The 70,732-nt window shown below is 50.1% G+C and overlaps 1 protein-coding gene, 2 non-coding genes and 1 pseudogene across 3 annotated transcripts; 1 reads left to right on the top strand and 3 right to left on the bottom strand.

The window, feature by feature from the left end:
• Nucleotides 1-38,937: 38,937 nt before the first annotated feature.
• On the bottom strand, nt 38,938-43,741 carry TMEM92 (transmembrane protein 92). Its single transcript, XM_028093713.1, has 5 exons — nt 43,641-43,741; nt 40,986-41,011; nt 40,098-40,172; nt 39,755-39,950; nt 38,938-39,526 (listed from the first exon to the last, which is right to left on the bottom strand). The coding sequence occupies exons 1-5, from the start codon at nt 43,707-43,709 to the stop codon at nt 39,410-39,412; spliced, it is 483 nt and encodes a 160-aa protein (XP_027949514.1). The 5' UTR covers nt 43,710-43,741; the 3' UTR covers nt 38,938-39,409.
• A 19,937-nt stretch (nt 43,742-63,678) lies between these two features.
• LOC114201188 (small nucleolar RNA U2-30) lies at nt 63,679-63,746 on the bottom strand. Its single transcript, XR_003607599.1, has one exon. It is a non-coding gene; the product is annotated as a small nucleolar RNA U2-30 (small nucleolar RNA).
• A 150-nt stretch (nt 63,747-63,896) lies between these two features.
• On the bottom strand, nt 63,897-63,976 carry LOC114201184 (small nucleolar RNA U2-19). The gene has a single exon (XR_003607597.1). It is a non-coding gene; the product is annotated as a small nucleolar RNA U2-19 (small nucleolar RNA).
• Nucleotides 63,977-69,950: 5,974 nt separating this feature from the next.
• On the top strand, nt 69,951-70,181 carry LOC114201142 (small nuclear ribonucleoprotein G pseudogene; annotated as a pseudogene).
• Nucleotides 70,182-70,732: the final 551 nt, after the last annotated feature.

Raw genomic sequence — 70,732 nt, 5'->3', positions numbered from 1 at the left:
ACAGTGCAGGCTTGTTCCTCCCTTAGCAGGGGGCCCAGCACCAACCGGCCTGGGTTTTGTGGTGACTTGCCTCGCGTTCTTTGTCTGGTGGCCAGGAGAGGGGTTGCATGCTGTGCTGCAGAGGAGAGGCCCCTGCACCATCTTCAAGCAAGAAGGGGGAGCTTTAGCCGTAAACCGGGAGGACAGAGCACTTCTGCAGGTCCAGAGAGTTCATTGGAACTTGGAGACTCAAGATTTTTGAGAGCACTGACGCAGATGTTTCCATACCAAGTCTCTGAGTCCCAATCCTCCTCTACTGGGGCATGACCTTGGCAGAGCAGACTTGTCTAGGTTGAGAATTTGACTTTCTCTGGAGCTCCAGTCTTCTTCTTTTTTTTGTTTTCTTTTTCTCCCCTGGGGTTGGTTTTCCCATTGTTATTGGGGGCCACAGAGGGGTCCTCCTCCCTGTCAACAGAGGAGCTCACAGTTTCGCTAGCCTCTCCAAACTTGGGCCGTGGGGTCTGGGGGTGGCTGGGCACTTTGGGCATGTTCCCATCACTTCAGAGGGGCACTGGGGAGGCGCTGGGTAGCCGTAGGGTTGATCATGATGGCGTACTTGGTATAGGGGCTGAGTGGGGGCAGAATTGTAGCGGGGGTCCCAGAGGTGGAGGACACAGTCAGCTCTGGCTCCTTGGCCCAGGCATCCCTGAGGAGGGTGTCGATTCCAGAAGGGGCAGGTGGGAAGGGTCGCCATTGTGGCCATCTTGCTGGCGGCTGCTCCTTTCTTCTTCCAGTGAATTCTGAGACCTGATTCTTAGCTTTTTCTGCCCTCCAGCTGCAGAAGATAAGAGTCTCTCTTTACTTGCTGCCAAGGAGATTTTCACACTTTGTCTTAAATTGATGATCGAGTCCTCAAACTTTCATTGCCTTTCTTTAAGCATTGATAGCCTCCAGTCATGTGATTCCACGGTTCTTATGGTCCCACTTCCCTCCCACCTCTGAAATGCCTGGGAAATGCCTCCGCCAGTGCCTTCCCGTCCATCCATTCCCCATCCCAGTGCAGCCTCAGTGCATCCTCAGTGCATCCCCAGTGAAAGTCTTTTAAAAAATTTTTTTTTATGTAATGTTCCATGACTCATTGTTTGCATATAACACCCAGTGCTCCATTCAATACCCATCACCAGGCTAACCCATCCCCCCACCCCCCTCCCCTCTAGAACCCTCCGTTTGTTTCTCAGAGTCCACAGTCTCTCATGGTTCATCTCTCCCTCCAATTCCCCCCTGCTTCATTTTTCTCTTCCTACTATCTTCTTCTTCTTCTTTTTTTTTTTAACATATAATGTATTATTTGTTTCAGAGGTACAGGTCTGTGATTCATCAGTCTTACACAATTCACAGCGCTCACCGTAGCACATGCCCTCCCCAGTGTCTATCACCCAGCCACCCCATCCCTCCCACACCCCACCACTCCAGCAACCCTCAATTTATTTCCTGAGATTAAGAATTCCTCATATCAGTGAGATCATATGATACGTGTCTTTCTCTGATTGACTTATCTCACTTAGCATAATACCCTTTAGTTCCATCCACGTCATTGCAAATGGCAAGATTTCGTTTTTTTTGATGGCTGCATAATATTCCATTATATATATATATCCCACATCTTCTTTATCCATTCATCTGTTGATGGACATCTTGGCTCTTTCCATAGTTTGGCTATTGTGCACATTGCTGCTATAAACATTGGGGTGCACGTACCCCTTCGGATCACTACATTTGTATTTTTGGGGTAAATACCCAGTAGTGCAATTGCTTGGTCATACAGTAGCTCTATTTTCAACTTTTTGAGGAACCTGCATACTGTTTTCCAGAGTGGCTGCACCAGCTTGCATTCCCACCAACAGTGTAGGAGGGTTCCCCTTTCTCCGCATCCCCGCCAACATCTGTCGTTTCCTGACTTGTTAATTTTAGCCATTCTGACGGGTGTGAGGTGGTATCTCACTGAGGTTTTGATTTAGATTTCCCTGATGCTGAGCGATGTTGAGCACCTTTTCATGTGTCTGTTGGCCATTTGGATGTCTTCTTTGGAAAAATGTCTGTTCATGTCTTCTGCCCATTTCTTTTATTTTTTTAAAATTTTTATTGTTATGTTAATCACCATACATTACATCATTAGTTTTTGATATAGTGTTCCATGATTCATTGTTGTGCATAACACCCAGTGCTCCACGCAGAACGTGCGAGGCTAACCCATCCCCCCGCCCCCCTCCCCTCTAGAACCCTCAGTTTGTTTTTCAGAGTCCATCGGTCTCTCATGGTTCGTCTCCCCCTCTGACTTACTCCCCTTCATTCTTCCCCTCCTGCCATCTTCTTCTTCTTCTTTTTTTTTCTTAACATACATTCCATTATTTGTTTCAGAAGTACAGATCTGTGATTCAACAGTCTTGCACAATTCACAGTGCTCACCATAGCACATACCCTCCCCAATGTCTATCACCCAGCCACCCCATCCCTCCCACCCCCCACCACTCCAGCAACCCTCCGTTTGTTTCCTGAGATTAAGAATTCCTCATATCAGTGAGGTCATATGATACATGTCTTTCTCTGATTGACTTATTTCACTCAGCATAACACCCTCTAGTTCCATCCATGTCGTTGCAAATGGCAAGATCTCATTCCTTTTGATTTCTGCCCATTTCTTGATTGGATTATTTGTTCTTTGGGTGTTGAGTTTGATAAGTTCTTTATAGATTTTGGATACTAGCCCTTTATCTGATACGTCATTTGCAAATATCTTCTCCCATTCTGTTGGTTGTCTTTTGGTTTTGTTGACTGTTTCCTTTGCTGTGCAAAAGCTTTTTATCTTGATGAAGTCCCAATCGTTCATTTTTGCCCTTTCTTCCCTTGCCTTTGGCAATGTTTCTAGGAAGAAGTTGCTGCGGCTGAGGTGGACGAAGTTGCTGCCTGTCTTCTCCTCTAGGATTTTGATGGACTCCTGTCTCACATTTAGGTCTTTCATCCATTTTGAGTCTATTTTTGTGTGTGGTGTAAGGAAGTGGTCCAGTTTCATTCTTCTGCATGCGGCTGTCCAATTTTCCCAACACCATTTGTTGAAGAGACTGTCTTTTTTCCATTGGACATTCTTTCCTGCTTTGTAGAAGATTATTTGACCATAGAGTTGAGGGTCCATTTCTGGGCTCTCGATTCTGTTCCATTGATCTATGTGTCTGTTTTTGTGCTAGTACCATACTGTCTTGATGATGACAGCTTTTAATAGAGCTTGAAGTCCGGAATTGTGATGCCGCCAGCTTTGCTTTTCTTTTTCAACATTCCTCTGGCTATTCGGGGTCTCTTCTGGTTCCATACACATTTTAGGATTATTTGTTCCATTTCTTTGAAAAAAGTAGATGGTATTTTGATAGGGATTGCATTGAATGTGTAGATTGCTCTAGGTAGCATTGACATCTTCACGGTATTTGTTCTTCCAATCCATGAGCATGGAACATTTTTCCATTTCTTTGTGTCTTCCTCAATTTCTTTCATGAGTATTTTATAGTTTTCTGAGTACAGATTCTTTGCCTCTTTGGTTAGATTTATTCCTAGGTATCTTATGGTTTTGGGTACAATTGTAAATGGGATCGACTCCTTAATTTCTCTTTCTTCTGTCTTGTTGTTGGTGTATATAAATGCAACTGATTTCTGTGCATTGATTTTATATCCTGCCACCCAGTGAAAGTTTTAACAATTGCACCACTTCAGCCCGCTATGCTCCACCTTCCAGCTCCAAACTGGTGTTAGCATCTCCTTCCTAAAATCTTCCCTAGCCTCAACTATCACAGGTCTGGGGCCCTGGAAACAGATTCTGTGGTGGAGATTTGCGTGCCAGAAATCGAGTGGGGTGTGGTCTCAGAAACGGCAGTGGTCTTAGGAAACAGTAAGAGGGTAAACCAGGGAGGACTGAGCAGAGGAAGAAGGTGAACTGTGATAGGGTTGTAGCAGAGGCCTCAGCTGGTCCTGCAGCTGTCTCAAATTGAGGCAAGAGGACTTGGCATTGTACCCCCGTCCTGACCATTCATTGGGAGGCTGCATACTCCTGGGCGAGGCAGAGGATAGTATTTGGATGGGAGGTATCTGAGTGCTTACTAGTATGAAACAATGCCTCAACTGTGAGCCATCACCGGTCAAGCCACCGGACAGCTGGGTGACTGAGTGCCCTGGTCCCGCAGTGGGGCGAGAGGTAGGGCTCTCAGTATTACAACCCCCAGGAGGGGAGAGGCAGAAGGATACCAGGTTCTTGGTGACATCCTTCGAGCTGCTGCATGGAACCCTGCCTGAAGTCACGTTTACTTTGTACTTTTCAGTTAAACATGCAAGCAAATTCTCCTTTTAGTTTAAGCCAAGTGACTCGAGCTTTCTGTCACTTGCAACGTAGAGCCGATGCATGCTCTATGGATCCGCGTGCAAACACTAACAGCTTATTGCCTTTTTGGAAACCAGAAGCTAAGATTAAATTTGTGAATTGGAAAATTTATTAGTAAAAAAAAAAAAAGGTTTCGGTATAAATTCATGAGGATTCTTTCTTTCTTTCTTTCTTTTGTTGGACTGCAGTGTTACCTGTATATGCCATGGGAATTACTTATGGAAATATTTACAAACTTATACTGTAGTATAATTGGTGCTTGTTTGAGCACTTCATTAATATTTAATTTTGCACCATTTCTTGAACTAATTTATTGGCACATTTTCAGCATTCCACTGAGAGACTTAACATAAATCACATTAATAATAAATGGCATGAGAGATTTTTATATTTCTTTTCTGAGCTATCATTTTAAACTAATTTTCTATGACAGGGCATTCTAAACGTACTATTGAAGATAAGACTTTCTTAATGTCTGCTTCAGCAGCCAACAGGAAATACAATGTGATTTTAATTACATTCATGTCTCGGATTCTGACACAGTGCTTTTTGGTATTAACTCTGTGAAGTGTACCTCTTCACAAAGGGCTTCAGCCATCCATGAAAAAACAGGCTTGCTCAGACAAGTGCTTGCAGCTAAAATGAAACCATAAAGCAAGGTCATCAGATGAAGCAAGAAGTTTCCTTGTGGGAACTGGGGCAAGACATGTTTGTCAGGGTGGCAAGGACCTAAATTCTTCGGGTGGCTCATAATTCTGTGGTCAGGCTGTCATGCTCCATCTACTTCCTGGAGAACCACCAAGTTAACTCTTTAAGCAAGTCACATTTAGCAGTAAGTCATTCAGAAGTTTTTTGGAAGACATAAGAGAAGATAAACCACCAAAAGCATCACTTTTTTTTTTTTAAGATTTATTTATAGGCGCCTGGGTGGCTCAGTCAATTAGGCGTCTGCTTTCGGCTCAGGTCATGATCCCGGAGTCCTGGGATCGAGCCCGAGTCAGACTCTGCTCAGCAGGGAGCCTATTTCTCCCTCTCCCTCTGCCTGCCGCTCTGCCTGCTTGTGCGCTCTCTCTGTCAAACAAATAGATGAAATCTTCAAAAAACAAAAAAGATTTATTTATTTATTATTGGGGAGGAGGGCAGAAGGAGAGGGAGAGAAAGAATCTCAAGCAGACTCCCTGCTGAGCACGGAGTCTGACACGGGGCTTGATCTCACCACCCTGAGATGATGACCTGAGCTGAAACAGAGAGTCGGACGTTTAATCGACTGAGCCACCCAGGTGCCCCAGAAAGCATATCTTTCAGTGCACGTCAAGTTAAGAATTAACCTGCAGAATTTCAAAGCAAATGAACTTTCACATAGTTTAACATCCTTAAAAAACATTTTTAGCGAAGCAGATGGATATTAAAAATAAAAGCAAAAATGATATTTTTTTTTTCCTGCAATGCTTCTGCAACAGGATAGATTCTTTTGATCGCAAGTGATAATAAATCCAGTGGAGAGGGTGATGGGGGCAAAGTAGGAAGGGGAGTTCTTCCTCCCCTCTCCCATATCTTACTTCCACTTACTTCCACCCCTTGGTCCAACCAAGGGGACCCCATTGGTTTTGTGTGCTCACCAGCTTTCTCCTGCTAATAGCACCCCTTTGTTTTGGAGCAAATGCACCTGATTCCCTGTCGCCCGGGTGCGGGTGCTGTCAATCACTAGGCCCCTCCCACTTCTGCAAAGGTGGGGGGACCTAACTTAGCAGTACATCCTTCTGGACCCAGTGATTGTTCCAAGAGGCGGACATGTGACAGAGAGTGGCCAATCAGAGGCCTTCCTTCTGAAGACCTAAGGGCTCGGTCTAAAGGCTGATCTTCATAAGTGGGGTTTTCCTGAGCAATGTGATGGAAAGGAAAGTAGGCAGGATTATGGTTAGAAGCCCGGACAGGAGCCAGACTATTCCACAAAAGGAAGGAGAGCGCTGGAGGGACGTCCATGGGAAGAGTCAGGGCTGGCAGGAAAAGAGTGAGGTAACTGGGTGGGGTGGGGTGGTGAGGGGGACAGGGGTCCCAGGGAGGCAACAGGAGGGCTGGGTGATGCTCTCTCTCTGTCCCTGGTTTCTCTCCTCTCCTAGTGGGACAGAAGCCTCAGAAAGGGCTAAGGGCAAGGTGGGCTGGGAGGGCTGGGACATCTCTGGCTTCACCCTGCATGGCCAGGCCTTTGACCCCAGGCCCATCCCCCCTGGCACGCCCCTGGTGCCCGGCCCCAGATCGGGCAGCATGAAGACCCAGCTTTCGTGAAGGTTAGAGAAACAAACAAACAAGGAAGGACCAAAGGAGCAGGAAGTGGGGGACTGAGCACCGCCAGGGCCTGCGTGAAGAAGAGAGCCGTGGGGACCCCCTGACCAGGGACCGGGAAGAGATATGGGCAACAAGAAATCTGAAGAGTTTGCTATGGAGGGAGTGAATGCCAGAGCCTTCGGGATTGGCCGGGCGCAACAGCAGGGACTGCTTACCAGGGCAGCTGATACCTCTGCAGTAACCACAAAATATGACCAGAAGCCTCCTTTCTTAACAGTCTCAATGTCATCCATTTGAAAGCCACAGGCAACACTGTATTTCAAGGGAACATTTTTACTGTTATTATTTGCTATGGTTCCGGAGCTCCTGTCCTTTGCCCTGAAGAAGGTGACGCAGTTGGCAGGGTTGGAAGGGGGAGGCTCTGGGGAGGGCCTGCCTTTTGTTTCCCTGCTTGTATCCCCCCCGGAGATACCAGTCCGAAGGGCACTGGTTGCCAAGTCGTCCTGGACATTGTTGGGCAAAATTGTCTTTACCTTGTTCTTCCCCTGGGGGCTTCGAAGACAGTATTTAGGTAGGAATCAATAAAGTCTGAACCTTTACTGATATGAAACATTAGATGGAACAGTCTGGTTCAGTCTAGAAGGGATTGAAAGGGAAGGGCCTGGCACTGAACTCTGCCCCCAAGCGGGCACCAGGAGGACCTTGCGAGCCTCCCCCTCTGAGACTGGCACCGGGGGTAGGAGGGGATGGTATGTTGGCCATCTTGGTGGGGCCCAGCCATGGGGCAAGGGGCTAATGTTCATCTGATACAGTTGACCCTTGCACAATGTGGGGCTAAAGGGCGCCGACTCCCATACAGTCGAAAATCTGTGCATAACTTTTCACTCCTCCAAAAGTTAACTACTAATAGCCTACTCTTGACGGGCAGACTTATCAATAACATAAACAGGTGATTGACATATTTGGTATAGGTATTGCATACTCTGTTCTTAACAATAAAGTAAGCTGGAAAAAAGAAAATGCTATTAGGAAAATCATAAGGAAGATAAAATACATTTCCAACACTGTACTGTAAAAACATCCATGTATGAGTGGAACCATATGAGTGTTGTTCATGGGTCATCTGTGCTAAGCGGCCCTTCAGAGGAGTAGTGTCCCAGCATCTGGCAGGGACTAATGACGTGACACTTGCAAAATTAAGACCCACTCTATCTGCCACCTGTCGCTTGGGCAGGTGAAAAGCCCCAGTGCCACCAAACCCTGCGTTGCAAGAGAACCAGTTCACCCTGGATGAGCTAACAATGGTGGAGCCAATGGAAGTTACTCAATCAAGAGTCTCTGGATGGTGACTGGTCGAGCCAATGAAACCCTTTTTCCTTGGGAAGGTTGAGGGCGAAACGCAGACAAAAAGAGGTGCTGGAGAAGGTCCTGAGAGACGGAAAGGGAAGAGAAGCTGAGCTAGACCCCAGCCTGCCCTCCTTGTCTGACAGATGCCTCCCCTCCCCCTACCACCCACTGCTTGAACATGCAGAGTCACAACTCCCTGCAGCCAGAAAGAGTGGGACCCACACGGCCCCTGGTCCCACCGCCCCTGTCAGAAGAGGAATGCTGCTTAGCTTGGCAGGCTCGTCTGGGGAGCCTCTCTAGCTCCCAGGGCTCGCCCGGCTCATTTCTAAATGTACACCTACCATCTGTTGGATGATTCACGCCTGGCTGGAAGCAAAGTCGGGGCTTGATTTGGGTCTTTTGACTCGAATTCATTCCAAATTCAAAGGTGTCAAGCTTAGTGGCCTTAAAATTCTGGAATCATTTTGGGAAATGGGAACCTTGTACAATCTCTTGACACATCTTCCATTTTCACAGAAATGTGAAGGAGTTTCCCCATCTGCGGTGGGGCCCCTCAGGAGCAGGGGTGGGCACGCTGGGGCAGCCCCTGCTCACACCCACCCGCCTCTTTCCTGGACCAGCTTGCTTCACCTCCTGTCCACCTTCCTCCCTCCTTTGCTTTTATGTCCCCACCCGCCCCCGCCCCATTTCAACTTCCTGCGCAGGAATTTGAGTTTATCATATGCTTAATTCATGTTGTTCCGTTATCTCTAGTCCATGCAAGGCCCCTCTTTTGTTTGTGAAAATGTATTCTCTTTTATCCACGGTCCGTTTGCCATTCTGTACCTCCTCTTCTGCCACAGGCAAATATTCCAGCAAGTGAATCTTTTCTTTATAGGTGTCCTTGTAAAAAGAGTATTGCTGCTTTGGATTTTGTATTTTTTTTTAAAGATTTTTTATTTATTTGTTTGACAGAGACACAGCGAGAGAGGGAACACAAGCAGGGGGAGTGGGAGAGGGAGAAGCAGGCTTCCCGCCGAGCAGGGAGCCCGATGCGGGGCTCGATCCCAGGACCCTGGGATCACGACCCGAGCCGAAGGCAGACGCCTAACGACTGAGCCACCCAGGTGCCCCTGGATTTTGAATTTTTTTGTGCATACATTTTAAATGTTCACAAACAGTGTTAGGTTATATATCTAGTCCTGACTCTTGTCTCACCCAGTACTATGTTTTTGAGATCTGTCCGTGTGGCTCTGTGTGCATCTTACCCACCACTTCTAACCCTGCAATGTTCTAGTGTGTGCTAGGCACTCCCCATTTGCCCCTAGACCCACTTTCCACCTTGCTCAGTGTTCTGGGAGGTGGAAATCTATGTGTTGTAACTACTATGTTCTCTCTTCTTTCAGCTTCCAGTTGGGTTTGGCCTTTGGGAGGCACCATCAGGAGATGAGAGGATAGGCAGAAGGTGAGGTCAGGATGTTTACTTGATCTGATGGGCTGGGGGAGCAGTGGCTGAATTCCTTTGCCCATGGCAACAGGCCACGACCCATGTCCAGAGGCCACTTCCTGCTCTCTCTCCTTCAGGCACCAGGGAGGTAACAGCTCCCGGCGAATGCTCTTCCGAAGGTGCTTTGCTATCCCTTGTCAGTTTCTCCGGATGCTGCGCATCCATCATCGAAGTCCCCCCAGCTGCCCTGTTGGATCAGCGTCCTGCCTGATTCAGCAGGTACTCCCCACATTTATTCCTCTTTGCTCCACCAGCTCTGAACTCCTACATCGCCCCCAACTCCTGGCCACCAGAAACATCTCTAGGATAGACAGCCTCACTCCCCTTATGCCCCCGGCCCCCACCTTTCCAATCTCAGTGCATTCCCTTAGCTTTTGAAGCTGGAGCATCTAGGACGGTGGTTCTTCCTCATCTTTATGATCAGGTTACATGGGGCTTCTTGAGCTGGGGCAGTTCCATCCCCAGGGGATAGCTGGCAATGTCTGGAGACATTTATGATGGTCATGATTGGAAGTGGGGGGTGCTGAGGTGCTAGGGATACTGTAAATAAATTTCCTCCAATGCACAGGACAGCTCCCCCCGCCCTGCCCCCGAATGATCTGATCCAAAATATCAGTAGTGCCAAGGTCCAGAACTCAGAGTTAACATAATACCACTGTGGACGTAAGACTTAATCTTCCGTTGGGTTTTTGGTTGTTCCAGGGAGGTAACGGGAGGGCTCCTCAGATCTCGCTTGGGCTTCCATATGGAAGGAGCTTGTTAGGCTGACCTCCCTGGCCTCTCTCTCCACCCTCTTTTCCTCGTTCCTCCCAAGGGAGGAGCTGTGACTTCTCTGATTGCTGGGGGTGTGTGGGTGTGGTGGGGTGGGCAGGATGCCTTCTCAGCTCCTTCCCTTCTCCTTGGGAACCAGCGTCCAGGGGAGGCGCATGTTCTGCTTAGTTCCTCTGGACCCTATACTACACCCTGTCTGGCTCGGCCCCTGGCTGGGGAGGACCGGTGGGCAGCGCGCGCATGACTGGGGCGCCGTGTGAGAAAACCGGTTGTCATTGCTGACCTACACCACGCTGTCCCTCAACTGCCAGTCACAAAACTGGTGTCTTGGTCACCATCTAATTTCTTTGCCAGTCCCTCATTTGGCTCAGAACTGGGGGAGGGAGGGTCATGGAGTCTAATTTATTGGGACCCTTCAAATCCCAACAGATACTAGAATATTGCTGGAGCCTTGTTCTCTGTCTCAGGCCCCTCCGGGCAGATACCCAGTAGGGCAATGGGATTAAGAGCACTGGCGCATTGTTAGGGCCTCAGGAGTCTTCATTTGCTCTTGATAGGAGAAAACTTGACTCGGTTGAGTTTAGTAGGGGGAGGAGAGTCTGACCAATGTGGGTGGAGCTGAACTCAGGGGCACACGAGCTTGGTGGGGATCAGCACCCCTCTTCGGGTCACTATGCTTCTCTCTCCTCTGTGTTGACCACATTCTCAGGCAGCTCTCCCCTCTGGGTGGCTGCTAGTTGCAACCAGACCCTATATTGCAAGTTCAAGCCCAGCTGAAAACAGCACATCCCAGGCGGTGCTCTAATTCTATAGCGTCAGACACATCTGTCTCCTGGACTGCGGATTGAATTCTGGGGAGTGCACTCTGCTGGTCTCGTGCTCCTCCCCTGCAGAGCAGTAGTGCCCCCCAGGACCATGAGGGCTGACGGGGAGGAGGGATGGCTCCTAAAATGAAAATAGGGGCTAGGGCTGGAAGAAGACGGGAATGGATACCGGGAAGCGTGTCCGCCACCGTCCCGTGAGCCTGCTTCCTATCCTGACATTCTGGTCCCTGGCTGTGTGATCCTGGGTAAATTACTTAACCTCTCTGAGTTTCCTGTTTCCTTTCCTGTAAAATGAGAATAATAATAGTACCCATCTCACAGCATTGCTATGAGGACTGTTTGAAATGATACATATAAAAAGACCAGCATAATGTCTTGCTAAATGGTAGATATTACCATCAAAATGGTGGACATTATGAATCTTTCTCTGGACTCTGCTTCCGGGGGTTCTCTGAGGGTGGGCATCCGGGTGAGGGAGGACTGAGAACAGGTGTTAGCTTTGTTGGGCTGAGAGGCCTTTGAGAACCCCCACAGTAAAAAAGTTGGTATGAGTTTAATGTCATTTAGGCACGAGGTCCCGATGCCATTAAAAGGATATCAGAAGGGATTCTGGTTGAAGCAAATAGATGCTTCAATTCAGAGTTAGGTGTTTGACCAAGATACCAACATGGCGGCATGATTCCTAAGGGTGTATATGAAGGGGTTGGAAGCTGTATGAGAAAGCATTTTAGAGAAAGCTTTGGTGTGCCATGAGTCCCCCTATCCACACCCCCACGAAGGTGGTAGGTAGGGGGTGCCTGCCCCTTACCTTGAGCTTAGAGGCCAACCCCTTCGAATGCTTAGTATGTGTCCATTGGAATTCAGAGACCAGGGCATCTAACTCCTGGATGGAAGACCTAAAGGGTGGGACCAGGAAGAGGTGGCAGCTTGCAGGGTTTACTGGGGGAAAAGAAGGGTGAGTGTTTCCCGTGGATCAGATGAAGCTGCTGTGGAGGGGTTGCTGCAGTCCAGTCCAAGGGGGCAAACACATCTTGGCCAAGAGATGCTAGAGACAGAAGAGGCCCAGGGCTGGGGCTGAGTTGCATCTGCCTTGTTGAGGGAGCTAATCAGAACCCAAACTGTCTCCCCCACACTGAGCCTGGATGCCAAGAAGGGAAAGCATGCCTCATGATCTCCATTAATAGGATATGGCTACCCACAGCCTTCATTCACGTTTCTCTGCTCTCCTGGGACTGTGCTGCCCAAGCAAATAGTTGATTTGTTACAGGAGCTTCCAGAAAAACCTATCAGCTCTCCAGTGGGAAGCATCAACCTCTGTGCCCTAAGATTCCATGGTTCAAAAGCCAAGCCTGGCTGGTCCCCACCAATCCTGGATTGTTGTATCACGATTCTTTCCCAGTCTTTTTTTTTTTTTTTTTTTGGTATATTTATTTATTTGAGAGAGAGAAAGAGCACAGTGGAGAGGAGCAGAGGGAGAGGGAGAGAGAGAAACTCAAGCAGATGGCAAGTTAAACATGGAGCCCGACGAGGGCTTGATCGCACAACCTTGAGATCATGACCTGAGCCAAAATCAAGAGTCAGATGCTTAACCAACTGCGCCACCCAGGTGCCCCCTTACCCAGTCTTAATCAAGCCCCCAACCCCCCTCCCCCCGCCCCACCAAGCCTGCTTTAAACCAAGCTTACAACTCTCAGTACCTCCCAACCTTACCTTTCCTTCTCTGAGACACTACCGGGTTTTGCAAGGTGGTGACCTGGTTGTGATGACCAACCGCAGTGAGCAATCTTAGCTTTGTCTTCTCAACAATACCAGTAATGCTAGTGTTCGGGGGGCCAACCTTTGACACTAGTATGGGAGATTCCCGTAGATGGGGAAGGGGCAGAGCCCCACCCCCAAAAGCCCATGTTAAGTGCCAGCAAGAGGGTTGCCTTGAGATCCAATCCAGGGCCAGAGAGCGCAGCAGGCGGCTCAGCGTGACAGCAGCAGGGAAGGAAGAGCCCTCATGCTCCCTTTCTTTGCTCCTTGAGCCCCGGCCCTGGACAGTCCGGAACCTCTGCGGGCAGAAACGGAGAGGTGGGGAGGGCTTCCCAGGGTGGCTTCTCCGGAAGCAGACGCTGCGCGGGAGTTTGGCCGGCAGGACATTTCTTAGAGACGTTTATAAGGGAAGGATGCCTGAACAAGGCCAAGGGCAGGAGCCAGAGTGGGCAGAGGGGCCAGGTGAGGTGTGATGTCTCCCAGGGGGCCTGCGGGCCTCTGGCCGGTCACTGGATGTAGGGACGAGCTGCGGCGGAGGCAGAACTTTGCAGTGGGGCAGGCCCTGCGGGAAAGGACCACGCTCCCAGCACCTGGGCCGCAAGTCCCTTTGGGAGCAGAAGCTGGTGGTAGGCCTCCGTCCCCTCCCAGCTTTCTCCAGGTCGGGGCCCCAGCTGGGAGAGCAGTGTCCTCCAAAGGAAGATCCATATTTCCACCATTTTGTGGAATTTGATGTTTAATGACTAGCGTGACACTGTTTTGTGACTTGAAGGGGCTGGAGAAAGGGATGACCAGAGTTGCCAGGGGGCCCGAGTGGGTTTTCAGCCAAGGCAGGACAGAGAGGCAGTGGAAACCACTATAAAGCTGCTTTAGAATGGTGGTTCCATGGGCACCCCCACTTACTCGGTTTAAAAGGTAAACCTGTGGCGAGTAAGAGGCCCTTGGATCAAAACCCACCAGGGCCCTTGGAGAACCATGCTGGAGCCAGCCCACCAGTCCCTGCCTGCAAGACAGCTCACCCACCATTCCACAGAGATCCAGTGAGGGGCTGCACCTGTGACTGGAGCAGGTACAAGAGGAAGGAGGGAGGGGAGAACCTGACTTTGTATTTGCACACCTGGGCGCCTGGGTGCCTCAGTCGGTTAAGCGTCTGCCTTCGGCTCGGGTCATGATCTCAGCGTCCTGGGATCGAGCCCCGAGTTGGGCTCCCTGCTCAGCAGGGAGCCTGCTTCTCACTCCGCCCCCCTCTGTCTCTCATGAAAAAAATAAATAAAATCTTAAAAAAAAAAAAAAAAGACAGCCCCCGCCCCACCCCACCCCCCCGCCGCCAACAATGAAAGAGAAAAGGCGTCATCCCCTCAGCAAGATCCAGGGGCCTGTGGGGACAACCCCTAAGTGTTGTCTGCTTGGTACGGGACCAGATCTAAGTACTGTCCTTGTTGTGGGTTTTAAATCCCTTCTGCTGCTTAATTAGGGTGGGGTTTCTTTTGTTTCCAACCGGAAGTGGCATTGGCACGGGGATGAACTGAATGGCATCCATCCAGGAACTCCTGAGCTGGGACCGCGGGGAGCTGCGTCCTGCAACGTCAGGGGGCAATCGTGTGAACGTCCCGTCAATTCCTCAGGGGCCCGCCGCATTGCCACATCAAACTGGGGGGCTGAGTGTTTCCTGGCCACCTCTTCTGAGGATGTCGGGAGGAACCCTTTCCGACTGGCTTTCAGGAACGGAGGGGGGGTGGGCGTGCGGAAGGAGAGCACACAATATAACCTCTACTTTCTAGAAGAAAGTGGGGGGAGGGGTCCCTTAAATCTAAACTCTTCCTTTAAAAAAATCTATTAATAATAGGAGGCACACAGGGGATTTTTAGGGCAGTGAAACTATTCTGTTTGCTCTTATAGTGGTGGACTCATGTCATTATACATTTGCCAAAAGCCAGAGGATGTACAACACGCAGAGTGATCTCTAATGTCAGTATGGACTTTAGTTAATAATAACGCATCAATATTGGCTCAACTGTAACAAATTTACCGCACTAATGCAAGGTATCAATAAAAGGGGAAAGTGGGTGTGGGGGGGGAGCAGGGTATGCAGGAAGTCCATATTTTCCATTACATGTTTCTATAAACCTAAAACTGCTCTAAAAAAATAAAGTCTATTAATTGAAACAAAACAAATCTAACACAAAGTCATATTTCTAATCCCTTCAAATGAAAACTCAGAGCACATGACTCTTTTGTGCAAAAAAAAAAAAAAGAAAGAAAAATCAAAAACTGATATAAGCCCCAGTTTTCTCACACTTCCCATCAGTTATATATATATATATATATATATATATATATACATACACAAGTTTTAAGTGACACAGACCCCGGACTTACACGTGCAGAATCCCTCAAAGTTTGCACAAGTACACATTTTCACAGTTTGAACAGTTCCATTATTTATCTTAGAAAAATCCCAGAGCCTTGGATAAATAAGTCATATCTGGAGCTCTGAGAAACGAAGCCACCTACATGTTCCTGTTTCTGGGCGGTCAGTCTCCTCCCCCAGGATGACATTCTTTGCCAAATAAGTCTTGGTTCCAACTTGGAAGTGGGGAAGTTTATAGACACACAGAACACAGACACACAGACTCATGCTTCCTGGAGTCTTAGGCTTTTGAGGTTGTCCGTGAGGCACCATTTTGACGGGCTTCCTGGGATGGGGAAGGGTGGACCACCAGGGAGGGAGTCTGGGGTCTCTGCCTGAGCTCTTTCCCTCCACTGCTTCCCTCACACCTTACCTCCAGCCCACATTGCAGGGCCCCCTCCAGGCAGGCAGCAGGGGTCTCCCTGCAAGGGCAGGCAGCCCCTCTCTGTTCTTCATCAGACTGCCAGTGCCTCTCCCGGCCTGGATCGGCGCCTTGGCCTGTGTCCTTGGCGTGTCACGCCTGTCATGCAGCCCAAACCCCATCGGCTTTCCTCGTGGGTAACATTTTGTTCTCACAGGCACGGTTTCCAGTGTTTCCCAGCTCTGTCCATACCTGGCCTAGCAGGCTCCCTGCCAACCCTTTGGAGCCCACGGAGCTTATTGCCACTAAAATAGTCCTCTTCTAGCTCTGCCACGGGGCAGGGGAGGGATTTGTCTTATAAGAAATGTCTGAATAGGCATACCCCCACCTCCCCAAGAAGCTCTTGCTGTTTGGAATCAAAGTCTGTCCCCCAGCATCAGGCTCCTACCCCAGCTGCCAGACACCGAGGTCCTGGGCCTGCCTCATGTGTGCCCACCCCCAGGCCATGGGCACCTGAGCTCCACATTGGTTTGGGGGGCCACAGGGCACCCAGGTTCCCCTCATGGGCTCTGGAGCCAGGCGACATGGGTCCTGATCTTCCAGGCGCAGTTGAGTGACCTTGAACGAATTACAGAAACTCTCTGAGCCCTGGTTCTTAACTGTAGGGTGAGGATAAGAGTTACACCTACTACCTACCGTCGTAGTAAGGAGAGCACAGGGCCGGGCTCCTGCCAACAGCTGGGAGTCATAGTATCACCCCTACGTTCTGACTTGTCCTCAGTTGCCCGTTCTAGAGCCTCTCCTCCCCATGTCGCCTAGGGCTGAGGGCTGGGCAGGCCTAAGCTGCACCTTTATTGACATTCCCACCCCACTAGCATACATGCACACCAGAAGGCAGCCCCTTCTCAGAGCCAAGGGTGAGATAGTCAGGAACCAAGGTCGTCCGCCGACAAGGGCTTCGTGGGGACAGCTGCCATGGCACCCTGACGGCGTTGCCCGTAATTGTCCCAGCAGGGGCGTGGAGGAGCACGGGAGGACCGGCCCTGGCCAGCCTGTCCTCGGTGGAAACCCAGGCTAGGCCAAGGCCCTCAAGAACAATTTTGAAATCCTGATCAGGAACACCCTCTGCTTGCCCCATCGGTAGGTTTTGGATGAGACAGCAGGTGATTGCAGTCTCTTCGGGGATCTAATGAAGACCATCTGAACACATCCCAAATTGGGCTCTTCAGAGATACTGTTCTCCGTCTGAAACCTCTCTCAGACACATTTAGGCATGTGAACACACACACACACACACACACACACACACACACACACACTCAGAGCCTGTATCTAATAAACTACCACTTGGTCCTTCAATTCTTTTTTTTTTTTAAGATTTTATTTATTTATCTGACAGAGACACAGCGAGAGAGGGAACACAAGCAGGGGGAGTGGGAGAGGGAGAAGCAGGCTTCCTGCTGAGCAGGGAGACCGATGCAGGGCTCGATGTGGGGCTCGATCCCAGGACCCTGGGATTATGACCTGAGCCGAAGGCAGATGCTTAACGACTGAGCCACCCAGGAGCCCCTGGTCCTTTAATTCTTACCTTAAAAGTCAGTGCCTAGCAGATGGGAGGCTCTGGCCCGTTTTCCCTTGACATGTCCTAGGGTGTTAACACTTTCCCAACCCGTTGGGGAGTTGGTGAGCACCATGGAGACATGTAGGCCAAGAATCTGGTGCCCAGGACATGCTTAGCCCTATCCCTGCTGCCACTGAACCCGGTCTCACCCGCCTTCGGAACTCCCTCCACCAGTTTCCATCCAGGCTGACAACTTCCGGTTCCTTCTAAGCTGAATTCCTCAAACTCGGGCCCTTGCTCAGGCACCTGATCTTCTTACAAAACTCTGGAATGTTCTGTGCACAAAGCAACAGAGAAATCCCAAAAGAAAGACCAACTGATTTGACTACGTCAAATGTAAGACTTCTGACGGTTAAAGAAACAGTAAGTTAAAGGCAAACCACAATCTGGGGAAAACATTTGCCGCCGATAGAAGGGATGAAAGAGAGTGTGTTCAACAAATATTTATGGAGGGCCTAGCACTCGCTGGGCATCGGGAGACAGAACCGAGCGGGAGCACGGTTTGTGAGGTTGTCTTATGTGTGCACACGCACCCATGTAAATGTGTGTGTGCTGAGTGTGTGTGGAAGGAATTCCAGTTAGAGAGAGTCCATGTGGGACAGAACTTGGTGTGTGGGAGGGGCTGGGAGGAAGACGATGTGGCTGGACCATAGATGACAAAGGGGTAAGGCTAGGAGGGGAGAAAGGGCCTTCCGCAGGGGCCAGACCTGCTGGGCCTTGTAGACTTTTATTTTATTAATTTTTTTAAAGATTTCATTTATTTATTTGAGAGAGAGAGGAGAGAGAGAGCATGAGAGGGGGAATGAGCAGAGGGAGAGAATCGTCAAGCAGACTCCTGCTGAGCGCAGAGCCTGACGCGGAGCTCAGTCTCACGACCCACGAGATCAGGACCTGAGCCGAACCCACAAGTCGGACGCTTAACCAACTGAGCCACTCAGGCGCCCCTTCTTTTATTTTTTATACTTTATTCTAAGAGCCATGATAAACCCTGGGTGGATTTTAAGCAGGAGGCAACAAGGTTGGATTTGCCTTTTTCCAAGCTCACTGTGTGTGGCTGGTAACTGGACGGATGGTGGAGAGCAGCGTAGGGGTGGAGGTGGGGACCTTGACAAGGACAAATGGCAGTTTATGAGGTCAGGCAGGTGACAGTGCTGGCTTGGAGCAGGTGATGTAGCCTTCAGGAGGCCGCACCGGCAACAGGCAGGCAACAGGCAGGCGATGTCGCGAGAGACTCTGAGCCAGAATTACCCACGAAGCCACTCCCAGATGTGGACCCTCAGAAACACTGTTAGGTAATAAAGATTTGTTGGTTGAAAGTGCTCGGTTTGGGAGTAATTTTGAAAGCAGCAGTAGAGAAAGAATACATCCCTGACTATTGTTTTAGGCGTTTTTTTTTTTTTTCATTTAGCAAATCTTCGTTGAACAACCACTATTTCAACACAGAAATCATACTTTTTTTTTAAAGATTTTATTTATTTAATTGACAGAGAGAGAGACAGAGACAGAGGGAACACAAGCAGGGGGAGTGGGAGAGGGAGAAGCAGACTCCCCGCGGAGCAGGGAGCCCGATGCGGGGCTCGATCCCAGGACCCTGGGATCATGACCTGAGCCGAAGGCAGTCGCTTAACCAACTGAGCCACCCAGGCGCCCCCAGAAATCATACTTAAGAAGCAAAGCACACAGGATAGCATGGGGAATACAATCTGATTTGCATAAAAGTGGTGTGTGCAGAAGGATATTTATACACCACGATGTGTATCGCTTGCTACTTTAAATTTTCTTATATTGTCTGAGTTTCTTTACAGTGAATGTGTAGACCTTGGGGATTTCCTAGGAAAGTTGGAAGCCTGTGTGTTCAACATCAGCACTTCACACACTCTGAAACACATTCCCGGGTGTCCAGGGGGATCTGTTAAAAAGCTGAGTCTGATTCAGTAAGCTTCCAGTGGGGCCTGAGATCCTGCATTATTCTAGCAAGCTCCCATGGGATGTGGAGGCTGCCGGGCTCAGACTATCCTCTGAGTGGCCAGGCTCTAAAGCAAGCCCGGATTTGGCTCAGGGCTCCGGGTTCGAATGTTGACTCCGTCCCTAAGGTGTAGTTCAACCTTGAGAAAAACACACAACTGCTTTGGTTTCCTCTTTTGTAGAAGGAAAGGAGGGTCTGACTGTCATTGTTGGGACTTCCTCCTTTGACATTGGGCCCTCTCGGGGCCTGAAATGGGCCTAGAAACCAGCTTTTCAAGCCAGGCTCCCTGCCTCTTCATGTGAGGTGCATGGCTGGCCTCTCTGGAGCAGGCCCTGGGTCTCCCAGTCAGTGGGAAGGGGGCTCGGTTTCTGCTGTCCCACCTCCGTGTCTGGCCCCGTGGGTCTCTGTCCCCCCGGGTCTCTGTCCCCCTGTGTCCCTGCAGTCCCTCCTCTCTCCAGACGATGGCAGCAGAGGACAAGGAGCCCCAGAGGGTGGCATCCTGCCAACCGGTGACAAGTGGGCTTTTGAAACGTTTTTCCATGTTCTCTCAAATGTTTACGAGACTAACCGTGCCAGTTCTAATTCACATTTTTATTTGTTTAGGATTTAGGCTCCAGCTTTTACCCCTCCAAGAAGATTTGAAGCATTATGCTAAGTGGGAGAATTCAGGATTAAAAATAGAACAGAAGCCAGGCAGCGAGATCTTACCTTGCCCTTGAGCTGACCCTCGGGTCCTCAAGTTAGTTTTGAGTCTCAGGGAGGGTGAGGCCAAAGGAGAAGCACGGGGCCTTCGGGGCCAGGAATGGAGGAGGTGCCCGCACGGGGCGAGCCAGCCCGAGTCACAGCTAGGCTGGGACCCGGAGGCTCATTTTTCCTTGCTAGCCTCACAGTCCAGGGGATTCTTAGCTCATTTCTCATTTTACAGAGGTGGGAACAGATTCAGGGAGGCCAGCATGGTGACCACGGGCCCCTCAGCTTAAGTGGCAGAGCGGGGACCTCTCCCCTACCTCCGTCTCCCTCTAGGGACACGGTATTCATTTTCTGGTCCAGCGGCCATACCCACCATTGCAGAAAGGTGTTTTGGTTTTTGTTTTTATTCCTTGAGCATACGCTCATCGGAGTGTGTCCAATGACTCAGCCTCACAATGAGTGGTGGTTTGCACAACGGTTGCACAGATGGGCGTGTGGCACATGGCGTCAAGGGCCGAGGATAACAAGCCAACTTGGAATTCCTGGAGATGGAGAGAAACTGGTTCAGTCCTATTGTCTTCCGATGGTTTCCTCCCCTCTGGCCACACTGGCCTCCTGCACGTTCCTCCAACATTCCGGACACGCTCCTACCCCTGGGCTTTCGTACCTGCTGTCCGTCTGCCGGGAACGCGTTTCCTTGATAACATCAATGCTCCTGCCTTCACCTCCTTCAAGTCTTGGCTCTAAGGAGTCTTCAAGGGGCCTGCCCGCACCTTCTGATTAAGAGTCGTACCCCCTTGGCCCCACAACCCCGGTCCCCCTGCCCTTGCCTTATGCTTTCCCAGTGTTCATCAGCTGGTAGCATGCTATACCATTTATTTACGTATGATGCCTACTTATTTATTCATATGCTTACTCTGTTGCTGTTAGGATTCTATTGAATAATAATAATTTGCAATCGAATCTTTATGATTGCCATTTATTGTCTTGCCTTCAAGAAGGTAGGGCTTTTTGGTATTTTGTTCCCTGTTGTATTTACTGAGTCTAAAATAGTGACTGCCATGTTGAGTAGGAACTCAACAATGAATGAATGAATGAATGAGTTACCCTGATAGTTACATGTCAGACACACACTAGATCTATCAGGGAAATACTGCCCAGTGGACAAGTGACTCACATGTGAAATCTGTATGTGCACATGTGGCCAACACGTGCGGGATGTGTCACCCACGCTGGCAGGCGCTGAACCAAAACATGACAGAGGGAGCATGCAGTGAGTGTGTAGACACATGTAAATCAAGTGACAGGACATAAAAGACATGGGAGGGGAAGGGGGTGGCCCCCAGGCCGAGTCTACCGAAGTACACGTGACGGATCAGAGGGGTCAGGGGGCAGACACACGGAGAGAGAGCCTCGTCGCAGTCCGGTAGGAATACTACTGCCCGTACCTCCGAGCCGTCTTCATTACCTCACAGAAACAGATGCCCTTCCCAAACAAACAGCTTTCACTTTCTCTTCAAAAAATAGAATTCCCATCCCCCATGCCTGAAATCTCTTATGCCTGGACCCTCTTCCCAGAGTTTAAAGATTTTATTTTTATTTTTTAATTTTAATTTTATTTTTGCCCTGGGCCTTTTTGGCAATCTGTGGAAGTCTATGGACCCCTTGTCAGTAAAAATACATAAATGCACTTTGAATGTATAACATAAAAGACATTGGAACAAAGAAACAGATTGTATTAAGATACAATAGCCAAAATATTTGGAAAAACTGTAATAAAATAATGCATATGCCTCTTTATAAAAATACTAAATAAAGAGATCTAGCAGTGAGTCTCATAACTAACTTAATCTTAAAGTAGTTCTGAGTATAAATGATATTTCCAGACACTGGCAATGCCTGTAAGGTGAGACACAACCTCTGTGGTTTCTGTGGGACAGACACATCCACAGGTCCTGCTGTGTTAATATCTCCGTGGCTCGTGGCCTACTTTCATGCCAAATTGCAGGTAGAGGTTTGTGAAAATCAAGGTATAATAGCTTTCCCATTTCAGTTCGCAGACTCCCTGAATTCCATCCAGGAAACTATTGGGGGTCCGTGGACCTCATTGTTCAAACCTGCCTTCCAGCCACCCTACGGAACTGTAAAAAGCAGCTTGTGAAAATAGTCTATCCTGGCTATGGGAATTCAGCTTTAAGACTCTTCCCCATCGAGGAGATAAAAGGTTTAAATCTCGGTGAAGAGGAGTGGCATACCGGCAAGGCTTGATTCTGGCTGGGTCTGGAAGGAGGAGGAAACAGAAGGTCTTCATCAACAGTCAGGCATTTTGCCATCTGCTTGCGAGCTGTCGACACTGATCACGGCAGGAGGCCAGAGCCAGTGGGGGGGCAGCCTACCCCTTGTGGCCAGGATTGGGAAGGGCTCCCCCATGGAGATTGAGCTGGAGTCCTCCACGAGCCTTGGGGGTCTAGTACAGAGGGCCTGGTGAAGTGACATCAAAGAGGAACTACAAAGGAGGGGAAGCCCCAGGAGGAAGATGGTCAGCCTGGCAGGTTGTGTCCAGGTGCTCCGGGGAACCTGGCTAGAACAGATCACTGTCACTGAGGAGTTCTGAGGGACTGCCAAGCGCTCTTGACATTGAACCCATCCAGTTCTCACAGCTCATTGTTAGGATTCCAGAGGCTCCCCAAGGCTTTCTCCTGTGTCTGGGACTGAGAAGCTGCCCTGGGGAGTCCTGATGTTTCCCAGGTTAAAGGAGAGTTGTGCAATTGATCCATTCCCATTTCTGGTGTGAGCATGGTGTGATCCATGGAAAAATAAATATGACTGTCCATCCTGGATTTTCTAGGAGAGTTCTGCTGGTATAGATTGCCTGCCATTATCGGAATATACGTCCCACAGGTGAATGGATAAAGAAGATGTGGTATATATATAATGGAATATTACTCAGCCATCAAAAAATGACATCTTGCCATTTGCAATGACATGGATGGAACTAGAAGGTATTATGCTAAGCGAAATAAGTCAATCAGAGAAAGACAATTATCAGATGATTTCACTCATAGGTGGAATTTAAGAAACAAAACAGAGAGCATAGGAGAACAGAGGAAAAAATAAAGCAAGATGAAATCAGAGAGGGAGACAAACCGTAAGAGACTCTTTTTTTAATTAATTTATTTTTTAATGTAGTGTTCCATGATTCATTGTTTGCATATAACACCCAGTGCTCCATTCAATACGTGCCCTCTTTAACACCCATCACCAGGCTAACCCATCCCCCCACCCCCCTCCCCTCTAGAACCCTCAGTTTGTTTCTCAGAGTCCACAGTCTCTCATGGTTCAAAAAGACTCTTAAACATAGGAAACAAACTGAGGGTTGCTAGAGGGAAGGGGGTTGGGGGATGGGGTAACTGGGTGATGGGCAGTAAGGAGGGCAAGTGATGTAATGAGCACTGGGTATTATATAAGACTGGTGAATCACCGACCTCTACCTCTGACACTAATAATACATTATATGTTAATTAATTTAATTTAAATAAATTTTTAAAAAAGAATATATGTCCCACTTCTGGGTATGGGAAGTGCAATAACCACATACATGGATCAGGTTAATGTTTTGGAGATGGAGGACATTTGTTTTGCTATATGGAAACTTTTACTCGGTTTGTGAATTGTATCTGTTGGCCCAGAATCAAGCAGAATCACTTTTACAGAGACTATTACTCCCTGGGTTAGGAAAAGCACCTTGACATTTTTGTTCATGGAAAGCAAGACCTCAGAGTAGTGGAGAGTCTTAGATAAAAAGAATTAAATGCTCTTCAGAGTGGGCTGCAGGCTGCAGTTTGGGGCTCTTTTGGGAACACAAGGAGAAGAGAGACCCAGCTGCAGGTGGGGCCCAGGGAAACCCCACGTGAGGCAGACCCGAGCTGGGAGGGCTGGAGTCTCGAGGTCAGGGATGATTGATATGCATCATGTACGTGTTTGAAATGTAACCCTCTGGCAGGTTCTGTGTGGTGGGGGGTGGGGATTGGGGCTGCCTAGAACTTGCCCTCTGCCCCAGGAACCCACCAAAGTACCATGTGACTGTGGCAGGCTCAGAGAGCACCAGAGGGCAGCGGCTGGGAGATTTCAGGGATTGTGGCTTTTCGGGGCACCCCGAATTACCGGAGTGTTGGCCAAGGGATTCTGCCTGTCCTGGGTAAACATCTGCCATGTCCTCAGTAGCTTTAAGTGAGGCTCACCAAGCAACTTGTCCTTCCAGCCACTTCTTCCTGAAACCCCCCTCCCGCCCCCCGGCACAATTGCCTCATGGGGCTGTTAAAGGCTTCTTCCAGCAAGGTCCCTAGGGTGGAACTAACAGGTGGTTCTGGAGACCAGTTCTTGCTTGTCTACACACACCATCTTGCCACATGTTTCCAGTCCAGGCTCTTAGGTCATCTATGTAGCAGTGACCGCTGTGTTCCCGCATACATATCACGTGACCTGCCAGGGCCCATCACCCTTGCTACCCCAAACCTTCAGGGAATGTCGCATACACACGACTTTGTCAGTGGGGCTTGGGAGGTGGGAAGCAGGTGGGAGCTTGTTGAGGGTAGGGTGAAGGAACAGGAGGAGAGCGCCAACTACAGGACCTCACAGAGCTGGCGAGGTGGTGCCATCATGCAGCGACAGGCATCTGGACCTCCCCCCTCAAGCCATCTTATAAGGGTGACCTCAGAAGCCTGGAAGGCTTGGGGACCCATGGGCAGCCGACCCTTGAGTGGGTCTCGCCACCTCCCGTAAACCTTGGTTGGGAGGATATTTATTGGCTCAGTTTAAGCTGAATCCTGCATGAGAGTTTTGCAAAGAGATAAGGATCTCCTTTGATCCCTCTTCCTTGTGTGAGAGTTCAGCCACAAATAGCGTGGTGTCCTTTTAGTTCCTACCTCTGACAAGGTTGACTTTGTTCTTCCCATTCTCAATTTCCTGTGCTGACCCTCCAGGTCCTAGGTCTCTAGTTATGTTTTGGTGGTCTTCTATTTTTATGCTTTTCCCTTTGTTCTGCCGATAGGAGGTACAGAGGCATTTCCCTCCAACTGAGGGCTTTGGAACTCTCCTACAGGCTTTAGAAATGTCACATGGCACTGCAGTAGCAGCAGCTGGGCAGAAACACATGGGAAATACAGTCTGGAAACTCAAGATTTAATTCTAGCCCAGCCACTCACTCACCTCGTGGCCTTTGGGATGTCAGAGCCTTTCTCAGAATCTGTTTCTTCATCTGTAAAATGAGGGAGTGGGTCCAGTAGGTTACTCTGGGCTCTTTGGGTTGCAAATGACAATAAACCAACTCACGCTAGCTTGAGCAAAGTGGGGACTATTAGCTATTGGTTGCCAAAGAAGAATGGAGTGGCCAGGCTATGGGAAGGCAGCTGGACCTCAGGAACAAATGGAGCCAAGCATTTAATGGTCATCAGGACTTTCTCTCTGTCTTCTGTCTCCATTTTCTTTTGAATGTTGACTTCTTTCTTTCCCACTCACCAGGTTTCTTCACGTAGTGGCCAACATGGGCCCCGTGGTTCCAGGTCCTCCATCTAACAGCTGGGCTACCTGAGCAATCCAGAAATTAGAGAGACAGCACTGAGTTTCAAGTCCAAAATTCTCATGGGCCCAGGCTGGATCAGTGCCCACCTTGAACTGGTCAGCTGTGGCCAGAGAGGCAGAGCTACTTAGTGAAAAAAATGGCTGCTTCCTAGTCTCACGGTGATGATGTGAATGGGGAAGGGGGTGCGGGTGGAGACAGATCCAAGAAAATCTAGGGGACGGGACATATGGGAAAATATGCAGTATAGTAAGTTTGCAGTTTGTTAATGAAAGTTCTGCTATTGCTGTGTCAACACAGCAAAAACTGTTTTCTTGAGTCTCAAAGTTCTTAACCACCTTTGTTCTGAGAAAATGTTGGCAGGAAACTAAGCAAGTTTTGAGTAAGTTATTGGTCAAATCTCAGCTAACACAATTGATTTTCTCAAACAGATACAATTAAAATATAATCCTGGTAAGAGGATTCTGTGAAGATCGGAGCAGGAAGCAACAGAAATCTATCTCCTCACCTAGACAACAACTGGGCTGGCAACCACTGTCTGATGTAACTGTTTTGGAACTCTGGAGTCCATTAAAGGCTTGCAAGTTCCAGGGGAAGACTCAGGCAGTAAATTGCAGTCAATTTCAGTCAATTTCAGCTCTTAGCACAGTAGCAGCAGCTCATCCCCACCCCCATCCAGGTGGCAGGCAGCTGTGCATGTGTTCCCAGAGCGGCTTGCACACAGCTTGTGGGAACCCCAGTGGGCAAAAAGGACCCTATCCTCCAAATATCAGAGATCTGTGCTCTGACCGCTGATTGCTGTGTCTGATCTCAGAGGCACAAAGAGGGCCCCTCCTAGTAACACAACACCTACCAAAATGAAATAATGAAGAAGTAGAAAATTTGAATAGATCTATGATTAGTAAAGAGTTTGCATCAGTAATCAAAAATCTTCAGGTGAAAAAAAAAAAAAAGCTCTGGACCTGATGGCTTCACTGGTGAATTCTACCCCATACTCAGAGAAGAACTAATACCAATTCTTCTCAAAAATTTCCAAAAACAATGATGAGGAGCGAACACTTCCTAAGTCATTCTATGAAGTCAGCATTACCCTGATACCAAAGCCAGACAGAGACACTGTAAGAAAACTACAGGCCAACATCCCTTATGGACATTGATGCAAAAATCCTCAATGAGATACTAGCAAACTTAACTGAGCAGCATATTAAAAAGATTTTACACCATGACTAAGTGGGATTTATTCCTGGAGTGCAAGGATACATCAACATATGAAGATTGATTGATGTCATACACCACATTAACAGACTGAAGGGAAAAACATACATGATTATTTCTGCTGTTGCAGAAAAAGAATGTGACAAAATTCAACAGTTTTTCGTGATAAAAACCTGCAACAAATTGGATTAAAGGAAACGATCTCAACACAATAAAAGCTATATATTAAAACCCACAGGATTCACAGAACTAGAACAAAAGGATCCTAAAATTTGTATGGAACCACAAAAGACCCCAAATAGTTAAAGCAATCTTGAAAAAGAAGAGCAAAACTGGAGGTATCGTAATCCCAGATTTCAAGATACACAGAAAAGCTGTAGTAATCAAAACAGTAGGGTACTGGCACAAAAATAGACACGTAGAAAAAAATATAGACCCATAGATCAGAGGGACAGGTTAGAAAGCCCAGAAATAAACCGATGATTATGTGGTCAGTTAATCTTTGACAAAGGAGGCAAGACTATGCAATGGGAAAAAGACAGTCTCTTCAACAAACGGTGCTGGGAAACTGGACAGCAACATGCAAAGGAATCTGGACCACTTCTTACACCATACACAAGAATAAACTCCAAATGGATTAAAGACCTAAATGTGAGGCCTGAAATCATAAATATCCTAGAAGAGAACATAGGCAGTAATTTCTCTGACATCAGCTGAAGCAATGCTTTTCTAGATATGTCTCTTAAGGCAAGGGATAAAAAAAAAAAAACCTATTGGGATTACATCAAAATTAAAAGCTTCTGCACAGCAAAGGAAATAACACAACAAAAAGACAACTTACTGAATGGGAGAAGATATTTGAAAATGGCATAGCAAATAAGAGATTAGTATCCAAAATATATAAAGAATTTTACAAGTCAATATCAAAAAACCAAAAAATCCAATTAAAAAGTGGGCAGAAGACATGAACAGACATTTCTTCAAAGAAGACTTACAGATGGTCAACAAACACATAAAATGATGCTCAACATCATTAATCATCAGGGAAATGCAAATCAAAACTGTGATGAGACATCACCTCAAACCTGTCAGAATGGCTAAAATAAAAAACACAAGAAACGACAAGTGTTGGCAAGGATATGGAGAAAAAGGACCCTCATGCACTGTTGGTGGGAATGCAAACTGGTGCAGCCACTGTAGACAACAGTATGGAGGCTCTTTAAAGAATTAAAAATAGAATTATCATAGGATGCAGTAATTCCACTACTGGGTATTTACCCAAATAATACAAAAACACTATTCACAAGAATATATGCACCCCTCTGTTTATTGCAGCATTATTTACAATAGCCAAATGAACAAAGAAAAAAGAGACAAACAAAAAAGCCAGACTCTTAAATGTAAAGAGCAAACTGGTGGTTACCAGAGGGGAGATGGGTGGGGGGATGGGTAAAATAGGTGAAGGGGATTAAAAGTGCCAAAAAACCCACTATGACATCGCGGCTTTCTTTATACTGAAGCTTGGGTGGTGATGTCACAAACACAGAACTGAGTCTAAATTTATAACTGCATCCTGAAATGAAGTATGAAGCTTTTGTTCCTTTTATTGTCAAATAGTTTTATCCAATCAGTTGGGTTTGAGAAAAAAAGAACCCACAGGGAATATCATATTCAATGGTGAAAGACTGAAAGCTTTCCCTTTAAGATCAGGAAGAAGTCAAGGATGTCTGCCTCTGACACTTCTCCTCAACATAGTACTAGAAGGTCTAGCCGGAGAAATTAGGGAAGAAGAAGAAGTCAAAGGCACCCAACCTGGAAAAGAAGAAGTAAAATTATCTCTGTTCACAAATGACAGGATCTTATATGTAGAAAACCCTGAAGATTTCACAAAAATGATTATAACTAATAAACGAATTCAGCAAAGTAGCAGGATAAAAGTCAATACACAAAAACTGGTAACATTTCTATATACTAGCAGTGAACAATCTGAAAAGGACATTACAAAAACAGTTCCATTTGGGCGCCTGGGTGGCTCAGTCGTTAAGCGTCTGCCTTCGGCTCAGGTCATGATCCCATGATCCCATGGGATCTCGATCCCATGATCGAGCCCAATCGAGTTCCGCATCGGGCTCCCTGCTCCGCGGGAAGCCTGCTTCTCCCTCTCCCACTCCCCCCTGCTTGTGTTCCCTCTCTCGCTGTGTCTCTCTGTGTCAAATAAATAAATAAAATCTTTAAAAAAAAAAAACCAGTTCCATTTATAACAGTATCAAGAAGAATAAAATACTTAGGGATTAATTTAACCAAGGAGGTGAAATACTTGTACAATGAAAACTACAAAATATTTCTGAGAGAATTTAAAGAAGATATCAATAAATGGAAATACATCCCATGTTCATGAGTTGGAAGACAAATGTCTATACTACTCAATCTGCAGACTCAACACAATCCCTATAAAAATCCCAATGATGTTGGGGTGCCTGGGTGGCACAGTTGGTTAAGTGGCAAGATTCTTGGTTTCAGCTCAAGTCTTGATCTTAGGGTCGTGGGATGGAGCCCTGTGTTGGGCTCAGCACTTAGCATGGAGTCTGCTTGGGACTCTCTCTCTCTCCCTCTCCTTCTGCCCCTCCCCCTGTGCTCGCTGTCTCTCTCTCAAATAAATTTTAAAATCCCAGTTATGGTTTGTTTTTTTGTTTTTTTCAGAAATAGGAAAACCCATCCCAAAATTCACACAGAATTTCAAGGGACTCTAAAGAGCCAAAATAGTCTTGAAAACCAAGGACAACCCTGGAGAACTCACATGTCCTCATTTCCAAACCTACTACAAAGCTATAGTCGTCAAAGCAATGTGGTACTGGCATAAAGACAGACATATAGACCAATGGGATGGAAGAGAGAGCCTAGAAATAAACCCTCTCATACAGGGTCAAATGATTTTTGAGGAGGCTGCCAAGACCGTTCAATGGGGGAAAAGATAGTCTTTCAACAAATGGTGCTGAGAAAACTGGATCTGCACATGCAAATGAATGAAGTTGGAGCCACACTTAACATCATGTGCAAAAATTAAGTCAAAATGGAGGAAAGACCTAAATGCAAGACCTAAAACTGTAAAACTCTTAGAAGAAAGCATAAAGCAAAAGCTTCATGACATTGGCTTTGGTAATGATTTCTTGGATAGGACTCTAAAGGTACAAACAACAAGAGAAAAATAAACAAAGTGAACTTCCTGACAATTAACATTTTTTGTGTGTCAAAAGACAATATTGGGGGGCGCCTGGGTGGCTCAGTTGTTAAGTGTCTGCCTTTAGCTCAGGTCATGATCCCGGGGTCCTGGGATTAAGCCCCACATCGGTCTCCCTGCTCAGCCGGGAGCCTGCTTCTCCCTCTCCCACTCCCCCTGCTTGTGTTCCTGCTCTTGCTATCTCTCTCTCTGTCAAATAAATAAATAAAATCTAAAAAAAGGACAATATTGGGATGCCTGGGGGCCTCAGTCAGTTAGGCATCTGCCTTCGGCTCCAGTCATGACCCCAGGGTCCTGGAATCGAAAAAGCCCTGCATCCGGCTTTTTGCTCAGCAGGGAGCCTGCTTCTCCCTCTCCCTCTGCCTGCCACTCCACCTGCTTGTGCTCTCTCTCTCTCTCTCTGTCAAATAAATAAACAAAATCTTTTTTTAAAAGCGGGAAAAAAGAGACAATATCAAGAGTAACAAGGCAACCCACTGAATTTGAATAAATATTTGCAAATCATATATCTAATAAGGAATTAATACCCAGAATATATACAGAACTCCTAAAACTCAAAAACAAAAATGCAAGCAGCCTGATTTTAAAATGGACAGAGGGCTGGGGCACTTCGGTAGCTCAGTTGGTGAAGCATCCCACTCTTGATTTCTGCTCAGGTCATGATCTCAGGGTTGTGAGATTAAACTCCATGTAGGGCTCTGTGCTGGGTGTGGAGTCTGCTTAAGATTCTCTCTTTCCCTTTCCCCCCAAGCCCTGCTTATCTGCAGTCTCTAAATAAATAAATAAATAAATAAATAAATAAATAAATAAGTAAGTAAATAAAATGAACAGAGGGCTTAAACAGACCTTTCTCCAAAGAAGATTTACAGATGGCCAAAAAAGCACATGAAAAGATGCTCAACATCACTAATCATTAAAGAAATGGAAATCCAATGAGATACCACTTCACACCCATTAGGATGGCTACCGTAAAAAAAAAAAACAAAAAAAAACAGGATATGAGGGCAATTTGGCTGGGACATCTGTCACCCTATTGATCGCCAGGGTTGATGAGGGCTGATCTGGCTGGCTAGCCGGGTGTCGCCTCCCAGCCCTCACTGCTCTATGTGCATCCCTCCTGAAGCTGCTTGCTCCACAGAAGAGGATGCTCTTCCCTGGTAGAGGGGGACGGTTCCTCCAGTCACCAGTTATACCAGTAGCTGCGTTCTCCTGCTAGAACCTCCAAACAAGCTCTCAGGATCCATTTGTAGGAGAACGTCGGATAGTCAAACTTCCAAGGCTCCAGACACATCTAGATGAGGTGCTGCATGTGGCTGTCTGCCTTTCAAACAAACAAACAAAGAAACAAAGCCAGAAAATGAGTGAAGAAATGAAAACCTTTGTGAACTGTTGGTGGGAATGTAAAATGGTACAGACATGGTGGAATAGAGTATAGCAGTTCTTCAAGAAACTAAACATAGAGGGACATCCGGGGGGCAAAGTCTGTTGAGCATCTTACTCTTGGTTTCAGTTCAGGTCATAGTCTCAGGGTCGTGGGATCGAGCCCCGCATCGGGGTCCGCTCTCAGTGTGGAATCTGCTTGAGATTCTCTCTCCCTCTCCATCTGCCCCTCCCCCCAGCTCATGCTTTCTCTCTCTCTCTCAAATAACTAAACAAATCTTAAAAAAAACAAACAAACCTAGGGATGCCTGGGGTGCTCAGTCAGTTAAGCGTCTGCCTTCGGCCCAGGTCATGATCCCAGGGTCCTGGGATTGAGTCCCGCATCCGGTTCCCTGCTCCTCAGGAAGCTTGCTTCTCCCTCTCCCACTCCCCCTGCTTGTCTTCCCTCTCTCACTGTGTCTCTCTCTGTCAAATAAATAAAATCTTTTAAAAAATTAAATAAAAAATAAATTTAAAAAACACCTAAACATAGAATTATCATATGATCCAGTAATTACATTTGTGGGTATATACCCAAAAGAATTGAAAGCAAGGTCTTGAAGAGCTACGTGTACAGCAAGTTCAAGGCAGCACTATTCACAATAGCTACAATGTGGAAGCAACCCAAGTTCCATCAACACATGAATGGATACGCAAAATGTGGTATATGCATACAATGGAATATTGTTCAAGCTTAAAAAGGAAGGAAATTCTGACACATGCGACAACATGGATGAAACTTGACGAGTAAAATACTGAGTAAAATAAGTCAGACCCAAAAGACAAATAAACTGTATGATTCCACTTTTATGAGGCACTTAGTCATATATGAGTGGTCAAAGTCACAGAGGCAGAAAGCAGGATGGTGGTTGCCAGGGACTGGGGGAAAAGAGCAAGAGAATGGAGAGTTACTATCCAATGGGTATAGTTTTACAGATGAAAGGAGCTATGCATTTGGATGGAGTCCCCACAAGGATGTGGTGATGGCTTCACGACATCACGAATGCAGTTGATCCCACGGAACTGTACACTTAAAAATGGTTATGGTAAATTTCATGTTCTGTATTTTTTACCACAATAAAAAAAATTGGAAACGAAATTGGAAAAATGAACAAAACCACAACAAAAGCAACCGAACGGCACAAGCAAGCTGGGAAGGGGATGAGATGGAAGAATAAGACTTATTTATATTATGTTTTAGTTCAGAATTCCACAAACTATAGAAGTTGGTGACTATGTGTATATATACAAGAACACACACATATATATATCTCATGCCCCATGGAGATGCACCCAGATGACCAGGAAACATCCCTGAAGTTGAGGTCTTCTTCCTCTTGTCTCTGTGTCTCTGTGCGAGCAGGAAACACATTTGGTGACAAGAGAGTCATGGTCAGGTGTGAAGGAGGGAGAAGATCGATTCAACTTTGCATTCACCACTGCGGTGGAGCGTGTGCGAATTACATACTCCCACGCCCAAATTCCTCGTTTAAATGAACTGCAAATTAACAAAAGCAATAAACGCGGCTTTGTATTGGACCCTGGGCACATACACTGAACCTAAATTTGACCTAACGACCTTTAACAACATAAAAAAAACTCTTGAATGTGGAGGCAGGAAATCGATTTTTTAAAATAATTTTTTATTTCGAAATCATTGCAGATTCCTAGGAAGTGACAAAGATAGCAGGAAGAGGTCCCAGGTTCCCTTTGCCCAGTTCCTCCCAGTGGGTACATCTTACCCGCAGTCTCTAAGTCAGGAAACGGACTCTGGGACAATGTACGTGTTTGTCATTTTATCACCCATGTGGACCTGTTGTAACCACCACTGCAAACAAGGTACAGAGCCGATCTGCCACGACAAAGACATCGTTCCTGCCACTTCTGGATAGTTACACCCACTCCCTCCCACTCCCAACCCCACATCACCCCTGACCATTGGCACCCGCTAATTCATTCTCTATCTCTATCACCTTGAGGAGACTGAGTTTTATTTTTTTTTTAAGATTTATTTATTTTTGAGAGAGAGAGAGGGAAGGCATGTGCACGTGCACAGGGGGGAGGAAGGGGCACAGGGAGAGAGAGAACCTCAAGCAGACTCCCCGGTGAGTGTGGAGCCTGACACAGGGCTCCCTCTCACAACCCTGAGATCATGACCTGAGCCGAAATCAAGAGTTCAACACCCAGGCGCCCAGAGGAGACTGAGTTTTAAATCCAACTTTTGGTCCTGCCCACTGTGTGACCTTGGATAAGTCACGTCTCTTTTCCAGACTTTGTTCATCTCATCTATAATAAGACGAGGTTGGACTACATCAACATTTCTCTCAAATTTCCGTAGGATGATAGGATTCTGAAGTTCCACAGGGATTAGGAGAAAGAAAACGGGTTTTATGGTGAAATAAACTACATCCAAGGAGCTCCTTAACCTGGGTGCTTCTCTTGGGGGAACTTCTGAGCTTTGCTTTTGAGGTGGCCACGAGCACGGTGGCCACAGGGTGAGTCAGTCAACAAAGAGTGACGACTACCACACGGGCATTATTTTAGACTTTGGATGGGACAGGGAACATGGCAAAACACTGTCCCTGAGGAGGCTGGGTCCAGAGTGGGGAAACAGACTGTGAACACATAGGCACACAGATAAATAAGGGGCTTCCCAGTACTGTGAAGCATGGTAAGGAGGAGAACGGGGCGCTGTGAGTGTAATAGAGTGGGGTGGTCAGGGAAGGCTTCTTGGAGAAGGTGACAGCTGAACCGGAATGAAGATGATGAAAAGGTGGCCGCCATGGGAAGAGCAGGGGAGAGGCTGAAGGAAGGGGGACAATTCCAAGCAGAAAGGCCATCAAAGGCCCTGGGCCAGGCTGATTTGGGACAGTCAAGGCTCAGAGAGAGGGAATGCAGTGAGGAGGGAGGGGAGAAGAGGTGATTTCGGAGGGTATGAGAGGGGCCACACCTGGTAGGTCCTGAAGGCCACAGTCAGGGATTTGGAGTTTATTCTGACTGCAATGGGCAACCAGCAGCAGCTTCCAAGCAGGGGAATGATGTGTCCTATTTGGGCTTTAGAAAGATCTCCCTGACTTCAGTGTGTAGGATGAACAGCAGGGGCAAGACAGACGCAAGAGCAGCAGAGGCAGGATGCCAGTTGGAATGTCACTGGGATGGCCTAGGCTAGACTTGACCAAGTCTCAGTCTAGGGCTAGAACGGTGAAATGGTGAAAAGTCGTATGGGTCTAATTTAGAGGCAGGATGAGAGGGTAAGAGACAGAGGGAAGTCACAATCACTGGTTTTTGGCCTGAGCAGCGGGCCGGCTGCCATCTATCTATTTAGGGAGGGACAACTTGGGAAGGACTCGGATTTGGGGCGGGGCGGAAGGAAGCTAGAAGCTAGCGGTGGCTGTGGTGTGTTCCTTCGGTGTCCAAGTGGAGGTAGTTGAACGGAAGTTAAAGACAGAAGTCTGCAGTTCAAGGGAGAAGCCTTGGCCAGAGTTAAAGATTTGAGATCTGTTGGACAGTAGATGGTCTCTGAAGGCACAGAACCGGATGAGAGCCACTACGGGAGGGAGTGAAGATAAGAACGGAGCCAAAGTCAACTTGGGTCCCTCACACCAACTATCATTCAAAGAAGGTGGAGGAAGGGGGGGAAAGCGAAGGAGCCCGCAAGGGAGCTGTGGGCGAGTAGGAGGAAACCCAGGGAGGGTGGTGTCAGGAAAGTCTGGGAAAGAAATTTTTTCCAGAAGGAGGAAGCAACCAAGTGTGTCAGATGTCACTGACAGACGGAGTACATGAGGCTAGAGAATTGACTTTTGACTTCGGCAAAATGTAGGTCAGTGGTGATGTGGACAAGAGTCACTGCGGGTCAATGATGGCGACAAAGGGCTGGCTGGAGCAGTATGGGATGGGAATGGGGGAGGGGAGGGGCATGGAACAGCAGGCCCGGGAATGAGAGTATCAGGGCAGGGCTTCTCTAAGATGGGCAATGAGGCGTACTTATGCCCAGAGGATAATGACAAAGGTCCACTCATGAGGGAGACATGGCTGATGCAGCATCACTTCGGGAACCAGGTCCTGAGAGGGTACGAGGGGTGGAGCCCAGAGGGGGGATGTCAGGTGTCAGGTGGTTCTCCTGTGACTGTATCCATTTTGGTCTCTGAAGTCTGTGGCACCATCACCAGCTGAAATTGAGGCTGGGAGTGTGGAAGATTCAAAGAGAGGAGAAGGTATAAATTGGTCATCTCAAGAGTGAGGATGGGAAGCTTCGAAGGCGTGTTGGAGGAGTTGAGGGCCCGCTTGGGATCTGCAGTTTTGATTCTAAAGTGAGTTCAACTGCATAGGTGTGCTGCTTCTTGAGCAAAAGCTGGACCCAACCAGAGTCTGGGGTTTTGCCGGGTGAGAACGACGGATGGAGAAGGGGGTCAAGGGGTTAGAACCAGGACAGTGATGATCAGGCTGGATCAAGGACTCCAGGTTGGGTAAGGAGGCCAGTGAGGATGTGGGGGATGGCACTGCAGGGGGGCTAAGCCTTGGAGGGCTCCTGGGCTCAGAGAATTGCTGCCATGGGGCTAATGCAGCGTCTGAGCTGGAAGAAGAGGAGGTGGTGTTCAGGGGGCGGGAGGTTTGAGGGATGACACGCGGGAGTGTGTGGCTGATATGCGGGTGGAGGCAAGGCTGTTGCAGTCAAGGGGGATCCTGAATTCTCTTACCTCCTTAGCCATCCCCATGTGGGAGTCTGAGAGCTACATCCTACCAGAGCTGGAAGGGGGGACCTCTTCACTGTAAGAGAAACTGAGACCCGGAGATGCCGGGTGCAGAAACTTCCAGGTCAGAAGCCAGAGTTACGAATCTCAGCCCCAGAGTGAGGGGAGATTCTTGTTGGTGTCATCCCTCCCCCCACCCCCCAGCCTGCCCCCTGCCCCATAGCTTTCCCCTGCACTCCCCCTCCTCTGGGGAGAATCTCCTGCAGACAGAAGCCCACAGCCACAAGGAGCGCCTTCTTGTTGTTAACCACACCCACAGGTCCTTACAAACGCCCAGTGGCAGATCTGCACACTTGTTCTGTCATTCGGTCTCCCACTCAGTTAATCATTCGCCATTCGTTCGTTCGTTCGTTCGTTCATTCATTCATTCATTCATTCAGGGATTCTTGCACTAGGTTCAAGCTGTTAAACCAAGTGCAAAGGATGCGTTCTCAGTCACCGTGAAATTGCTCATCCACCCAACCAACCAGCCGGACACCCGGAGTGCCTGCCAGTCACAGAGCTGCATCGGCTAACATGTGGGCATCACATGTCGTCAAACGTCTGGCAGGTGTCCAGGCTTTCCCCCGCCCGCTGCCGATCTCTTCCCTGACTGCCTATGTCATATGTGTGCCAAATGTTGGAGCCCTTCTCGCCTCTCCCTCATAGCGGGGCTCTATATGAATATATGAACGGCTGTCGATCAAAGTCCACAAGGAGAGTCTTCATAAACTTCTAAAGCTGCCTCTATTTCCATTGAAGAATTTTTTTTTTTTGATTCAAGGAAGCAATGCTTGCTTATTGTAAAAAAATACAAAGCATACCGAGTAAAAAACCTCCCTTACAATTGGCTACCTCCGTCCCTCCATCCCACAGTGCCAACCAATGTTAGAAGTGGGGCAGTGGGTGTGGTTTGGTTCTTATCTTTCTAGATCTTTTCTATACATTTGCAAAGGAAAAATATATATGTATATAAATATGCATGATCAAGTATATATTTACAAATTGAGATCATAAACTATTATTCTGCAACTTGCATTTTCTCTGTGACAGCAAGTGATGAGCGTTGTGACAGGTTGGTGCTGCAGATCTTCTTCATCCTTTTTAAAGGCTGCACTGCATTCACACTATGGATGGACCTGGCATATTAATTGGCTCCCGTCAACGGACATGTAGGGTGTTTTGATTTACACCCCCTCCCCCACCTACAATGCTGCAATGGACATCTTTCTGAGTTCCTCTGTCTGAGCTTTTCTGAAGGCTCATTCCCAGAAGTGGAATGGCTGGGTCATGTACATTTTCAATTTGAACGGCTACCCAGTGCCAGGCAGAGTGCCCAACACATAGTAGGAGCTTTATAACGATCCGTGGCGGGAAAGGATGCTGCTAGATTGCCCTCCAGGGTCACACTATTTCCCCTCCCACCAACAACAAGCAGAGAGACCTAGAACTGGCGGTGTCTGCCACCAGGTCCCAGCAATGTTGGGTTTCAGGACGACCACTGACTATTTCTCAGACCACTCTGCTGCTGCTGGGGGCACTGAAAAGCCTCGTGCCATCTTTGATGAAAAGAAGGCAGCATCCAAGCTGAAGGGGATCCTCCTCCGGGTCTGCAAAGCCCATTGCTTAATGTCCTCCCACTCAGGCGGGCGTTTCCCCAGCGAGGGCAGCATCAGCCCTGGGACTTCTCTACCTAGGGACAGCCACATTTGCACAAGGCAGACCTGTCTTCCTTCTGCTCCCCCAGATCAATCCCTGAAACTCAAGGGAAACTTCTCGTGACTGTGCTCATTCTCCTAACTGCCAACTCCGACATGGCATTGTCCCTAACTACTGTTGCTCCTCTGGAGCTCTGTCCCCAGACCCAGCCAGGCAGCCCCTGTTCCTAGCAACTTCGGGGCTGGCTGTGCCATTTCCCTGCCCCTGGCCCTGCCACCTGCCTGGGTTGTGACACTCTAAGGCTGGGTATCATTGAGAGAGCACTGGAGGAGGCATCCACACCTGCACAGAGGGCCAGTCCTACCTCCAATCTCCCCAAGAGCTTTGGCCCGTGTTGTTGCTGTGCCCCGTGTCTGGGGAGGAAGGCTGGGCTGGTGGCATCCATGGGCTGCAGGGGAGCAGGGCAAAGGCAGGGTCATGGTGGAGAAGCCCAACCCTGCCTGAGCCCCGAGACACCAGCATGGTGGGGGGTCTCTCTGCATTCCCCACACAAGTCCCCCAGCTCCACACTTTGCTGCAGGCCGCATGGGGACTGATGCCCCCACGAAGACGCTCTCCCGTGATGCAACGGTGAATGCCTCTTTCCTCTTAGGGGTTAACCCCACAGATGAGCTCAGGTGGGAGTGCCCAGAACCAGAAGGGGCTGGAAGAGTAGGGAGAATTTACCCTTTCCTCTCCTCCCTCCAGGAGACTCCAGGGTGGGGCAGATCAAGGTCTCCGGAGGTCCTGCCCCCTTGATGGCCAGCCTCCCCCACACCGCTCTCCTTTGCCCCCTTCCCAACGCCATGGTGAGAAAGGCAGGGAGCTGAGCTCCACATCCCCTGGGCAGAGCAGCGGGAGAATGGGATGGGGAAGAAAAGAACAGTCACTCTCACACCATCCCCAGTTCCCCGTCCAGGCTCTTTAGCACCCTGAGCCCTGAGTCTGGGTCAAAGTATCTGCAAAGATTCTCTCCCAGACGGTGGTTCACAGATGTACCGTCTGCCCGGGCTCATCATCAACACATCAATGGTGGGATTTTGGGTGCAGTGACCTACCCCCGCCACCCCCCCCGCCCCGTGCCCCAGCAGCACCTGGGCTCACTCCCCCATTACCTCCCCACACAGCCAGAGGCAGACTCTCAAGTGACAATCAGTTAAAATTTAGTGAGGACACATGTGTGTGGAGGGGTACAACGGGGTCTTCTCTATTCAGGTAGACCTCAGAGCCCATGCAGTCCAATCTCCCATAGAACAGGAGTGCTCTCTAGAATATCTCGGAGCTGGCTGTCCGGGCAAGATGTGTATACCCCACAGAAACAGGGTTCTCAGAGTAGCCCATTCCACCGTCAGGCACCTCAGGTGTTCACATGTCCCTCCTGGCAGCTTCTGACGTGGGATGGGGTGGGGATGGGAGGACGCTGACCCTCCAGACCAGCTCTCAGGACGAGAGCAACTGAAGTGGAACCGGGACAGGAAAAGCAATAAGTTAAAACCAAGAACAGCCCAAGACGTGGCAGGATGGGTGGGGGCGTCACAGGGGTCCCAAGAGTCTCTGGCTTAATGGAGGCGGCGTTGGAGAGGAGGGGCTGACACTGCAGTTGCAGGCAGGCGGGGGCTCAGAAGGCTGGGTTGTCGATGCCCCTGGGTTGTTGGTGCACCCCAGCATATTCTTCAGGACTGAAGCTGTAGGGAGGGGGTGGCTCCATGGGGGGCAGGACAGGCTTCAGAATAATCTGCAGGGAAAAGAGGGGACATGGAGTCTTTTCAGGGCTCGGCACCAGCCATCACCACCCAAGTGCTGGCTGGAGAGGGGCGACCCGATGGTGGCTGCAGAGCCCTCTCTAGGTCTGGAGACCTGGTGTAAGGAGGGCCTTGCTGTTACCTGTCGCTCTAAAAATCTGGACAATAGGGAGGTAGGGCCGGCTAAGGAACAGAGCAAGAAGTGGGACAGAGACACCCACCTCGCTGTAGGGGGGCGGGGGCTCAGAGGTGGGCGTCGTGACCCTCTCTGGGGGGGCAATGGAGGGTGGCTCCGGGGGCCCCTGGTGATCCACTGGGGGGCCCTGCTCCTGTTCTCCGCAGCTGCGACAGAACCGCTTAGCCAGGCAGCAGACGCACAAAAGGGGCAGAATGATGAGGAAGGTGATGACGAAGATCCTGGGTGAGGAACCACCGACATCTCCCTGAGTCCCTGGGCTGTCCCCACCGCCCCTCCCACCCCAACCTAGACCGCCCCTCGGGCAGCAAGTCCCGGTGCCCCCCGACAAGTGGGGAGCGTGCCGGACGAGCCGGCCCTGGGCTCACCTCAGGGGACTGGAGAATAGCTCATATTCTTGGCAGCAGTCGTCACCACAGCATTTGAATCCTTTGGGGCAGGTGCTGGGGGCGGGGAGGGGGGGGCAAAGAGGGGCTGTTGGTACCAAGGTGGCAAGAAGATCCCAGCCTCCCCACAACTCACGCATATCCTCAGGGCAGGAGCCACGGCCCAGCAGGGTGGGGTGTAGGGACCCTCCTTGGGCCCTGTGGGCGAGCTGGGGCTGGGACCCAGGAGCTGGATTCTAGGCTCATCGCACTACTTGTGCCAAGTTACACTCCTTTCTGGGTCTCACTCTCCTCATCTATGAAATGGGTGTAGAGAATGTCCTGTCGACTTCACTGGGCAGGTGTGGGGCGGCATGTTGTAGCGGCTGCAAGAGCCCTCGAAGGAGATGGACAGGGCGGGGAGCAGTGGGTAACTCGAGGGGCCCCTGGCTGGTGCCCCTGGACTAAGAGGTGGGAAGGAGAGGGTGTTCCTGGAACATGCAGGGCTGACTTGATGGAAACGTTCGTCTGCTCAGGACCACCGCCCCCCTCAGCCCCTCCTCATTGCGCTCAGGCCTTTTGGCATTTATACATTAGGATCGACACAGCCGGTTTGCACGCCCCACCCCCCGGGGGGGATACCCTCGGAGGAGAGACAGCCTGAGACTCAGAGGGCCGAAAGAGGGGCGGGGATTAGACTTCAGACACGCCCACAAGTGCGACTCCGTCCAGCTTGGCGGGAGGAAGTGGGCGGGGAGTGGGGGAGTGGGAAACCCTCTTCCCTAGAAAGGCGGAGGTGACTTTCTGCACCCCCCCCATGAAGGCAGACAGGGAAGGATTTGGGGTGTCTCCTCCCCAGACTGGACGTTATAGCCCAAATCCCAGACTTACAAGAAGAGTCCACATTTGGCTGCAGCCTGTGGAAGAAAAGAGGTAGAGGTTAGGGGGGGGTCACAAACCAGGGGGCGGCATCTCCACCCACCTGCTGCCCCGGTACCTGAGAGCCTGCAGCGGGTTCCCAATGGCTTGGCATCCTCCCCTGGGCCTGCTCTCCACCTCACTCCAGGTCTGTGACCGGAGCCCCAGCTGACACACCGGGCGCCCCCAGCTTTCCTTTCTCTCCGTACACCAGCTCACCCCCAGACCTGTAAGCTCACGCTTCTGACCACCCCTCCGGTCTATCTCCTTTCCATGCCTCACCTACAATCAGGGACACCAGCAACTCTCTCCTGCTCATCCCAATCACTCCCCATACCACCGGCAAGTTCCTATCCAGCAAATCTGACCATCCAAAAATTCGTTGGAGGCCCCCTTCAGTGGCTCCCTGGTGCCTGGACCCCCAGCGACCAGCCTCTGCCCCCCCTTGCCCTCTTGCACACGCACCCCCTGGGAGTTCCCTGAAAACTCCTGGCTGTTTTACACCTGCGTGCAAGGGCAGGTCCTCTTCCTCCTGCCTTCATCCTTCAGGGTCTGCCAAACCCCCATTCATCTTTCAGATCTCTGCCTGGGGTGGGATGGGGGCGTTCCTTGCTCTTGGAAGCCACCCAGACTCTCCTCTCCGGGCCCAGCTTCACCTTCCCTCCCTTCCTCTTCTGTACCAGTTCTGCAGGGAATCTAGGGTATTGGTCCAGAATTTAACCGGATGAATAGCAATGATGTGTATAAGCCCTGCTTGGAACATTCTTACCCCAGGTATCTGCAAGGCTGGCGCCCGCCCCTCTCCCTCTACCCATCTTACTAGGAACTACATCTACTCCCCCACAGCGCCCCTCACCACGCTTTTCTGCAGCTCCTACCCACATCTAGCATACTGTATGTTTCCCTTTGTCTTGCTCATTGTCTGTCTCATCAGAAGAATGAAAACTCCAGGAAGGCAGGCATTTTTATCTGTCATCACTGGTGAAAAACCCAACCACAATATTGGCAGAATGAATGAAAGAGCATTCGCTGATTACCCGGTTTCATTTCCTCCCAGACTGTGGGGTGAGGGGTCTGGGGTGGGGAATGCAGGGGTGGGAACACGGGAGGTCACCTGTCACTCCGCCCCAGCCTCGGGGGACAAACAACGGCGGCCTAAGAATAAGATGCCAACTTTGGCAAGACTACCACGTCTTCATACCTTTACTTGAAGTAACTCAATCACCTTTCAATTACTAACAACAGTAAAGCCAAGAAAACCTACAAAGACAGCCAATAACAGGTGGGCTGATTCAGCTCCACCCGGAAGCCTCCCCGCCACAAGCCTTGGCCCCTGGGGACTAGAGCAGGAATCAACTCCCAAAAGCCGGCCCGGCAAGGGTGGGAGCTTCACAGCACATAGAGGCAACTGCAGAGATGGGGACAGACCGAGGGGTCCAGGCACTCAGGGGCACCCTCTTCCCCCTCCAGATTCCAGACCCCGTCTCTCCCCGCTCTCCAGGCCCCCAACTAAGGAGGGCTGAAAACGAACAGCTTTAATAAATTAATCCTGAGTTGTGCTGTTTGGGAGGGTTGATCTCCAAAATTCTCTCCCCCCGCTTTAACCCGGGGGGTGGTCTTGTCAGAGGTGGCTCAGTCTGAGTTTTATTGAGCGTCCGAGTGGTCATGGAGAACCGCAGCTTACTGACCCTGCCCTATCAGCTGAGATGGGGACATATCAGCACCTGCCGCCCGAAGTTGCTGGGAGAAATCAAAGAGGATGCTCAGCTTAGTGCCGGCACCACTGGCTTGCCTAGTGGCTGAGGAGTAGCGCCAAGGCTTCGGGGGCAGAGTCCCGCGAGGCAACACAGTCGTGTGACTGTGCCCTGTTCTGGGGAAGGGCCCCGGGATGTCGCACTCTTAAACTGAAAAATCCCTGTTCCAGGCCCATGTGAGTTGCCAGCATGATCTCCCATCCCAGGACTGGACAGATCTCCCCCAACATTTTCAGAGTTTAATGGAGGAACGGGAGGAATGAGGGGGCGCATAAACCCTGGGCCCCGGTGAGAATCATGGACTTCAGAGGTCAACCCAGCCTTGGGTCAAGCAGCCAGATCAAATCCTGCACAGGCTGGAATCCCACTCCCACTCCCAGGAGGGGTGAAAGGAGCCTTCTCTCCCCTAAGGCACAAGCTGAGACACAGTCCCAGAGAGGGCCTGTGCTTCCTCCAAGTTCACCCAGCACTGGAGGAACAGAGTTAGGGTGACAGGCTGGCCAGGCGTCCAGCCCTCAGTCCCCGCTAGTCCCCGCTTTCTGACGCAGCGGGAAGAAGCGGGAAGGACGAGCTCAGGCTAATAGGGTCAAAGTCCCCACTCACAGAGAGGCACTAGGTGTCAGAGGGTGGTGGGCGGGGGCCGGGTCCCTACAAGGTTTCCCCCCCCCCCCGCAGGCGTAAGAACCCAGGCCTTCTCAGGGCCTCCCTCCGCCGCCCCCACCTCCCCGGCAAAAAGAGAAAGGAAGTCGCTAATTGCGTACGGTCACGAGGAAATCCTGACAATGGAAGGTGGTGACCGAGCTCCAGTAGTAGGCCCCTGACCCACAAGGGTGGGGCCCTGAAAGTTCTATAGCTTTACCTCCCAAGCGCTCACCTGTTGGGGGCCGGCCAGCAGGCCGAGCAGCAAGGTGGGTATGAGGCCGGGGACCCAGGTGTCGGACATCCTGGCACGGGGGCCAAGGAGCTTCCGTGTGTAGGGGGAGGAGGGGAGAGGCGGGGCCGCGACCTCTCCCACGTCTCTCCACCTATGGGGCCCCGCCTCGGGATGGGGGCGGAGCTTATGCACCCGCGAAGGGCTGGACTTGGGGCAGGAAGGGGGTGGGGAGGAGAGGGGAGGAGAGGGGAAAAGATCGGGGTTGGGTCAAGGGAGTTGGGAGGTAGAAGAGATTAACTGGTAAAAAAAAAAAAATGGGGGTCGGGTCTAGAGCTACTCCTTGCCCGTTCCCGCTCCTCCACCCTTAGGTGGCCCCGGGCTTGAGAGGGGCAGTGCTGCGCCGGGCCGGGGATGGGGTGGGGGGGCGCTGAGGGAAAGGATGCGGGCAGAGCGAGCCGCCGATTGCAAGCCCCTTCCCATCTGGGCTTGCGGGGGACAGTGGTTGAGGGAGAGGGAGGCGGAGGCCCGGGAGTGGATTGAGGGCATTGTACGGTGGGTGGCGGGGGGGGGGGGGGTCACTTTTTTTTTTTTTTTTGGCCAAGAAGAGAGGGACCGGCGACCTGGTTGATTTCAGGAGCACAGCATTAGTACATTCGTGTCCCCCCAGGGTCCCCTGCAATCCTGGGAGGATGTGTTGGTACACTGCCTCCATTTGACTCTAGGGGAAATTAAGGCCCAGGGTTCAGAGACTTGCCCCCTGGCTCGGCAGCTGGGGGAAAAGCGGAAGCTAGGCGAGCAGGGGAGCCGCCGAGCAGGCCCATCCGGATTCCTGGAAAGACCCCGCGGAGGCGGTCCCAGCTGGGAGGGCCGGATTCCGACCCTCGGCTGCCGCGCCCCAGCCCTCCAGGCGCGCTGTGCTTCTCGGGTCCGGCCGGCAGGTGGCAGCATCGCCCAACGCCGGATTCCCACGGAGCCGGGCGGCGCGCCGATGGGACCTGGGGCCGGGTCTCACCGCGCTCCGGCTCGCGGGCGCGGGGGGAGCTGGCTGGTGCGCGGGGTGGAAGGCCGCCTCGGGGGGGCCATAGGCGCCGGGCGAGAGCCAGATGCCCAAACACAGAGGAGACGTGTGGGCCCCGTGCCGGAGCTGGAGAGATGGAGCCCGGACCCCTGGGGAGGGGACGCAGGGGAGATGGTGGGTGGGGGTGCTGCTCCCGGCCCGGGGAGACGGGGGAGGGCTCCCGGAGAGGCTCAGCAACCAGCTGGTTAGGCGTCTCTTGCCGCGTCTCAAATCTGACTTTGCCACTGAAAAAGATCCCCGACTTAGTAGGGATGGACAGACTTCCTCCTCTGGCTGTCTTTTCTTTTTCTCTCACCGCTTTCTGTTTATCTCTGTCTTCGTCTCTGGCTTGTGTAACCTCTCCTTGTCTCTCCCCATTCCTCCCGGTCCGTCCTCCTGTTTGTTCTCCCCATCGCTGTGTCCACGCGGTTCCTCTCCATCTGCGTGTTTGCTTGTTTTCCCTTCTCTGTTGTGAATCACTGTCTCCCTTGGAGTCTGTTTCTCTCTCTGTGTTTCTATTTCCTTTGTCTCTGATTTGGTCCTGTGTCTCCCTGACTGTATTTCTCACCGACTCCCTGGTCTCTCTCTGTCCCTCTTTCCTGGTCTCTGTTTCTCATTATCTGTTGGCCCTTTTTTTGCCCCTAAGGACAGAATCTTCCATTCTCCTGATCCAAGTGAAATCAGTGTCTGGCTGCACAAAATGGCCTCTATTTCCAGTTCCTGGTGACTCTGAGTTTGGAGAAGGTCATGGGCATCTCTTCCCTCCTGCCCAAGCAGCTGGCTCTGGCCCCAGCTGGCCCTTCTCCCAAGGGGGTCCTAAAACAGAGAGTGCTGGAAACTTCTCCCAGCAACACCCACACTGCTGTCTCCTTGGTGAGGCTGCTGCTGACTTGGGCATCCCTCCTGCCCCTGCCCTGTTGCACCAACACCCATGGCTGGGATCCCCTGCCACCCTGAGCAGACCTGCAGTCCTACAGAGGCGTGGCCTTTAGGGGAGAGGAAGATGGGTGAGCTTAAGGGGAGAGGGTATCTTGGGGAGTGAAATGACAGAGCTGGGAAGGGGCTGGAGGAGTTTGAGGGGTGGACGTGGAAAGCTGGGAGGACTGACAAGGTCAAGGGACCAGGCAGGTGCCAGGGCCCTGAGGAGGGGCAGGTGGAGGGCAGGAGGCTGGCATTACTCCCCTCGGGCTCTCTGGCACCCACCTGACACAGATCTGTTGTCCGTTGCCAGACAAAATACAGGATGCCCAGTTAGACTGGAGTTTCAGATAAACTGAATAATGTTTTAGTATGAATATACTAAATGGTCCCATGCAATATTTGGAACATACTTATACTAAAATTTATGTGTTGCTTATCTGGAATTCAAATGTAACTAGGTGTCATGTATTTTTATTTGTTAAACCTGGCAACCCTACCTATGTTCCTAAAAATGTCATAGACGCAGACATTTGAGAACAGCTACTCCATGCCCTCTCCCACATCTCCCCAGTGGGAGAGGGAGGCTCATGGGGCAGAGTCCAGAGGGCCCCTGGCACCTGCCTCTTGGTCCCCAGTTGTTTTTTTTTTTCATGACACCAGCCTGCCTTTCTCTGCACCTTCCTGCAGTTGGGGACAGGGTGAAGGACCCGGAGTTGGGTGGTCCCAGCTCAGTCAGCCCAAGAACACCAAACCTCACTGTCAACATCCATCGTGGCTCCCAGGGCCCCAGCATTCTTGATGGGTGAGGTCGGGGTGGGGGGCACAATGGGGCCCTAGGCCGAGGAGACAGGGGACATTCTTGTCAGGAGGCAGGGAGTTCCTGCACAGGGACACCATCTTCAGTTTGACAATCCGGCCACGGGAAGGAAGTGTGTGTATGCGCGTACGTGTGTGCTTAGGCACGCGGGAAGGGAGGCCCGGAGGCCTCAGGCAGTCCGTGGGTCCCTCTAGATTCCGCGCCAAATTCCATCTGGGGTTTCCCAAGAGCAGCGAAGTCGGAATGTCTTCATACTCGCTAGCTGCCTCCCCGTTCACCCAGTCACTGAAGAACGAAGAACGAGCCGATTGTCTGCATCCTACGAGAGCCCAGCTGCAGGGGTCCTGGAGGTCAGCTGGTCCACTTCTCCCTTCTCGGAGAAGCCAAGTGGGGCCTGGAGGGGTGGGAAGGCCAAGTCACAGGGGACGCTGGCGCTGAGTCAGGACCAGAGCCATGCAGGCCTCAAGACCCCACACCCACAGGCAGCCTTGGAGGAGAAAGCTGCCTGGTTGCTGCGGTGGAGGGAGGGACTCCTCACAGGGGGTTGGGGTGGGAAGTCTTGCCCAGTCCTGAGTGAGCGGAAGAGCCAGGCCGAGTTCTGTGCCTCTCAGCCCCTCCCCTGTACTGTGGTGGACACTGATATCCATAATGACTTATGGCCGTGGGGCTGGATCTTTCTTTTCAAAGTCCGAGGAATGCTGTTCTGCTCCAGCCCCGCTCTGCCTACAGGGAGGGACAGTGTTGTGTTGGCTAAGCGTGTCCCTTACTGCGGTGCGCTGTGTGATCTTAGTCAAGAAACTCACCCTCTCTCTGCCTCTTAGACTCTCTGTGGAGGGGGTTGGGGGTGGAGAACACCACGTCCTTTGTCACAGGGGGTCATCGTGAGGATGACATAAACTGCCCAGTGTTGGCATGCAGTGATGGTAAATACATGTTAGCTTAATCATAACAAGCAATAAATGTTTAACTCCCAGCAGAGGAAAGGGGCCCAAAGCTCCTTCTCTGCATTTCACGTTGAGGCTGGGTGAGGTGCCCAGGAGTGAAGGGCCTTGCTTCCGTCTGAGACCCTCTCTCTGGATAGGTCACTGCAGTGCAGCCCCCTCTGCTGTGCATGAAGTGAGTCTGGGCCCCACCCAAGAGCCAGGTAAGAGAGGGCAGGGCCAGTGACCTGCCTCAGAGAGTGACCTGGTGTCGTTGACCACTCTTCCTAGAGAGCCACAGGGGACCGGTTGTGGCCGTGGTGCTGGGACCAGAGATTTGAGCGAGTCTCTCGGTTCCCGGTCTGTCCCCCGCTTCTGCTCTCCCACTGCCGGCTGAGCCCTGCCTCGGTTGGCTTCCTGGTGGGTGCCCACCTCTCCCTCGGGCTCAGAGCCCAGGCGGGCTACGCCTGTGCTTGTCACGGGTGTCTCCCCTGTCACCGCCTTCCTGCACAGTGGCTCCCCCACCTGCCTTGCAGTGGGTGCTCTCTGTGTCCTGCCAGCCACCCAGCAGCCCCCTGCGGCCCACTGCTCGCCCTTCTTCCCCTGCGTGGGCAGTTGTCCCCACCTAGAATGCCTGCCCCCAGGCCCCTCCCTGAAACCTAAGACATTCTCACACATTCTTCAAGGCTCAGCTCAAACACCATCTCCTCCAGAAAGCCTTCCAGGATTCAGATCTTCACACCCAGGCCTTTCCTCTGGGCCTCTCGGCTGGCCCTGGGCCATTCTCCCTAGAAGATGTGTATACATGTTCTAGTGTTCCCACCAGGCTGAGGGGGCTGGCCCAGTTCTGATTCATCTTTCATTTCCCCATGACGCTTTGTTCCAAGTAAACACTGACTCTGTTGTCACTGAATTGAAACTGGTTGGGGGCCTCCCAGGTTCAGGGGCCAGATTTCTCTGAGGGGATAAGGAATGAATTCTCAAAATCCTTGGTGGGGGGGGCTCTCATTTTGGGGAAGGGGTTGTCCCAGGCTCACTGGGCTTCTCATCTCCACCGGCTGTGTGTTTTGGGGGAATCCATCTCTTCTGCTTCCCGCCCCCGCTCAAGTGGACACATACCCTCTAAGTGAGTAAGATGTCTCCCTAGGGATCGAGCAACTCCTACGGGGCGAGCTGCAAGGAATGCTTGGCTCACTGTCCACCTTCCAGGAGGAGGCAGGATGGCACGTTGGGTTGCCAACAGGAATTCTTGGCCATGGGACCAGGATCTGAGCCTCCTTCCCAGCATTGCTTTGGAAACTGAAGTCCACCAGTCCCTCACTCATTCTCGGGGTGATGGGCACAGAGTGGGGAGGTGACTTCTAGAGTTGATCCCAAATCTAAGCCACCAACCTGTGGGTCAGGAGGGTGGAGGGAGGCGGGCCACCTGACAGTTAACGCTGCAGGGAGCTTATTATCCTAATGAGCGGCTGGAGGAGCTCCACTAACCCTCACCTTCCCAGAGGCTTAGCGAAGACAAAAAACGGCAGTTGGGAGCCATTATCCTTCCAAAGTGTAGGTTTCCGGGGCACAGCCAGGGGTGGAGAGAGAGAGAAACACCTCCAAGAGGTGGGGAGAGAGTCGGGGCAGGGGTGGGGGGCTGGGGGGGAGAGGGTGATCTAGCGGGCTGGCAGCTGGAGCAGAGCCGCTGAGACCCAGGTGGGAGGGGCTGAGGCCAGACCAGGCTGAAGGTCTTGAGACACCCCACCCCCTGCCAGCCCTGGTCCCCTCTCTCTGGGGCTCCTTCTCCCCAAGGCTTCCCTGCCCCTCCCCTTCTCGGCAGCCCCACTCCCACCCCCAGCCTTGTGTTGACTGTAGCCAGAGGGAAAAAAAGAGGTTGGGAATCCCCTAGTATCTCCTACTTTCTAGCTCTGCTCTAGTTGACCCCTTGAAAGAGGACCCTCCTGCACCCCGTTTGTGGGTGCCTTTGTGTCAGATCCAGATGTTACGGGGGATTGTAGTCAGACTTCCGAAGAACTTCCCAGTCCCAAAGAAGCTGGGAGTTCCGGCGGCCAGGGGAAAGAGGAGCCCCTCTGCAGGCTGGGCGGATTGTCGGGAGAGCCTCTCATGGGTCTGGGGGCTCAGGCTGAAGTGCAGAGAAGGCACAGCTTGAGGCACCCCTGAAGTGGATCACTTCTTAAGGACCCAGGGGTCAGGCAAAGAATGAGGGCGAGCAGAGGGGCGGGAGAAGCGAGGTGGGCAGAGATCACATTCTTCCGCAAACCCTAGTTCCTCTCAGGAGCCACATCATCTGGCCCCCGGCCCAGGACAGACTTGGCCCCAGTGGTGTGAGCGCACCCATGTGTGGGCGCGTGCAGTGGGTCTGCCTATGTGTACAACATGCACGTGCACGCGTGTATGCACACCTCCCCGCCTCCCCTGCTGATGTGGTAGCCCCCCTCCCTGCCTTATCACCAGGCCAGCCATTCCGGGGTGGCCTCCAGGATCCCCCTCACCCCAGTGGCCCTGTTAGCACCTCCTCCCTCCCTTGTTAGCGCCTCCCAGCCCCTCTTCCGCCTGCGGCCCCTGCCATCCCTGGAGAGAGGCCCCATGGCTTCCAGCCCAGTTCTCGCCTTCCCACTTCTCTTGGGCGGCTATTTCCCTTCTTCTCCCAACGCCGAAGGCCCCTGCCCTCTCCATCCTCTCTCATCCACACGGAGAGGCCCCGTCCCTGAACAGGGGAGCCTGGGGGATGAAGTCAGGGCCCCGACAGTGGAGGCCGCCCGCCTCCTCCAGGCTGTGGCACCCCAGGAGTCTGGTGGCTGGTGCTGACTGCTGGGTGCGAAGGGGCAAGTTTGGGAGGGAGCCCGGTTCTAGGGGCCAACGCTAAGCCCGGGTGCCCGTGGTGCCCCCCTCCCCAGGGCCAATGCCCAGCCTGTCTGCAGCACTGGGGGAGGCGGAGAGGGGGTAGGAGCGTCGTCCTCCTCGGCCCCGGGGCTCCGGGCCGGCTGTGGCCCAGCTGAGCCTGGGCTGCTGAGTGGGACAGGGTGGTCCTATGCCCGGAGCCAGGCTGTCAGGCCGCCAGGACTGCAGGTTTCCTCTACTGAAGGGCCCCTTCCTGGCCGGCTTTGATGTGTCTCCGAGGTTAGCGAAGGATGTTTGGCTTCAGGGCCCCAAGCCAGGATAAACTCCCTCTGCCTGCTGGGCCAAACCACTGCCTCCTCACTGCCCGGCTCGCCTGCCTCCCCCAGCCTGGGGCCTGGCCTCCTCCAAGGCCAGCGCCGCCCTGCCTGCCCAGTGTGGTGGGCACCAAGGGGCCGAGGGGCCTGCCGCCTGGGAGAGAGCCGGTGGTCAGTGCATGTCCCCGTTGCAGAGACTGGCACTGGGGGGTCTTGCCTGCCTGCTAGGTGATCAGGCCCGGCCCAGGTGAGGATGGGGGGGCTGGACCCCAGCTTCTGTGAGGGGTGGGAGTGAAATGCAGTTTGGGGGCGGGGTGTCCGCGTGGAGCTGGCTGCACAGGCTTCAGCGCTTCCAGATGTGCTGAGGCTCCAGATGTGGAGATGACTCAGCCCGGAATGGGGAGGGGTGGGCGGTCCATGCGGTGGTGGGGGGGATGACAAGCAGGGGGCAGTGAGGCCCCCCCAGCAACTGCCAGTTCCTGCTCCCCTTCCTCTGGAGCCCCCAGACCCGGCTCTGGAGCTGCCTGGTGTGCAACCTGTGTGCAGATGGCGAGAGGAGAGACCTCCAGCTAGGAGGTCGCCCAGAGACCCAGAGACAGAGGCAGAAGGGCGGGGGTGGGCAGTCAGTAGGGAGGGGGTGGGTAGAGGAGGTGGGGGGAAGGAGAGAGATGGGGGAGAGGCAGGGAGAAGCTCAGGACTGAAATGTTAGACCCCTCTTGGCTCATCTGGGGGTGTGGTGCTGGGAGGAGGTGTGTGTGTGTGTGATCTCGCTGCTGGAGTGTAGGTTCTATGAGGGGTAGGGGGTATCGGGGTGAGCATCACGCGTCTGACACCCGTAAGCTGTATTTGTGAGCTGAGTATTAGAAGATCCTGTGCATGCCGAGTGCGGTGGGCTATGGGGCCTGGTCTCTATGGTCTGTGTGATGGAGAGAGAATGGAGATGGTATCTGTGTGGTGACTGGCAGGGCGGGGGACTGGGACGGTGTGTGCTTAAGTGAAGCTCCACGTGCCTTTGGGTGTGGTGGGTCAGTCCCTCGGAGCTGGGGAGTCAAGAGGCGTCCAGGCACACTGGAGCAGGGTTCCAGAGTCCTGGGGCTTCCTCCACCTCCTCCGGCCTCCCCACTCCCTGGCCCTCCCCCTGGCCAGTGAGACCATCTCTTGCAGCGCTGAGGGGCTGCTGAGCTTTGGGGGGGCTAGCGCCCCAGATTTGCCGCTGTGCTGATGTGCCTCCCTGCACCCCCCTCCCCAGCTCCGCAGCGCTGGCCTCCTTTCTGGCCTCCAGGTGGGTCGCTGGCCGTGCCTCTGGCCACTGCCTGGAGAGCCCCACCTGTGTCAGCTGCCCATGCCAGGGTAAACAGGGCACTAAGTGTCTGGGCACTGCCTCTCCGCTCCAGGCTCTGCTGAGGGTTGGGTTGCCTCCTCCAGCTGAACGGCAGGTCCGATGCCCCAGGCCCTGTAAACAGGGTGCTCTGGGCAGGTCGGTGTTAAGGGGGCCTGGTGAGCGGCCGGATAATCAAGTTTAATAGCGAGACGACATGTTAGCCCCTATAAGGCGGGTGGGGGGGGGTGGCTGTAGTAACCGGCACCCACCACGCTGCGGGAGTCCTCACCCCTCGCAGGCAGCATTGGTGGAATCTTCTATTCCCAACCCCCTCCCTCGCCTACCCGCTCCTCTAGGATCTCAGCACAGTTCTTGGCACCCACTTTATTTGTGAGTGCAAATATCCCCTCAGGGGTGGCCCCCTGGCCCGCTCCTTTTATGCTGTCCTGTTTGCTCTCTTCTCAGTCCGTGGGCGAGCCCTGTCCCCTAAATCACAGGCGTGAGGTGTGAACTTGGATGTGTACCTGATCCTCCCGACACAGCCATACCATACCCACGGCCCGATCCCCGGGCCATCTCACTCTCTCCTCCTGGGACTCAGGCCTGCAAGCCAGCTCCTCTGGGGCGGGTTCTCCTGGCCTCCCCACTTCTTTACCCCCCTCAGCCCCCTCATTCAGCACCCATCCCCTCCCCTCCTCTGGGGCTGAGGCTAAGGGTGAGAGGGGGCACTTCTGTACCTGTCCCACCTTCGGAACTCACTGCTGCCCCCACCTGCAGGGCAATGGAGAGGCAGGAGAAGCCTCGCCCCCACGAAGCCCTTTGAGGGGCAGGCAGTAGGGATGGAGGGGAGGGGACCCAGGGCAGGGGTGGGGCAGGGAGGAACAGCAGGAGAGTCTCCCTCCTGGGGCAGCTTGGAGGCCCTTCACCCACCCTCCTGGAGAGCAGGGCAGAGGGGCCCAGGGGGCAGGGGCCAGGCGTCCAGGCCCACAGGGGCCATGCAGTAGAGGCCGGGTGCTCCCGGGGCCCGCCCTGTCCTCCCAGCCTCCGTGTTGTCACGCACCTTGGTGTTTCTGGGTCTGTGTCTTTCCTTCCTTCTGTTCCTCTGTGTGTGCACATCTCTCCCTATCTCCCACTTTCTTCTTGAGTTCCTTTTCTCTTGCCTTTTCCCTTCCCTCCCTTCTCTGTACTCCTTGAGGGGCGCAGCTCCAATCCGGAGCTGGGTTCCCAGAATGGAAGGTGGCTTTTTCAGGGAGGTCCTTGGCCTGGCCCTGTGGTCTCAAAATAACCATGTCCAGCTTCCCACTTTCTTTGCCCAGCCCCCCCCCCCCCACGGGATCCCCCTGTGCTTGGGGTCCTTGGAGCCATAGCAGTCTTGCCCTTGCCAGGTTGGGGTGGGGGAAGGGGCTGCCCATCTTCAGAACTGCTCATTTGGCAAACCAGACGGTGAAGGCACCTCTCTCTCTCTCTCTCTCTTTCTCTCTCTCTCATTCCTGAGAAACCTGCATTCGGGGAGAGTGCAGTCTAGGCCCCATTCCTGGGTGACCAGATGCCCAGTGTGCCCAAGATCCAGATCTATGTCCCTGCCTGGGTGTAATTGTTAGCAGCACCCCCAAAGTATCCTGACAGGGACTATAAATGATATCCCCATGCCCGGTGAGACCCTGGGGAGTCTCACAGCCTTCCCCACCCACTTCAACCTCCTGGGAGAGCTGTGTAGCCTGCTTGGGCCTCACCCACCCAAGGACAGCAGGGCCAGACAGCAAAGAAGGGAGCTGTATAAATAGCCATTTTGGGGGGAGGCTCCCCAGCATTGGGCAGGGTGGATCTACTTGCTGGAGAGTGAAGAAGGAGAGTTGTGGTTGCCCCCAGGCAGCATGTAATTTAAGATTTATTTTGGGGCACTCTCTCCAGCTTGGGTGGGGCTGAGGTTAATTTAAGGGTTTAATGGGGTGGGGGCTTAGAGGGGAGGTGGGGAGAGAAGCCTTCCCCCTCAGGCCTGTCTGGGAACGGGGGCCCCTTTCCAAGATTGCCGCCACCCTCGGATCCTGGGTCCGCCTGCGGAGCCCTCCCTGGACCCCCTGCACCTGCTAGCCAGGGCTCGGGCCCGTGGGTCTCAGCCCTCCTCGAGCCACCAGGCACCTAGCGCAGGGCAGCTGAAGGAAGAAGGAAGGGGTGATGGCAGCAGCTAGCACGTGAGTGCTGCCTGCCGGAGAGGGCCCTGCTGGGGGATCGTGGGGCTGGGGAAGCAGTCGTTCCCCTGGAGGCTCTCTGCCGGCTCTCTGCCGGCTCAGCTCCTGCTCCCTGATCCTCCCTTCTCTGTCCTTCCTCAGGGGTGCGGGGCTCCCGATGTGATGGAGGAGACACAGGCTCTGCCCGCACGGAGCCCTGGGTCACAGGCTCAACTCTCAGTGGCCCGTCATTATTGTCTTTGCAGCCCCTATCATGATCTTCATTTTTAGTCTGTATTTGTTTATGGCTTTAGAGTCTGGGTCTCGTCCTGGAACTTAAACTCTGGGACGGCGGGGACTTTATTCTGGCCCTCCCAGGGTCTTCAGTACTTGCCTGGCACTGCGTAGGAGCACAACAACTATTTCCCGAATGGATGGAGGGATGGGTGAGAAGGGAGACAGCGCCAGTTCAGAGAGCCCCAGGTCAAGAGGCAGCGGTGGGCACGGTCGGAGGTCTCCCTTGGTACCCCCACCCCTGTGCTCTGGCCCCTTCACCTCGCAGCCTCCTGCCTCCTCTTTGGGGCCAGCAGTCACCCTGAGCTACGGGCTGCCGTGCAAACGTGGGCCCCTTTCCACGTGCGCGCCCTTTCTCAGCCTCCCTCCTCCTGTGGTTCCTTTTGCTGCCATGGCCACTTGATCAAATCATGCTAGTCCTTTCAGGACCCGGGCAGAGTCAGTCACCTTTTCTGTGAAGTCTGCTAGGGTTCCTCCGCTGGATCCAAACCCCCATAGCTTGTGCTCTGCGCCTCACCTCTCAGTCTGCATGGGCCCGCTGGGGTTATCCCTTCTCTCTCCTTTAGGCCAGACGTCCCTGGGGGCCAGGCTGGCCTGGAGCTGTCCTGGAGCCTGGCAGCCCACCAGGATTTAATCTAGGACACCCAGGAGGCCAGAGGTGGGGTGTGTGCTCCCCTCCGGCCCAGCTTCTGGATCTGGGTGATTCTCTGGTGAGAGGTGTACGTGATGGTGTATACTGTTATTATTGGTGGTGGTGGTGGTGGGTGATTTCAGGAACCAGGGATGGCAGCCATGACCCAAGTGGGGAAGGAGGGGCATGGAGTTCCTCTTAGAAAGATGTGGAGCCTTGGGTCAGAGAGAAGGAGTGAGGTGGAAGAGGGCACCTGGGGAAGAGTGAGGGGCATTGAAGGGTGGGGTAGGCTGGGTGACGGAGAGGATGGGGGATCTGGAAACAGAGAGTTGGGGAGGCTGGGGTCAGGGAGAAGGTATGACCAAGGCTCTGAAAAGGGCAAAAGCTTCTTGGTCCCTAGACCACGTGTCCCTTCTTGGGCTTCAGCCTGCTTTACCTCTGTGGCCGTTGACATTGTTGGCCTTTAAGAAGACCTCCTCCTTTCAGGACTTTGGGGGCCCTCTCCTCTCCTGGTTTCCCGCCTCCCTCTCTGGCTACTCCTTCTCCAGCTCCTCAGCAGACTCCGTCTTCTCTCTCTTCCCTTGGGCTTGGGCCTGGCCTCCTCTCTGCACTCTCCAGGGGCCCTTCACACCTCCAGCCTGCCTGGTGGGCAGCCCCACTTGGATGCTGTGCAGGTGTATCCAAGTCCCCGCGTTGGGCAGAAAACCGCCCAGCCAGATGTTCAAACCAGAAAGCCAGGAGCCAGCCCTTATCCCTCTGCCCATCTGTCACCAAGTCCTGTGACTTATGTCTCCTAAATCTCCATCAATCTGGCTTCCTCTTTCCACCTTGCCGCCACCGGCCTGGGCCTGGCCGCTGTCACCTCCCACCTGGCCCTCTGCTGGCAGCCTCCTAGGGACCGTCTCTCCTCCATTCCAATCACTTTTCAGCCAGTCCTCCTAAAATCTTCCTGGAATGCACATTTGATCATGTCATCTGACCCCCCGCCACCCTAAGCACTCCTGCATCTCCCTCCTCCCCTGCCCTGCACCCTCCCCCCGCCCCCGCCTTCCGCCTGCAGCCTCTACACCTGCAGCTTCTGTACTGGGTTCTCTCTCATCCTGCGCCCTTGCAGGGGCTGCTTCCGAGGCCAGCCACGCTCCCCCTCAGGGCTCCAATCTGGGAAGTCTTTCCTGATGCTCTGCTCCCCGAGCTCAGGTCAGGACTTCTCTCCCAGGGGCTGCTGCAGCGTGGAGCTCCCCCGCTCCCAACACACTGCATTGAGTGCATGGCACTGCACTTCACTCCTTGCTTCTGGAAGCTCTCCTGGGGCAGAGACCATCACTGCCCACGACAAGGCTGGGCACAGGCTTGTGGAGGCCCAGGAATTGCTTGTCAGTGGGACATTCATTCGGGGGAGGCTGACAGGGCAAGAAGGACGAAGACAGAGGGCTTCCTCCCAGAGCGGGGCCATGAGGCGGTGGGGTGGGGGAGCTCCCAGGGCCTGGCGACCAGCAGGAGGCCTTGGTTGGGGTGCTGGCCCTGGAGTCCAAGGGGAGGCTGCCCTGGGACTGTGCTGCTTGTCCTGTGGAAACGGACCTCCTGGGGAGACATGAGACTCAGCAGAGGGCTCCCGCTCTAGGCCTCTGCTGCCCAGGATGGGCCGAGGCTGCCCACCTCACCCAGCAGCATCTTCAGCGTGGAGTCCGAACAAACTGGCCACACACAGATATGCCCAGTGTCTCCTCCTATTTTGAGACCAGGTCCCGGGGTGGGGGGAGATGCTGCTCCCAGGCGTCGTGGACAGTCCCAAGTGGAGATCTTTTCTGAGAACTTGTAGAAAAATTCAGGGGCCATTTTACTCCCTACCCTATACGATGTTCTTGTATGTTTTAATATGAAAATAATGCTTTAAATCACTTACCATTGCCGGGGGAAATGGACACTCTGGGGAGATGAGGCAAATGATCAGGCCTGAGCTGTTCTTGCCCTCTGTGTGGGTTTGGCAAGAGTGCAGACCAGGAGCTGCAGCCTGGGTCCTAAGCCCTGCTCTGCACGCACTGAGCATGTCTGCAGCTTTCACACAGTGGGCGGTGGGCCGATCATGCGTTGGCTGAAGACCGTGGCCACCATTCAGTGGAGCAGTGGGTGTGAAGACCCAGTGATTCACACATGGAACCTTGGGTGCCAGGCTGGCCCTCTCCAGGCCACCTCAGGACCGGCAGAAGCAGAAGGGCGCATGTAAGCCCGTGCCCCTGGCCTGCCCCCCACCCCAGCTTCCGGGGAGCAGGCTGGGGGCTGGGGGTCCAGGCAGCGGCCGCCCTCTCGCCGGCTGGAGGAAAGGGTGAGCTCACCCTCTGGCCCAGGCAGAAGAGAGCGAGCGGGTAGGAGAATAATTAAAATGCCAGAGGTTAGGAGGTGAAGTTACAATGGAAAGAATGAAGCCCAGCTCTGCCGCCACTCGCTGCCGGCCCTCCCGCCCCGCTCCCTCTGCCAAGCCCACATTTGATTTTTATTTCGGGAGCCGCCAGCGCAGCACTTGGGGGGAGCTGAGAAACCTCACTCCTGCGGGCCCTGCCACGTCTGGAGCTGGGGCCCATGCAGGGGAGGGCTCCTGGGGCCCCGAGGAAGAGCCTGGAGGACCCTCACCCCCAGGACCCACCAGGCACAGGGGAGGGCGGCAAGTAGGGCAGGAGTGGGACTGGGAGGCAAGGAGTGGAGACCCTGAAAGAGTGAAGGATATTCCTTCCTGTTTTCATTGGCCTTTGCCCCTTCACTTCACTCATTTGCAACTGAGGGAGAGAAAAATCCTCCAGCCTCTAGCCTGCCCCCCTCCTTGTTCCAACTTTTGCCCCCCACCCCAACTCTGGGGATGTCCAATCTCTTGACATGTAAATAGATATGGACGGGCTCTCCCTCCCACCTTATTCCTCATGACTTGCTGTGTGATCCTGGGGAAGTTACTATCCCTCTCTGGACCTCAGTTTCATCTGTGAAATGGGAAGGTAGGTAAGATAAGCAGGTTGGTGTCCAGAGGCCCAGGCACTGTCTTCCGCAGGCCATCCTCTCCTGGGCCCATCTCATCTGCCCCCTCCAGGGACTGGGGAAGCGGGGAAGCTGCTGGCCCATCCTCTGAAGAGCACTGAGCCCCTTCTTCCTGTAGACGGGAGCCTCGGGGGCCAACTCACATTTTCCTGCTCTCGGCTTTCTCTACCACCCGTAATACACTCCAGATGGTTTCTCCATCCGAAAGCCGAAAGCCGAGGCAGCAGATTCCAGAGGGAAAGTGGTTGGGCTCCTCTCTGGGCTCCTCTTTCCATCAGGCTGGAGAGGGGGCCTGGGTGAGGGACTGGGGTGACTGGAAAAATGGAGTGGGGAGTGGGGGTGGCACTAGCTCCACAAGAGGAGGGTGGGAGATCTCCCCAGGCTCCTCTCTGCCAGATAAGGCGCTGGGGTCAGTGGGAGAGACTGCGAGGCTGCGCGGAGGCTGGGGCGCGGCCCAAAGCACCTCGTGGCTTCCCGCAGGTTCTTTCCCCCACGGGGCAGCCCACCAAGAGCTGTTCAGGGGGCTCTGGGCCCCGGGGAGGAAGGCTTTCCAGGGTTTCCAGTGCTGGGGAAAGAACACCATCCAATGAGCCAGACACAATCCTGACTCTGCCCATTCAAGGCCCTGCAAACCTTGACTTTCTAGAGCCTCCGTTTCCTCCCCTATAAAATGGGGATGACTAATGCTGCTTGGCGTGGTCGTGGAGGTGACATGGCTCATGGACAGAAAGGCTTCCCAAGTCTCCAGGTGTCCAGACATGCCCAGGGGCTGCCTGGGGGACCCTGTGAGCACACAGCTTGCCTCCCCCTTAGGAAAAAGCCCTGGACTATCCTGACCAGGCGCCCTCTTGCTGCAGCTTCCCAGTGGTTCCTTCTAGGACCCCAAGGGGACTTTAAGTCACCCTTTGGAGGCTGTTTTGGCGATAAGCCTGGGAAGAGGGTGCCATGGGCCTGAGGCTGAACCCAAGCCAGGGCTGGCCTCTTCCCAGGCCCCGCCCCCTCCACCTCAGCCTTGTAGGACTGAAGCCTGGGCCTGGAGAGCCACGTAGAACAAGGGGGCTGAGAAGGGGGGCAGTGTCTCCCAGCCAGGCCCCGCCTGCCCCTCAATGTCCCAGCCACGCTCTAGCCTTCTCCTCTCCGCCTCAGCTGTACCAAGGGGAGTGCTTCGATTTTTCCACCAGAAGAGCCAAGAGCAAAATGGGAAACAAATCCAGCCTGGTCCCCCTGCCTGACCCGTGGGGGATGGAGGGAGGCCGAGAGAAAGCCCCCAGCCCCCTCCCAACCGCCACTCCTATCTCCCCACCCAGGACACTGGGCTGCTCCAGGATCCTGGGGCCAAAGGCCTAACTGAGGAGGGGAGGGGAGAGGTGGGGAGGGACCCTCACTTCCCCACACCCACCATGAGGCAGAAAGTCGGGCTCACACTCTCACTGACCGCCCCCCGCCCCCCGCCCTGGAAGAGAATGAGAAAAGAGGCCACCTCTTCACTTCCCACTCTGAGGCTCTACGTTGAGACAAGCATCAGAGGGGAAGGGACAGTTACTGCTCTCAGGTGCTCCCTGTCTAGACAAAGAGATGGGACCTCCAAGCCCCCCTTCCAATTAATAACCTCCCCCAGGCTCTTCCCCTCATTGAGCTCCCTCCTGCCCCCAAGCTCCCCTCCCTCCCTGACACCCCCCTCACTGAGTCGCTCTCCCCCCACTGCATCCTGTTCCCTCTCCCTCCTTCCCCCACCCTGGGCTACCCTTCTCTGCAGTGAGCTCACCTCAGCCACTCCAGGAAACAGCAGCCGCACAGAGATGCACAGAGATGCAGGCAAGGTCCCAGCCAAAGTCGTGGACACCTGGCAGGCCTGAGCCTTTCCTCTCCTCACCCTATGAGGTGGTCCCCTCTCCTGGCCAAAGCCTGCCAGGGGCTCAGGGCCCCGCACTCCTGCCCCCACTCCCCTCCCTGATTCTCCGGGTGCTGCCCACATCTCCCACTGGACGGGCCTCCTTCCCATCTGCCCACAGACACAGGGTAGTGTCCCTCACCACCCTGCGCTCCTGAAGCCCCGCATCACCTTCTGGCCCTCTCCTCCCTTGTCAGCACACTTCTTCTAAGGGCTGTCTCGGTGGCCAGTGAGCTCACTCCTCAACCTGCTCCCATCTGGCTTACCTTTGGGAACCTGGAAGGGATTCTGTCTGCAAAAGGAAATGAAGTTCTCTGTGGAAGAAGATGACATCAGCCGGAGCCTCTACAACCTGTCACACACAACGTCCACCTCTCGATAAAAGACTGCCAGGAGGCTGTCTTCTTCCTCCTCCTACTTCTCCCTGCTCTCCTCTTTCTCTTCCTCTTCCCTTCGGCTCCCTTCCCTTCAAGAACAATTCTGTCCAGAAGACTTTAGATAGGCCAAGCAAGGTAGATGTCCCTGGGGGTGGGAGTGGGGATGGGGAATGCAGTGGTCCAACAATGGTTTTGGAGCTCAGGTGAAGTAAGGAGGGCTTCTCTGCTTGTGGGGACAGCCAGAGCAGGACCAGCAGTGAGGCAGGGGGGAGAGAGAGAGAGAGAGAGAAAGAGAGAGAGAGAGAGAGAGAAAGAGAGAGAGAGAAAGAGAGAGAGAGAGACAGAAAGAGAGAGAGAGAGAGAGAAAGAGAGAAAGAGAGAGAGAGAGAAAGAAGAGAGTCAAAGCCCAGTCATGCAAGCAGATAGCCTCACCCAAATGTCAGAGCTCAAGCAGAAAAAGGAAGGCATCCAAGGAGGAAGGCAACCTGGAGTGAGATGTTAAAGCCCAAACAAGATAAGGAAGATATCCACGTGGGGACCAGCTCTGTGAGGGAGATTGGTTGGACCCTGAAGGGGCATTTGACCAAGGTAGTGGCCAAGCACAGAGAAGGGGTGTCCACAGGGGATGAGAAGGGCATCCTTGAAAAGGGGGGTGGGCAGGGCATCCAAAGGGTGTGGGATGTCAGAGCCTGTTGAGGTGAAGATCACGTCCATGTCGGGGAGAGGGTGCTGGTGGTGGCCTGGGGCAGAGTGTTGGAGCCCAGGAGGGCTCGGGAGGGGTCCACATAAGGAGCAGGGGCAATGGGCCATTGGTTACCCATAGTGGGCCAATCCAATAAGGAAATCTATTGAGGGAATGAACCAGGTTTCTCAATGTTGGCAAAGGATGTTAGAAATATAGGAAGGGAGAAAACTAGAATGAACCCTACGATGTAGTGTAGAATGATGTAAGTGTATATAGGTGTTTATGTTTTGTGTATGTGTCAATGCATGTATCTTTACGTATATACATGCATATATTCCCTAGCTTCACCCACTGAGAGGGCTTGGGAGCAGTGACATCTTAATAATAAGGAGCATAGAGTGAAATAAGTCAATCAGAGAAAGACATGTATCACATGACCTCACTGATATGAGGAATTCTTAATCTCAGGAAAGAAACTGAGTGTTACTGGAGTGGTTGGGGGTGGGAGGGATGGGGTGGCTGGGTGATAGACATTGGGGAGGGTATGTGCTACGGTGAGCGCCGTGAATTGTGCAAGACTGTTGAATCACAGATCTGTACTTCTGAAACAAATAACACAACATATTTTAAGAAAAAAGAAAAAGAAGAAGATAACAGGAGAGGAAGAAAAGGGGAGTATGTCAGAGGGGGAGACGAACCATGAGAGATGATGGACTCTGAAAAACAAACTGAGGGTTCTAGAGGGGAGGGGGGTAGGGGGATGGGTTAGCCTGGTGATGGGTATTGAGGAGGGCACGTTCTGCATGGAGCACTGGGTGTTATGAACAAACAATGAATCATGGAACACTGCACCAAAAACTAATGATGTAATATATGGTGATTAACATAACAATAAAAAAATTAAAAAAAAATAATAAGGAGCATAGCTAGCAGCCGAGTCTTAATTTCTTTCCTTTTTTTTTAACTGAAGTATAGTTGACACACAAAGTTAACATTAGTTTCAGGTGTACAGCACAGTGATTCGACAACTCTATACATTATGCTATGCTCAAGTCTTGGTTTCTAAATACCACGGTCCACCAGAAGAAACCAGGACTCCTTTCAGGAAATGGCTGATTACAGGGCCGGGGCAAGGAAAGTACAAGACAAGCCTGAATCATCTCGTGCCAGAAAATAAAGAAGTACTCAGAAATGATTAAATAGAGTTACCATATGACCCAGCAATTCCATTTCTAAGCATATCCAAGAGAAATAAAACCACATGTCCACACAAGGACTTGTGCAGGAATGTTCACAGCAACACTGTTCATAATAGTCAAAAGGTGGGAACAGCTCAGATGCCCAACAACTGATGAAAACAAACAAAACATGGTATATCCAAACAATGGAGTATTATTCAGCCATAAAGAGGAATAGAATAATTATACATGCTACACCTTGGGTGAGCCTTGAAAACATTATGCTAAGTGAAAAAAAGCCAGTCACAAAACACCACATATTGTATGATTCCATTCACAGGAAAGTCCAGAATAGGGAGATGTATAGAGACAGAAAGTAGATTAGTGGTTGCCTAGGGCTGAAGTGGGGACAAGAGCCTACAAGGAAGATAGCTAAAGATTACAAGGTTTACTTTTGAGACAATGAAACTGTTCTAAAATTGATGGTGGTGATGGCGGCACACATCTGTGAATGTACTAAAAACCACTGAATTGTACAGTATGTGAATTATACTCAATAAAGCTCTTCTAAAAATAAGTACTCAAAGAATGATGGAGACATGTCAAAAGAGTACAGAAGCCAGCTGGAAAGGACTTTCATTGGCTGGATCTGGTTCTTTTGAGCATCAGAATAATTAATGATATTAATAGATTCTAACTTATTGAATAAAATGGGAATCCATGACTCCATACTGATATAAATAAATGAATACATGGGAAGTCTGTTGAGGAATGAGATATTTACACATTCTCAAAGTACTTTCCTACAAAATATTTATCAATTGTAAAGGGAAAAGGGTAACTTTACAGTGGAGAAGGCTGGCAGACACCAACTTAATCAAGTAGTCAAAGTGAACATCGCAGTAATGGGACAAATGACAATCATGCACTACCCAATAGGGTGCAATGGGAGAGAGATATAGTATCATTTCTGCGACATTCCTACATGAAATGCTCAACCTGAATTTAATCATGAGGAAACATTGGACAAGTCCAAGTTAAGAGACGGTCTACAAAACAACGGGGACCTATAATCTACAAGAGTGTCATCGAAGTTAAGGAGGGACTGAAACACCATTCCATATTGAAGGAGACTAGAGATATCTGAGAACCACATATAACATGTGATTCTGTCCCAGATCCTTTTGTTACAAGGACATTATTGGGATCACTGGTGAAACGTGAATGGGAGGTGTGGGTTAGATGGTAGTAATGTTCGTGTTAATTTCCTGACTTTGATCATGGCATTGTGGTTATCCAGGAGAATGTCCTTCTTCATAGGAATCACACACTGAAGTGTTTGGGAGATGGTGGCTACTTACTCCCAGATGAGTCAGGGAAATAGTTTTTTTTGTACTATATCAGGGACCATTCTATAAATTTGAGATTGCTTCAAATTAAATAAAATCAATGATCACGTATGTGAAGAAACTGGACTAATGCCTGAAATCTAAGAGAAAAACAGATCATAGAAAATACAACCTCACAGGAGATCCAGATAGTGGAGTTACCAGACGCAGTTTGTTTGTTGTTGTTGTTGTTGTTGTTTTTCAATTCTGAGCTCACATCAATGTAGAAACCTTCACAGTTACAAAGGTCAGTAGTAAAACCTTTCATCATTGCTCAGAACTGATTAGCCTTTTATATACACACATTCCCCCACAATTCTCATTCAACCATCAGCAAGTCCTCAGTTATCCACTGTCATCTTTACAAACACACTCACACCCCACAGACATAAGCCTTATTGTTTTAAATTCCTTTATATATTTGCTTCTCAGAACTCCAGAGATCATGCATTCGGTAGACTGGAAGGTCTTCTGATGCTCAAATTTGGCTATTTTCATAAGACACATTTTTAAAATAAGATTATACTGTGTAACAAAATGGATAAAAAGCTGTAGGGTTTCATAAAAGAATTGGGATTAATGAACAATAAAGAATCAAATGGAATCTTAGAATGGAAAAAATACAATAACTAAAATTAAGAATTTATTACACAGATCTAAAGGCATTGTAGATGGAGCAAAAGAGAGAATTGGTGAGCTGGAAGAGAGTTCAGTAGGAAATACCTAGACTGAAGCACAGACAGAAAATAAAAAGATGGAGAACACAGAAAATAACACTAATGTTATATGCAACACAATAAAAGTTCTAACATATGTTTCTGGAGTACCCAAAAAGGAGAAGAGAGAGATAATGGGGTAGAAATAATATTACTGGCCAAAATATACTAGCTAAAAATACTCTATACTTGACATAAGAATCAAACTAAATAAGGTAATTACAAAGAAACCATACTCAAGCACATTTGTAGCTAACTTGCTAAAAATTAAAAACAGAGATAAATCTTAAGAGGCACATTACTTCAAGGAAACAACCCTAAGACTGACAAATTGAAGAGATGAAACATACACAATCTAAATGTGTTTTGAATATAGTTTGAACAGATGGGATTAACAGCATATGAGACATTGCAGAAGAAGAGATCAGTAGACTTGGAGCCATACGATGACATATCAGTGGAATGTTTCTGAAAGGAAGCACAGAGAGAGAAAAAAAGAAGCACACGGAAAACATAAGAGAACCAGTGACTTATGAGAGGCTATCAAGTGCTCTAACATACTTATAGTGGAAGTCCTGAAAGAGAGGGGAAAATGGAAAAATAGTGACCCCAAATTTTCCAAATCTGACAAAAACTAGAAACAAAGATCCAAGAATCTCAGCACTCACCACAAAATGATAGTGAGGTCCATTATAATCAAGTTGCTGAAAGTCTGTGATAATGAGAAAATCTTAAAAGAAACAAGAGCAGACAAAGGACATTACATACAGAGAGATAAAATTATCACAGCCTTATTGTCAGAGACTACACAAGCCAGAAGACAGTAGACTATAAGTTTTTAAGTTGTGAGTAAAAAAGCTACTATCAACTTAATTTCTAAGCTTAGTGAAAATATCTTAAAAAGGAAGGTGAAATAAAAACTTTTCCACACACATACAAAAGTGAAGGAATTTATCATTAGTCAGCCTGCACTATAACAAAGTTTTATAGGCAGAAGGAACAGGATGCCAGATGGAAATTTGGATCTACACAAAGGAATAAATAGAATCTGAAATGGAAAATATGTGGTTAAATATAAAATATATTTTTCACACTTAAAAATTTGTTTAATAGACAATTGACTATTTAAAAAAAGAATAAAATGTATTGTAGGGTTTATAACATGTAGAAATGAAATGTATAACAACGACACAAAGTGTTAGAGGGGAAAATGGGACTATACTATTTTAAGTTTCTAACTTTTATACAACATGATATAACGTTATTTGAAGGAAAACTGTTATAAGTTAAAGATCCATATTATAAACCTTAGATCAAGTGTTGGCAAAATTTTCCTGTAAAGGGCCAAATAGTGAATATCTTAGATGTCAGAGGCCATACAATCTCTGTTGCAACTAATCAACTCTACAGTTGTCATATAAAAGCAGCCATAGACTATATGTAAATGAGTGAGCAGAGTTGTGTTCCAATAAAACTTTACTTGTGGACTCTGAAGTCTGAATTTCAAACAATTTTCATATATCATAAAATATTATTCTTCTTTTGAATTTTTCAACCTTTGAAAAATGTAAAAACTATTCTTAACAAACTGCCCAGGCAGAAGAACCCCAGATAATTTATGTAGATACTCTGTTCTTAAGGTGATCATAACTCTCCACTCTTTACATGTGGGCTAGGCATGGTGACTTCCCTCCAAACAGTACAATATGGAAAGGGATGAAAGGGTAATGTTAGAGAATCCTGACAAATACTACCTCAGCCAGATGATCAAGACGCATCTAAACAATGATAAGTCATGTTGATAGTATGTACTCTTGATGTGATGTGATTAAATGACACTTCAGGGGTGCCTGGGTGGCTCAATTGGCTAAGCAACTGCCTTCGGCTCAAGTCATGATCCTAGAGTCCTAGGATCGAGTCCCACATCAGGCTCCCTGCTCAGCAGGGAGCCTGCTTCTCCCTCTGACCTTCCCTCCTCTTGTGCTCTCTCTCATTCTCTCTCTCTCTCTCAAATAAATAAATACAATCTTTTTAAAAAAATAAATAAAATGACACTTCACCTGTGTGGTCTTCCTTAAAAAAAACCACAACCCTAGTCAAAGCATGAGAAAAACATCAGACAAATCCAAATAAAAGAATATTATACAAAATATCTGACCAGTACTCTTCAATATTGTCCAAGTTATAAAAAAAATGAATGAATGAAAAAGAAAAAAGAGAAAGAATGAAGAGAAAAAAGAAAAAGGAAAGTCTGAGAAATTGTCACCGCCCAGAGGAGCCTGAGAAAACATGATGATTAAATGTAGTGTGGCATCCGGGATTGGATTCTGGACTGACAAAAAGACATTAGGTAAAAACTAAGGAAATCTCCCAAGTAATCACTGATGGATGAGTGGGTAAACAAAATGTGGAATATACATACAATGGGATATTAATCTAGCTTAAAAAGGAAGGAAATTCTGACACAGCTACAACATGGATGAACCTGGAGGACATTAGGCTAAGTGAAATAAACTGGTCATGAAAAGATAGATACTATGTGGTTCCACTTATATAAGCTATCTAGAGTAGTCAAATTCATACACATAGAAAATAAAATGGTGATTGCTAGGGAATGGAAGAGGGAAAAATGGAGAGATGTTTAATGGGTATAGAGTTTCAGTTTTGCAAGATGAAAAGACTTCTGGAGATTTGTTGCACAATGATGTGAATATACTTAGCACTACTGAACTGAACACTTAAAAATGGCCAACATGGTAAATTTTCTTATGTGTATTTTATTACAATTTTTTTAGGTTTTATTATTTATTTATTTTAGAGAGAGAAAGAGAGAGTGTACAAGCGGGGGGAGGAGCAGAGGGAGGAGAGAGAGAATCCCAAGTAGACTCTGCACTGAGTGTGGAGCCCTATGTGGGGCTCAATCCCACAACTCAGAGATCACGACCTGAGCAAAAATCAAGAGTCAGACACTTAACCAACTGAACCACCCAGGCGCCCCTTATTTTATCACAGTTTTTAAAAACTAAGAAAATCTGAATAAAGCATGGACCTTAGTTAATAATAATGCATCAGTATTGTTCATTAATTGTAACAAATGGACCATACTATAACATAAGATGCTAATAATAGAGGAGACTGAGCACAGGATATATGGAAACTCCATACTTTCTTCACAATTTTCTAAACATCTAAAACTGTTCTAAAAAATAAAGTTTGTTATTAAAAAGAATTATTCCACGGGCCATAAAAAACAGTCCATGGATCATATGCTCCCTTTGCCCTAAAACAACCACTAAAAATATTTAAAAGCAATATAGATATTAAGGCATTTGTAAAGATCAAAAGAATATTTTTAAATAATCAATTAATTTTTAAAAAGGCAAGAAAAGAAGAGAAAAGAAATAAAGAATACATGGGACTCAAAACAAATAACAATGGATGGAACTGGAGGGGATTATGCTAAGTGAAATAAGTCGTCAGAGAAAGACAATTATCATATGCTCTCACTCCTATGTGGAATTTAAGAAACAAAACAGAGGATCATAGGGGAAGGGAGGGAAAAATAAAATAAGATGAACTCAGAGAGGGAGACAAACCATAAGAAATTCTTAACTATAGGAAACAAACAGAGGGTTACTGGAGGGGAGGTGGGTGGGGAGATGGGCTAACTGGATGATGGGCATTAAGGGGGTCATGTGATGTAATGAGCACTGGGTGTTATTTGCAGCTGATGAATCACTGAACTCTACATCTGAAACTAATAATACATTATATATTAATTAATTGAATTTAAATAAAATTTTTAAAAAAGAAAAAATATAACAACATGGTAGATTTAGACCCAACTGATCATTACATCACAGTAAATGATCTAAATACTCCAAGACAGATTATCAGATTGGATCTTTAAAAATCAAGCCCCAACTATATGCTATTTTTAAGACATAAGACTGACATCTAATATTTCCACAAAAATGATGGAAATGAGAAAACAATGAAATCACATATTTGAAGCACTGCAAAATAACTGGCAAACAATTGAAAATATCTTTAAAAGATAAAGATGATTCTCATCTGGCATGTGAGAAGCTTGGAAGTCATAATCCCATCCAAAAAACAACTAAAAAGCTGAACAAACTGAAAAAATCAACAGTTTGTCTCAGATCCATGACGGGGCAAACTCCTGTTCCAATACTGGATAGACAGATAGGCCGATACTGAGAATCACAACCTACCGGAGCAGAAATCTATGCAGGGACCAGTGCCAAGGTGGGAAAACCTGAGCTATAACTGATGAATTTCAAGAGGCTCAGTGTGGAAAGCCTGAAAAGTTAAAAATTTCAGAGGGATCCAGGTATAGAGGAACCTATATACAGGAAACTTCTGTGAATTTTACTTCCAAGAGCTCCAAAAAGGTTCAATCAGAGAAAAATCCCCTAATGTTTCCACGAAGGAGAAGAAAGAAACCATTGTGAAATATCTTGTGTACATTAAAAGAATAATAAAGGAATATGATGAAAAACTCTATGCCCACAAATCTGACAACCTAGATGAAATGGACCAATTTCTTGAAAGACACAATTTGCCAAAACTCACACAAGGAAAAATAGACAATTTGAATGGGCGTATAATTCATAACCTTCCCAAACAGAAAGCACCAGGCCCAGATGGGGTCCCTGGTGAATTCTACCAAGAATTTACAGAAGAAATTATACCCGTTCTCTACAATCTCTTCCAGAAGATAGAAGCAGATGGATTATTTTCTATCTCATTCCATGAGGCCAGCTAAATTATCCTAATAGCAAAACCAAAGACAGTACAAGTAAAGAAATCTAGAGACCAACACCTCTCATGTACACAGATGCAAAAATTCTCAACAAAATAAATCCAATAATAAATCAAATCAAATCAAATCAAAATCAAATCCAATAATATATAAAAAGAATTATGTATCACAACCAAGTGGGATTTATCCCAAGTATGCAAGGCTGGTTGAACATTTGAAAATCAATTAATGTAATCCATAATATCAATGAGCTAAAGAATAAAAATCACATAATCAATAGATGCAGAAAAAACATTTGACAAAATCCAACCCATTTGTGATAAATACTCTCAGCAAACTAGAAATAGAGGGAAACTTCTTCCCTTAGCAATTATAGAAAAGTTAAAGGAAAAAAAAAGAACTTAAACCAATATGAGTGAGATATATATATATATACACACACATATATATACACATATGTATCAGTGATACATACAAATTCATATAGGTAGATAACATATATATATCAATGTGGCCAATAACTTCAGGTTCATGTGCATGGAAAAATTACCAAAATTGACCTTATACTAGGTCACAAAGAAAGTCTTGGAAAATGTCAAAGAATGGAAATCATACAGAGTATGATCTCAGACAACCATGGAATTGGGTTAGAAATCAGTAGCAAAAGGATAACTTGAAAATCTCCAAATGTTTCAACATTAAGCAATACACTTCTAAATAACCTGTTACTCAAAGAAAAAATTATGCTTGATATCAGAAAATATTTTAAATAAATTATAATGAAGTATATTAAAACTTTGGGATGTAGCTAAAACAGTTCTTAGAGGGAAATTTATGGACATACATACACACATTAGAAAAGAAGAAAGTCTGAGAAGTCATTTAAAATAACAAAATAGACACCGGGCCTCCTGGGGGAACATGAGGGACACCACAAATTCCGTTTGGAGGCATCTTTGAGCTCGCCGAGTAGACACCATGAGCAAAGCTCACCCTCTTGAGTTGAAAAAATTTATGGACAAGAAATTATCATTGAAATTAAATGGTGGCAGACATGTCCAAGGAATATTGTGGGGGTTCGATCCATTTATGAATCTTGTGATAGACGAATGTGTGCAGATGGCAACTAGTGGGCAACAGAGCAATATTGGAATGGTGGTAACATGAGGAAATAGTATCATCATGTTAGAAGCCTTGGAGCAAGTATAAACAATGGGTGTGTTCATCAGAAGAAATCAACTGCTTCCACATGTCCCCTCCATAGTACCTGTTTTACCACAATATTAAAATCAGGTCATGTGCATTTTCATATTGAACTTTTTTGTTAAATAAACTTTTATAATAGCCAAAAAATAAATAAAATAAAATAACAAAATAAACCCCCTAACAAAACAAACCTAATAAAATAGAAGGGAGAAACAATAAAGACCAAGAATGATCATGAAAGAAATAAAGGGCACCAATTACCAACATTAAGAGTAAGAGGTCATCACTATAAATCTTACAGACAATTAAAATATTATGAGGATATTTTAATCACTGTATGCCAATAAGCTTGAAAATTTTGATGAAATGGGCAAATTAATTGAAAAACATGACTTACCAATCTTACAGAAGACAACATAAAGAATAGTCCTGTATCTATTAGTGATATTTGTCAGTAATTAAACATTTTCCTACAATGAAAATTGTAAGTCCAGCTGGCTTCACTGGTGAATTTTTCCAAACACTAAAGAAAGAAATTACACCAGTTTTACACA

The sequence above is a fragment of the Eumetopias jubatus genome, unplaced genomic scaffold (genome assembly GCF_037043125.1).
Source record: "Eumetopias jubatus isolate StellerSeaLion01/CBP00866 unplaced genomic scaffold, mEumJub1_p1.0 scaffold_10, whole genome shotgun sequence".
NCBI classification, from domain to species: Eukaryota; Metazoa; Chordata; class Mammalia; order Carnivora; family Otariidae; genus Eumetopias; species Eumetopias jubatus.
Note: the sequence above shows the minus strand (reverse complement) of the source record. Positions and strands in the feature narration are given on the sequence as shown.

Excerpts from the sequence above, each read along its gene's own strand:
- TMEM92 (XM_028093713.1), bottom strand. The coding sequence starts at position 43,709 with ATGTCCGACACCTGGGTCCCCGGCCTCATACCCACCTTGCTGCTCGGC. Across the intron at positions 41,012-43,640 it reads TGCTGGCCGGCCCCCAACAG|GCTGCAGCCAAATGTGGACT; the intron begins GTGAGCGCTTGG and ends TTTCTTCCACAG. Across the intron at positions 39,527-39,754 it reads CCCCGCCCCCCTACAGCGAG|ATTATTCTGAAGCCTGTCCT; the intron begins GTGGGTGTCTCT and ends TTTTCCCTGCAG.